This window comes from Neltuma alba, unplaced genomic scaffold (genome assembly GCF_004799145.2).
Source record: "Neltuma alba isolate B1F8T4 unplaced genomic scaffold, ASM479914v2 tig00011986_pilon, whole genome shotgun sequence".
Taxonomy (NCBI): domain Eukaryota; kingdom Viridiplantae; phylum Streptophyta; class Magnoliopsida; order Fabales; family Fabaceae; genus Neltuma; species Neltuma alba.
The window spans coordinates 1-72,089 of NW_021636559.1; the positions used below are offsets into that span (position 1 = coordinate 1).

Genomic DNA, 72,089 nt, shown 5'->3' on the forward strand with positions numbered 1-72,089 from the left:
AAGACTAATAACAAGTTTCGATAAGGTTTTCATATAATTTTAATTTCTCTGTTTGATGAAGAGTAAAAGAAAAAAAGAAGAGATCCTGTAATGTGGGGGGAGAAAGAAGCAAAACTAAAATCAAGGAAACAAAACAAGGGAAAGAAAACACCATCTTAGGTGCCCAAGCTCCTCCGCTTTGATTCTTTCCCCATGGTTGCTAAAAAAATATTGCTCATCATCGTTTTCATGGTCGCAGATCTAGGATGCCCCAACCTCATATCATTCTTCCCAACCTAGCAGCATCCATCGAAGGGCGGGCCCAATCTTGCAATCAAAACCCCATTCGAGCTTCTGTGATTGAGCAACACTGTGAAGGGGTCAGTCCAATTCTCCCAACCAAACCGCACATGTGCTTTCCCTTCTCTTTGTTCCATGTCAATATTTCGTGCAATGGGAGAAGGCCTGCGTCCAAGCTCTTCAACACGCGCGTGAAATTGATAGTTCCACCCACCCCTTGAATTCATCTTCGCTTGCTTGTCACAGTGGAACTTAGAGTGGAAAAGTAGTTGGATGCAATGACAGAGCAATGGGGATCTATACTTTGTCATCGATCCAATTTTTACCAGAATTTCTCATCCATAAATCCCATAACTCTAGCCCCATTGAGCATTACCCTTCCATTAATCTTCCCAGTTTAAAAAATCTCTCTCCTTAATCGATAAAATCGCTCCACCATGCTCCCTAAACTAAATCCCCACTAACTCACAACCCCATGTAGAGCCTTGAGGTCACTGGAAGAGAGAAAGAAATGAGGTGATGGAAGAAAGAGAAAGAGAAGAGAGGGAAGAGATAACTCCTGGATTGGACCGCAGTGGGAAAGAGAAGAAGATAAGATGATGGAAGAAAGAGAAGAAGGGCAATTTAGTCTTTTTCCTTACATTTCATAATTCATATTTGAGACCGGTCTCTCACAAGCAATTTTGTAAATGAAGTACCCAAATTGCTATTTTATATTTTCAAAGGTCTTTATTGCAATTTTTCCAAAATTTTAATAAAAAATGAAGAAGTAGAGTTAAAATTTTTTGATTAATAATAAAGCGAGCTCATTAAAATTTTTCTCTCTTTTGTTTTTATCTATTTTCTCATACTAAATAGACTCTTAGTTAGGAAAAGTAGCTGAGAGCCAACCCAATATACAAAAACTAGATTTGGAGCTCGTCCTAAATAAATTATTAAAAATAATAAATTAAGTTGATCTATTAACAAATAATTCTAAATTAATTTTAAAATATATAATTTATTATTTATTTTAAATTAAAGATTGAATTCTTAAAGTTTTCATGATAATAATAATGAAATTATTATATCCTCTCTGTCAGTCAGGTTTATGTTTAACCTCGGTGTAATGCCATCCCAATCTTATCATTTAGGGGCCAACATGGTACGTAATGTAATTATACATTTGTAAATATTTTTTAGATTTTGAATATTAGCCAATTAACAACATAATAAAATTTAGCTTATCACTAAATTTATTCAAAATTTCGAAATTTATAAATTTCTAAATTTTATAGATCAAATAATTGAGGAGAATATTTAGGTTTAAAAAATATTTAAATTAATTTGTAGAAAGAGAACAATTTAAATTTTTAATGAAATTCATTTAAGAAGTTTGATCATATTTATCATAATTTGTTAGCATGACAAATTATAACGCATTTGAGATGCATGTAGTTATATTTAATTTGATTAATAATTAATTTTTATTTTGATAATTTGTTATGTTATTTCAATTTTATATTACAATTATGTTTTGTTACTATTTTTTTCACTCTGTTCTCCAACAGATCAAAATATCCAAATCTTTCAATTAAACAACTCATTCATCGTGGAATGACGGAATCAATCAATATCAATCTCTCTCTCTCTCTCACCCTATATATATGTATATATATTATATACATACACTCCAACAAAATATAGATCGATATTAATATATATATATATATATATATATATATATATATATCCTGCAACAACAAAGTGCTGCGAGGAAAACGAAAGATCTTCATATCTGCTTACAGATTAATGGGAGCCTTTTGTTCTTGTTTCTGCGCACATGACTCGGGAGTTGCCTCGTCTTCTTCCTTCCCAGATTCAAATCTCCATCATCAACATCCCAACACCACACCCCTTTCGTTCTTCCATAGGGTACCTACTTCACACACACACACACACACACACATCACTGTTTCTCTGTGCTTTCATTATCCTTCCTTAACCATTCTTTGTTTGTTGGAATTCTCTTAATTTATATGTACCTCGTTTATTCCTGTACAGATTATCTTGTTTGTACAGGTTAAAAATTTTCAGAGATCACTATGTTTAATTGATCCATACAGTTTGATATATACAATATTATTAGATGATTGCTTTCATTACTTTCGTACAGAAACCTAAATTCAATTCAAATTCTGATATGGATGGTAACCTAATGGCACCAACGTCTCTCTTAAATCTTCGTCAAAGTTAAAACCCTCGCTGGAGGGTATAATGACCGCTTGGGTTTAGGGGAATCAAAAATCTGCTATGCATGGATTGTGTGCTAAGAATGATTGATCATTAATGTAGGGTTTTGATCAAACTTTTGAATCCAAATTTTAATTACGGTCAAAACCTATTATATTGTTTATAATTATCATATATTTTGATAAATTAAACAACAATCAATTCAATGCAGCTAATCAATATATAATCAGATTCATTATGCTTCGCTTATATTGATGGTTTGAGAAGGGAATTTTAGAAATTATATATAAATTTCTTTCTTATAAATTTTAGAGTATATTAATTATACTCTAGTTGTTACGTTTCTTATTAATTAATTTCTATTTGCTATCTGCAGTGTAGTTTAGTAATATGCCCGTTGAGAGTATGGATTATCGCCGATGAAGTAGCGCCAGCTCAACCGCCAGAAGCTGCTCAAATAGCTCAAGGTATATAATATAACTAAAACACATTATTTCATTAATATAATTGGATAATCAGTTTAATTATTTGTTATAATTAATATTTATACACAATGTATTATTTGGGAGTTTTAAATAATATATATGTAGATTTGGTTTGGTTTGTTTTGCTAAAGTATGTTTCTAGTCCTTGAACTTTATATAAAGTTTCAATTTAACTCCTTAATTTTAAAAATTATATTTTTAATCCTTTAACCCTTAAACTGTTAATAAAAAATAATGATATTAAGATCTTGGGTATTAATAAAACATTTTTAAATGTTTACATATTAAGTTTGATTTTCAAAATAACTATGATTGGCACAAAAATTATCATTTAAAACTAATAATTTTAAAGTTAAAGGACTAAAAATTATATTTTTTAAATTTAATGGATCAAATTTAGATTTTATAGGACTAAGTGTATATGATGAATATATGTTTTTCTTTTCTTTTTTCTTTTTTAAAAAAGAAGAAGGTAGAAACAATATATGTAGATCAGTTGCATAAATCTAGGCAAACTAGGAGGGATTCTTGCTGAGAGGATAAAAAGGATAACCTATACATATATATATATAGATATATTTATGTACAAATCATTATACTGTTTTTATGTGATCTCGACATATATTAACCACAAATTAATATAAGAGATTGAGTTTATTTTCTATTATATCAAGTCAAGATATAGTATTTTGTTATTTGAATCTTTATTGGGATGACAAATTTTGCACTAACAAATGCAATAATTTTGAAGGAACGCTCGACTCTGCGTTCATGATTCTGACCCATCTGAAGAAGAATGTCCTACATGTTTTGAAAGTAAGTATTTATATTATATACGTGTGTGTGTAATGTATTACTTGGAATCCTATTCATTAATCCAAAAATTGGGGGGGGGGACCTCAAAAGATGAAAAGTAATTCAATATACTTTGAGCCATTAATTAATAACACAGTCAAAAATACAGATGAATTAACAACATTATTAAATTATTATTTGTATTTTTAAATTAAATGACAGATTATACAGATGAAAATCCAAAGATAACTGCAGAATGCTCTCATCATTTTCACCTTCCCTGTATACTTGAATGGCAGCAAAGAAGTGCAGAATGCCCCAACTGTAGACGGGTATGTAGACTCAAATACAAATCAGTTATTTTTTTTAATTTCTTTCTAATCGTCATTTACTATCTATGACTTTCTTTAACTATTATTGAGGACAAAATATAATTTTTATAAACTCTCTCTCAATTATCGATTTAGTCCTTAAACCTTAACTTTAAACAATTTTTGACCTTTGTGGTTTATTGAATTAAGGACCTACAGGCATTGGATGAATCGTTCCAACCCAGAAAAACTATAAAAACTAACTTGTTCTAAGTTGAGAAACTATAGGAACTGAGTTCTTTTAGTTTAAGGTTTAACAAATGAATTGATAATTAAAAAATTTTAACGTTTACTCTTGTAAGAAAGCCTCATGTATTATGAATAAGTGTTGATGAGATGGTAATAGTCTTGTCCCTAATAAAGATAAAAACATAAGTTTAAATTTTAAAAAGCACACTTCTCAGTAGAGGAAATAACATATTAAACGACGCACTGTCACTCGATGAACTCAAATTAGTTGGTTGCTCTGATACCTGGTTCATTTTAGAAAGTTAAGATCTAGAAAAGATGCCGGATATGGTGTGGTGGAGTTCCTCTGTGGGTGTGTGTAAAGAAAGACTCGTTATTTGTTAATTCTCCAGGAACCTCCAACACTACTTTAGGCCAACTTCTGTTAGATTAATTTGCTGTTTCTTTGTTTTGATGTGTTTTAGGCGTTTGTCTTTTAAACTTGTGCCCTTGCACAAAAAATTTCAATCAAAAGTTATATTATTTTCTCCTAATTAAATAATAACCTCTTTATCACTAAGTGAACAACATTTAATTAATTATTTTCATTGAGTGTAATCTTAAATTTTTAAAAGTAATAATTAATTCTAACTAAAATTCCTTAATCTTGATAAACTTGTTGATCGGTAAGTTCTTATAATGATAATGGAGGAAATGCATTTAATTGTTGTACAGTTTATAATTCGTTCAGTTTATATTATATTGCGATCAGAGACTAATAGATTAACTTCTTGGCAGGTGCTGATCATTAAGGATATGTTTGACTTGTGACAGTGACCCATTTATAAACAAATTATATATCAAAGAAATTTTGATGTCTTTTTATTTTTATCTTCTTTTTCTAAATGAGCCACTCAGTTGTTGCGGCCCCCAATTCTTGTCCCTTTCTAATCTTCTTGTGCGAAGTGGAAAACTAACTTAATGGCATTGTAACTTCTGTTGTCTCCTTTGTTTTTTCCCTACCGAACTACCAACATTTGAATTTAATACCACAATCAGAAAGGGATTCCACCATAACATCCTTAAATTTTTTTTTTTTTATTGAGCCTAACGTAACTCCTCGCACCGTAGATTTCTCGAATAGGTCGCAGTACCAGTCGCAAGACCATCTTCATCCACGTCGTCACGGATAGAGGAACCTCAATGATCATAAATTTGGATTAGTTGTTACTCTTCCGGTCCCTAATATAGAAGCTAATTAGGGAGTTAATGTCGGTTCTATATATAAGACTTATTTCATATATTTATTAATTTTTTTAAAATTAATCATATTAATATTGTCCCAATAATAATCAAGTAGGAAAGGAGGGAGAAAATTAAAAAAGATGCTTAATTAGGGTATTCTAGAAATATCATACCATATTAAATAATTTAACTAACATCCTTAATCTACTCAAATTAGTTAATTAGGACATATAACCAGGGGAGTATAATTCAACGGATTAGATTTAATTTTACTCTTATTGTTATATTTTAAATAATTTCATTTTAGCTGTATTAGAATGTTTAAATCTAACTCCAAATAGCTTTTTTTATTTTAATGCATAAAAATTCAAAATAAATATAACATTTCCAACTGTTTTTTTTTAAAAAAATCTTATAAAATTTATAAATTAAAAATTTTAATTATGGACTTTAGACTGTATGTTTCAGGTCTCATCACAGTATCACACCACTGTAAATTAGTACCTGTAGGTAAAGATTGCTCATTTAAATTTATAGCATTTGCCTAAGTCAACACATTATCATAGCAATTTTAAATTTATAGTATTTCAATATATTGCATGAGTGTTTTTTTTAACCTAAAAGTATATAATTGTGGCTTTTTTTATATTTATTTACATGTGTATTAATTGCAGTGGAGTAGTACGTAGCTTCATAGGATAAGATATTGCTCCAAGATTCACTGTTCCTTTTTCTCAGTAAAATCTTATGGCGACTTGGACTCAACAAGATATAACGTTGACCCACATCACAATAAATAAGGATCTTCTCTATCTAGCCCCTCAAAAACAGTAACATCACTTTAAAATCCTCGCTTCACTCACCACGTGTCAACTTTATTATATTTTCTCATCATCATTTTCTTAAATTTTGGAGACATCACGAATATTATTTTCTCGGTAAAATTTACTCATCAGCAAGGAGACTTTTCGTCCCACACATATATAACAAGTTCAAATTGTCGCCTCACACTAAACTCAAATTAGCAGCAAAAAGAAGAGAGAAGAGAGAGAAGCATGCAGAAATATGAAAACACAAAAATTAAAGCAGCAGAATTATATATAAATTCCCATAAAAAAGCCTAATTAATTAAGCTGTGAGAGTACTTACATACAGTTCATAACAAAGTACGTCAAACTTGGGATTTAAACAAGCTAGAGACATCAACTATATATATGATGAGTACCCCAGTGAACATGTTCTCAATCATTGTCGTTATAATTAATTAGCACACAATAATAATATGATATCAAAAGATAGATAGAGAACAAGGTGCGTCATTAAAAACATCCGAGGTTGCAGGAATAGAGTGGTTCCAGGGTGAGGTCAAGCTCGTTCCTTTCTGCTGCTTCCTCTCTGTAATTCCCTCTGCAATATCAACCCACACATATATACATGTGACACTTAATTGATTCATCGCTATTTACCCTTATTATATAACCGATCAAGCACCCGACATATTTATGGTAGATTCGAATTCCATGGTATATATATAAATTACCACTTAGGTAATAAATGTAAGTCATTTGTAGAGAAAAGTTTTGGTCCTAATGTAAGTCACTTATAGTATATTTAATACTCCTCCGGTCTTTATTATAAGACCCAATTTGACTTTTTATTTAGTCATAATTATAAGACCCAATCCATTTTGTCTCTTATATTTATGCATTTTTTTCCAAGATAATCCTTCTAATAATGATAGTTTTAGTCAATATACTTAATTAGCAAGGATATTTTAGAATGACACACTTATTTATTATAAATAACCAACTTAACTTACTTCCTTAATCTCCTCAAATAAGTCAATTGGGTCTTATAATTAGGACCGGAGGAGTATTTGTTTTTTAATTTCACACTTATTTAATTTCCTTGAAAAGAGAGAAAGAAGAGAGATATATGAGAATGATTTATATAGATAGAGAGAGAGAAAACTTTAATAAAGATAAAATGAAATGAAATTTGTCAACTTATTACATTTTGCGGCATCCGAAAATGTGTTACAAGTAACTTATATTAAGAATTATTGAAGTGTTATACAAATATACATAGGATATAATCTAATTCAGTAAAGAAAGTGAGAGAGAAATATATACTTTCATGTTTTTTTTTTAATATTATCTCTGATCCTTAATATAAAACCTGATTGACTAATTTGAGAAAAATTAAAAAAATCTCTAAATTACTTTAAACTATTTATATTTGTCATTTTTCTCCAAACTAATTTGTCTCACTCATAAATTGATATATAATATAATGATCTATATAAATATTTTAGAAAGATAGTGAAACATATATTATAATTTGGCAATTTAGTAACTTTTTTAATCTTTTTAAATTAGCCAGCTAAATCTCATGATAAGCACTAGAGGTATTAGAATATCTGGAATAAAGAGGCAACGTAAACAAATGATATGAACAATACGCTCTTCAAAATATTCATGTTGAAAGAGTAAATTAATCATTAATTAATTAATTACCCGATGTGGAGAGTGGGGAGTGGTGGAGGTGGGAGTAGGTAAGATGAATTAGCTGCTCCCAGGTTTTGGTGCTCCCATGTCATATGATGTGCCCCCGCCGCCGCCGCCTTCTCTTTCTCCTTTATCTGATCGTAATAGTATTATTAATAAATCTCAGCTCTCCAAAACTAATAATTATAATCCGTTATTACGTCAAAGCATAGTACTCATAATTAACTTCATAATATAATACTGCCTATAAAAAAAAACTTCATAATATAATACTACCTTTGATCTTAATTATAAGAACTAGTTGACTAATTTGAAGAGATTAAATAAAGAAACTAAGTTAGTTATTTGTCATAAATAAGTATTGTCTTTCTTAAAATATCTTTGTTAATCAAGTGTATTGGCTAAAACTAGCATTGTTAGAAGGACTATATTGAAAAAAAATGTATAAATATTAGACATATATTTAATATCAAAATAAAAATCAAACGATCATATATTAAGGATCGGAGGTAGTATAATACAATAATATACAGTGTCTTCACTAATTTTTTTAATTTTGTCAATATATTTTATATATATAAACGTGCATAACGACCGACCATGAAAAGACAATTACCTGATTAGAACATATTCACGATATATAGTACGAACATGTGAGTGTTTGGGGCTGGATGAGGCAATCATAATATTATTATTTAATCAAAGGACACAAGTACGTAAATATGAGATATATACCTTCTTTGCCAGCATGCTATTCTGTTCCTGTATCACTTTCTCCTGCCGTTCATCAAAAAACGTTGAGACAACAATTTACATATTATAAACCTCTTTCCTTATGCAACTCAAACACGGGTACGCGTCTCTGTCTTCTAAAACTTAACCGATTAACTTAAATAAAGCTGGAAGAAAAAGAAGAAGAAGAAGATGATGATGATATGATAGGTGTGGTTTAGATCAAAGGCGCGTTTCACCTTTTTCTGAAGCTCGGCGATCGACTCATTCATGAGCTGGTTCTGTCACAAGAAAATACACACGCACACACATTATATAGAGAAGGAAGTAATTAATTAATCAATGATTAACTAATATAATGTAAGTTAATAATGGTTTTATGAATAATTAATTATATATACTGTTAACAACACTAAATATATATTTTTATGATTTACTTTGCGTGTCCGAATTTGTTTGATGGAAGTATCAAGCTGCTGCTCCAGACTATGCAGCTCTTTGAGGCTCAACGAACTCAGATCATATCCCATATAGTGCCTGATGATGACCATATCATATCATATCATATTTATTATATATCGTTAACCTCGTAACACATACAACGTTATCAACATAGAAATTTCATAATTAGATATAAACAACACCAAAAAGCAGTTTGATGATTTGATATGTGCACAGTGCAAGCACAGTAGTGTAGTAATGTACCTATGGTTCCTCTGCAAAAGGTCAATCCTAGCTTTCAGTCTAGAATATTCAATCGTCCAGTTTTCCTGCAACTAAACATATAGCCACAATCTCCGAACAATTAGGTCTATCACACACACACACACACACATGCATATATGTATATGATCACACACGAACCTGTGACTCAGAATCATTTGCTCCTGCTAGCTGTCTCTCTGCATACGCATACCTTTCATGGCGTTCCAGGATCTTCTCCATGCTTTTTGTTTAATAATCATCCAGCACAAATGAGAGCAAAGTTAATTAATTATAAATATATGTACACACATAAATAAACAATATCATTTATCGATCTATCAAGCACCCAGTTTAATGTTGTTGTACTTTTTCAGGACTTGTATAAGGTTGTTTTATTTCGTTACACAACACTCACTGATGTTGTTGCTATGAAACAGAAAACTATCAATTAACCTTGCTGGGCTGACCTACCAGAAATGGAAATTGATATACATCCATGCAGATTTAGACATATACAGTATGAAGAACACAAAATAGTAATGAAATTACCATAAAAGCACAGTATAATCTCGGTGATGCAACAAAAAGTTTGCACAAGGTTGAATTTAATTTCCGTTCTTTCAATGAACTAGCTAGATAGATGTGAAAGCCGGATTGAGATCTAATTATTTTCTACATATAAATACGGTGTTCTCTCTTTATAAGACACTTTTTGACTTACTAATTCTAGAGAATCTTACGGGTCTTCAAAAATAAAAACAAACCTTAATTTCTGACTTTAAATAGCATACACACACATACATGTCATGCCTGTGTGTAACAAAAGGACTAAAGAACAGCATGAACATGTGCTTGAATTTGACATCAGTAAAATCTATTTTCCTAGAAGTGAAATATATTTATGTCAAGATTAATTAAAATAAATTACATTATAAATTATTAATACAAATATGCTGCAAGGTTGAGAGAAAAGAAACAAAAAAGCATAGAAATTAATTACTACAAATGTTATTTTCTTTTTTTCCCCAGAATCTAATTAATTAATTAAACAAGGAATCAGAGAATTAATTCTTTCTTTTGTTTATTGTAATCATTATCACTAAGTCGTCTTTAATTAATAATCATAAAGCTGCGCATCGTAAAAATATTCTCTAATTTCCTTGCTTCCTCCCTTGGCCATATTCATTCGATCTGAAAGGACTTGAACATGAAAATGAACATGACAAGTACCTTCTGCTTAAGAATATGGAGATCACAGCGTTTATTGGCCAGAGACGAAGCAAGCAACTATATGCAAAAAGATAAAAGAAGAGAACGAAGTAGAAGAAGAAGAGGAGGAGGAAGAAGCCCTTAATATTTTCAGAGATTATGGAAATCAAAGCAAAAGCACAGAAGCAGATATAGATCCCTGAGCTTTGCAGAAGATTCGCTCACGTCTGGTTATAGGAATTTAGGCTCAGAGAAAAGAAAAAGAAAATCAGCTAAGGGTTTCGCAAGATCTGATGCACAGCACTGTTTTATAACTCGATTCACGAATCTCAGATGTAAAAATTCTGTACTTTAGTTAGAATATCAACATAAAAATCATTTGCGAGTATCAAACCCTAGCTACTGCAAAAATGTTTCTGACTTCTTCTATAGAAAAATCTCTCTCGAGATTTGGTCTTGCGAAAAAGGGGAAAGAAAATCGTTTCCACTGTTTTATTATTTCAACTCAAAAGCAAAACCCTTTCCAAATACTGCAAAACAAACAAGAAGTAGTAATAATTAGACCAAATAATATACAGATTCATGAAAGAGTAGTATAGCGGTTGTCATCATCATCATCAGTTACTGAAAGGAGAAAGAAATTAACTAACAGTTGCATCACTCATCAAAAATAATAAACAAAAGAAATTATGTGAATAATGTTAAAGCAAATATTTATTTATTATACCAAGAATCTGTGGCATACTCAAAGAGCTTTCCTTTGTGGGAGAAGACAATAAGAGCGACCTCAGCGTCACAGAGGACAGAGATCTCATGAGCTTTCTTGAACAATCCATTTCTCCTTTTGGAGAAAGTCACTTGCCGATTGATCTTGTTCTCTATCCTCTTCAGCTGAACCCTACCTCTTCCCATTATATGTTGATATATTTTATAAACTTTCTTTCCTTCTTTTTTCCCAAGAAAACCCTAGACAAGCGAAACCCAAGAGGGAAAGGAACAAGCTTGATTATATATATATGTGCAGAAGAAGGAGAAAGATCAGTAGTTTATGGGGGGTTTCAAAATCTTTCTTCTTCTGGACAAGTATGGGAAAACACAGATAGCGAGGCTGAGTTTGTATATAGATAGATTGAGAGAAGAAGTGAGAAACAAGTGGGAACAAATTAAAGGAACGGATTGGGGTTTGGCGACAGCTGGTTTAGATGATAAACCTAGGGCTCTGTCTTTTTTAACGTTGTGTTGTCGATCTCTCATTGGCTGCCTATTGTAGTACTGTTTGCTCTCTGTGTAGGGTTTTGCCTCACATGATGTTTGATCTTTTCCTAGGGCAAATACTGCTTCTTCTTCGTAGAGTAGGTCATTCTTTATTTTGGCAAAAAAAACAAAATGATTTAATTTGTCTTTTACGACCTTTTTTCTAACTTTTTGTCAAAGAAAAATTTAGCTAGTTAAGCTTATAGCAAGCTTAAAGTAATAATACTAAATGGCCTAGTTATCGTTTATGCCTTAAATAACACTTCATCGTAACGAAGAAATATGAGTTTATCATAGATACAGACAAATATGTATATATCTATGCTAATCATTCACAAAAGAGATGGAAAGTAATTTTTTTATATAATCATTTTTCGTCATAATTTTTCCTAATTCGTAAATACAAAAGTGTAGAGATACAATAATTTACTATATATAAACAAGAAGCTCATGTTCCTCTACTTTTCATAAAGTTATTCTCCCCATCATTAATTTAATATCTAACAGTTTTTACGTAAACAAAGATTTAAAGGCAAGTAAATGTACAATATTATATATCAGCTATACATGTATATGTATGAAATATTGGAGCAATCCATGAGCTTCTAATTAAATTGAATCGAATATCAGATAAAGTGCCAAATAATGTATATTTGGAGTTTTATATATAATTATTTGCTCTTATATATGCATGTGACTGATTTTCCTTACCAGATTCAACTTCTTTTATCTAGATAATTAATCGCTAATTATACATGCTGAGTTTATATAAACTTACAATTTACGTCTTTTGATTTCTTAAATATTCGATGATTTCTTAGTTTAATCTTTCATTGTTACGTTAATTATCCTCAATTTAACTAGTGATAATTATATTTTCAATTTGATTGGCTAGCATACATAACGGCTTTTATGTTTGAAAAAACAAAATAAATATTAATAGTTAAATTGAGAATAATTAAAATAAAGAACCTCACAGCCTCACAGTCACCTACACACAATCGTGCGCACAAAAACAAAATCTAAATTGTATTTAAGAAATATTATTTACTCCGTTAACAAGCCTTTTTCAATTAAAAAAGTTGTTTTTAACATAATTAAAATACAATTCCTTGCCCTTTTGACTTTTTAATTCTATGTATAATACTACCTTTTGTCCTTAATATAAGAACTAATTTGGTATTTAATTTGATCCTAAATATAAGACTTAAATTTACTTTATCTTTTATATTTATTTATTTATTTAAAATAATTCTTTTAGTAGTTGCACTTAGCTAATGCATATAATTAGCAAGAGCAATTTAGGAAGGATAACATATATTTATTATAAATAACTAGCTTAACAAACTTTCTGAATCTACTTAAATTAATCAACTAACTTTTATATTAAATACATGAAGTAGTAAGTCGCATCTTTACCTGTTATAATTGGAAGAACACGATTGGCCCTTTTCAATATTATTCTCATCATACTTGTATTCACAAGCTTTGTATATAATTTGCTGAGAAATATACATATATAATTGTGTTGGTATTTTGAATATTTTTATTTCTACAGGAGTTGGATTTTGGGATTCATTAGGATTAATATATGTCTTCAAATTCAAAGAGTGCATGGTTGTAAAGGTTCTTTTGAAGTATTCTAAATATACACATTGTAACATTCCTTAGGAAATTTTAATCACTATTCATTTTTTCCTATCATTAAAATTTGGATTAAAAAAAATAGGGCGTTAAGCACAAGCCGGGTTGGGTTTTGGCCTGATATTTAAAAAAAACAAACAATGAAAAATTTAAAAAATAAATTAAAAACAAGATGAGATCTCTGATTCTTTTTTACAGTATTGATGCTGAGAGGATGTTTCATTCTGGGAGTGTTCATTTTGGATGGGATTAATTACTTGGAAAGAATCACAACATACGTTGACTCGAGGATAATTCTGATTCCAATATATACATTTGCTTCAAGAAATAAAAGTTTCTTAAGGAAAAATCTAAATAAAATAATATAAAGTTATATCTAATTAGCTCTCCTCTACCTACTAAACCAAACAAGAAATCTCTTCTTTATTAACTTCTCCTTCCCTCGATTGAACCAAACAAAGCCTTAATTAATGATATTTGCATTTTTAAAATTTTAAAACTATACAATCAAAATATGTATCTTTCATGACGAAAAATACCTGTTCTAGAACACATACTTATTTTAATTTTGATTACTTTCTTTTCTGTTATATCTCCTAAAAAATTACTAAATGTTCTTTTTATATATTATTAGGAGGGTTTGAATCCTTGATTTCTAAATTTCAATTAAAAAAAAAACCATTAATTTCTACTCACACCTTCCCACCAAGCCTCAAGTCGTTTAATGATTTCTTTTTTTTTTTTTAATAAGGTATCATCAATATTGCTATCAATCAAGGATAGTATCAAATCTCACTCATATCAACTACGTACCACAAAAAAAGGCCTATCTAGCTTTTCATTTTTCTTTTTCTTTGGGGTAAACTTTGCTTCCTTATTTGTTGTTAAAGAGACGGGTCATATTGCCATGGGAAGGAGGGGGATATGTCCTTGATGTTAATAATTCCATATCAATGTGTGTGTATGCATATGGTAAAGTACAACATCTCATATATGCTTTTCTAGTGTTTTTAACACTTTACTTTTATTTATGATGCATCTAGCATCTTGAACTATAAATAAATTTAAGATACTAGATGTAATATTATGGAGTGTTAAGTGCATTAATGTCGTAATTATTTTTAAAAAAATAAATTTGATTACTTGCAAGCCATAATTAACGTGGCTGATTTTTTTTGTTTGTTTTAAGATTTCGCCATGGAAGGCACGCCCACAATGAAAGTAGGGAAAGATGCGAAGAAGCCCACCCAAATGTTTATGGCTGCAGAGAAGTCCATGGTTATCAGAAAGCAGTACTTCCAGGTTTTATGGTTCAACCCCACCTTGTCTTCTTAACTTGTAACCATGTCCTTTTCTTGTAGGGACATCGTGTATGCACCTAATACCCCTCCTCACTTCAAATTTCATCCACATTTTCCTTATCAAGAGTCTATTTTCTCATATATAGACTTTTTTTTTCATGTTTTTTTAACTGTTACATCACATTGTAATCTATGTTCAGGATAAGGAAAAATCACCTTGTACTTGTTGACTTTCTAATCAAGTCATATGAGAAGAGGAGATACACTAAAGACTGATGATGTAGAATTTGATTCTCATCATAAATGTTCAGAGAGTAGTAAGGAATCAAAAATTTGTTGAAATAGTTTTTTTTTTTTTTTGGAATACTAGAAGCATAATCTCACTTGTTTAAATTTCAAGAGCTCCCATCACTCACATGAAATTGAGTTTATTAAAATAATACTTTTTATAATCTCATAGAAATTGAGAATTTGGTGAGAAGATACCAGACCCATTAGAAATTTATTTATGTATATTACACAACAAATCTTGACATGGGATTATCAAAAGAGTAGCGTAAATATAGAGTATAGAGGATTAAGTAATTGTAACTATAGAGTAGAGAGGGTTTAATTTGCAATTTATTATAAATGAATGTATATTTCAATGGCGATTTACCAAAAGGGATTGAAAACATCAATTGAGGGGCAAAAAAGATAGGGCACATTCACAGCGATCCAAGCATGCATGAAGCATAAAAGACGGGACTTTTGGGACAACAATGACCACATGAAACCTTACTTTAAGAATGCTTGGTTCTCATTAAAAGAATTCCCATGAAACTTGTCAAAACATGTTTCTTCCAAAGATCATAAGGAGAAAAACTAACCCTTATTCTGTACAATGCCTGAGGATGATCTTCAAGATCCTGTTTAGTGTAGCAACATATGAATCAAGACAAATTATGTTGCTCTATCATTGACCATAGAATTTTATTTTTTTGGACAAATTCAATTTATGAAAGCTAGCTAGCAAGCTAGAGCAATCAAAATTATCATAAATAATTAAGTATATATGAGTATGGTCATATGCTTTGTGTTTTTTTTCCCATAAGAAAAACATTACTTTTGAAAAAGTCAAAAAAGCTAAAAAAGATGTCTTTAGCTTTTTGTTTATAAAGATGAATTTTTTTCCTCTTATTCTTTCATATCATGTTTCTCTAAAGGACTACCCACAAACCCTTGTTCCATAACAAGCCTATTTGGTTGAGGATCAACCATTTGGTTTGATATTTAGGCCATTCCTCCAACTTTAATTAGTTCAATTCTGTGTGTGTGTTTTCGTCACAGAGAGTGATTGAGATATTTATCTCTAAGCATTTTGTGGCGGCCTTGCATAGCTTTGCCGATAATAGAGTAATCAAATATGTGTGGTGTGTGATTAATTAGTCCAAGAGCAAAAAAAATCTGCTTGTACTGTAACTTTTGGCCTGAAATTTTCTCACAGCTTTGGGCAATGAAAGCAACCAGACGTGTTTCAGCATGCAGGCAAGATGATCAGAACAACCAGACCATCCAATCCACATGCAATTGATTTAATTTTGCAGCTTACATGCTTGATGAAATGCACTTCCATGACTGGTCGGCCGGTCCAATTAATTTACGATACATCTACTTTGAAAGGCGACAATGAGTGACCCAAATAACCATCTTGATCTGTCAACGTCTTTCTAGGGCCAAGAAACCAGAACCATGCATTGATTTCTAGTAGACTTTTTAGCATGCATGAAGCTGAAGTCACTTTAACTGAAAGTGGCTATGTGAAACTAAACATGTTTCTTCATGTTTCAGAACTAGCGGTGGACAAAAATTCTACAGTAACTCGTAAGAAGCATCAGGATTTTTTTTCCTTAAAACAAATCTTCTGCTGCCGATATTCTCAATGGAAATATTAGATTCGAGGCAACTTTCATTGGCTTAAATCATATGGTCTTAATGAAACTGTCATGGTCATCTTCTTCAAGTGAGCCTCAACTAACTGGGTTACATATGGTTTTCATGCAGGGTCTGTGATGTGTCTCTTTTGGTTCATATGCAACACACACGTGTGTATGTGCCCACACCACACAGTGACTACTATTATGACCACTACGTCCGACACTTACATGTGGGGGCTATATATATTTTGATGGGCCAAATGATCTATTGACTAACGCCAATATCAAGAAAGGAAATTAAAGATGTTTATACTAAGTTTGCTGTTTGCATGTGTACCAGTTCTTTTGCAAGGAAAAAGTCCATGCCACCATTATCTTTTGCTCCTTTGGTGGGACTTCATATTACATACAATATATATATGTGTATATGTGTGTGTGTGTGTGTATTACATGATGATGACACTTCCGAAGATTTTGAGTTGTTTTGGATGTTATATAGCTAGAGTTAGCTGGGTATATAAGACATCAATTAACGATCTGCTAAACGGATAATTATATATCTCAGTTATCCTGTTTTTTGAATCAGCCAGTGGTTGGGAATTGAAATATTACCCACTAAGAGGCTTGCTATGATGAAAAAGGCTGGGCTATGAAACTACCTAACTATGGTAGATCTATGAAAATCAAAAGTAATTACTTGTAAAATAATTACTTTAGACCTTTAAGAGTGACTTAAAAGCCTTGGTGGGTTCTACATAATTATTGTTGTCTTTGGACAGCTAGCTTGTGTTACATGCTCTCGAGACTTGGGATCCATAGCTATTTCCTTCTTAAAACCCATTCCCCATCACTCAATTTGGTAAAAGTAAATAGAATCCAAGGAAGCACAGTTATTTTGCCCTTCACAAGCCCTGACACAAACCTATAGTTTTTCTTAGCAACAAAAATATTTGAAAAGAAATGTAGAGCCCACTCCTTCTCTATTACTTATGCTCAAATTCATATCCAGTGGGTCTCACCAAAAAACCTCCAAATCTTGTCCTTCATCATATAAAATTATGGCTGGATAGTTATTGATTATTCTAAACTGATGCTCTCATCGCCCTCCCACTAATCTCAATCATTTCAAACCCCTTAGATTCCTTTGCATCTTTAAAAGCCCTTGCCCTTAGTGTTAGATATTGCTACACCTACTTCACCCATAACTCCTTCATCAACAGCTCTTGAAACCTTGCACTGCACCATGTCCATAGCGAGCGCTATAGACTCTGAAAGGAGTCACAAGAAGTTGTTCCACTACAGAAATGATTCAGGCGAGCTTGATGTGTTTGAAGCTGCAAGGTACTTCTCAGGATACAATGAAGCTGTTGGCTATAATGGCTCTGGTTTTACTCAGAAGATCATGAGAGAAGATAGGCATGGACACAGAGGCAGAATCAGCTTAGACATGCCCATGAGAAGCTTACTTCCTCAACACTTTCATGGGTTGGAGAAGCATGGGAAGGAGAAGAAACACAAGCAGCCTAGCTCTCCAGGTGGTAGGCTTGCCAGCTTCTTGAATTCTCTCTTCAGTCAATCTGCATCAAAGAAGAAGAAATCGAAATCAAGCAAGCAATCTATGAAGGATGAGGATGAGAGTCCAGGTGGGAGGAGATGGAGGAGGAGCAGCATTAGCCATTTCAGAAGCTCCAGTACTGCAGATTCAAAGTCCCTATATTCTTCATTCAGTTCAGGGTTTAGAACACCTCCTTATGTTCAAACCCCAACAAAAAGCTGTAAGGAATTCCGAACCTTCTTAGACCAGAAGCAGCAACCAGTGCCAGTGTCAAAATACAATAATGGGCATGTAAAGTCAACTTCCTTACAGAATGTGTCATTGTGGGATGATAAGAAAAAGAAAGATCATCAGCCAACTGTTTTGGATGACAATTGCAAAACAAGAAATGTTCTATCTGAGAAAGATAGGATATGGGTGGAGAAACACTGTCCAGAGGAAAAGGAATTCAAGAAGTTCAATGAAGTGGATGATGGTGCAGAAAGTGATTCAAGCTCTGATCTGTTTGAGTTGCAAAATTATGACTTGGGTTACTACCCCAGTGGTCTTCCTGTTTATGAAACTACTAACATGGATAACATTAAGAGAGGAGAACCAATTTCCAATGGTCCTCTGTGATATTGTATTTTTACTTTTAGTTTCTCTGCTTAGTTGTTTCTTGTCTAAGTTTGTTAACAGATTTGGAAAGAAATTAAAATCTCCTCTATTATGCTTGTTTGTCCTCTGATATTCTTTTCAACTCCTTTTAATGCTCTTTTATCTGTGTGCACAGGTGCGATTGTTTGCTTGTCTTATCTTTTATCTACTTTTCCTTGCTTTTGGACATTTGTATAGCGTGACAAAAGAAAAGAGCTGCCAAAAAACTAAAAAAGATATCCACCCACCATTGATCAGATTTGTGCCGTGATTATAGTTCTCTCACAAGATTCTCATGAGGTTTGCGCCAATCAACCTTATTGACTTTGGAGACGGAAGAATCAAACCCCTTTACCTGCAAGCTTCTGATATGCATGAGAGGCCATTTTCTTCTTTAGGGAATGAATCTAAAATTTAATAAGCTAAGCTGTATGTATGAGAAACATATATGTGAAGTCTCAACAGATTCATCCTTTTCATCATTACTGATGATGAATTAAATCTTCAAGAGTAGAGACTTGATTATTGTCATTATTATTATTTTTTGTTTTCTTTTTGCATATGAACGTTGTATGTGAGAATCTGGCTGACTGATAGAGCCACAAATTACTGTGCCATATAAATCACAAGCTGATTATCATGCAGTGAAAGTTGGTTGAAATTATTAGGGTAAAACTTGTAAAGAAAGCAAATATTGGTGAGCAATTGATGTGACTTTTTCCATGTTAACGTGAAGAACAGTGATGAGATTACTACATGTTACTGAGGTTACTGAATCAAATAAGAACTGTGAAGAAAAGAACAAAAGAATTATTCAAGTTCTGTAGTCCGTACCTATATATAATATCCGTGGTTGTTCCCAGCAGATTAGCTAAGATAACTCAATAATTAGGGTTGATATAACAATACAACGAAATATCTATCCCAATCAAATCATCAGCATAGTAAGTCAAGCAAAATCCTATTCTGTGTAATTTCTTGGTGTTAGAGACAGAAGCCAAACAAGCACCAAGAATGAATAAGGAAGGAATATGTCAGGCACAACTTTTCAAGTTAACTATACATATTTTTTAATTGAAAGCAGCAGAGAAATCTCTCATGAAATGAGAATGGAAAAGAAAATCAATACTTAACTCAGTTTCCCAACACACACATGTTCATCGATATGGACAAATGTTTAGTGGCTTTTTCACTTTCTGAACATATTTAATTTCGGTTCTCATAATAAAATTAAATGCTTGATGTGAATAAAATACCACTTGTAGAGCTTAGGAAACAAGTGCATATGGGTTAATTATTAAGTAATCAGACTTTAAACTGCACATTTTGTGAACTGAAGTTACAGGGGATGCATGCTCTTACATCTGGAAAGCTTAAAGTTAGTGGAAGGAGGTAGATGATGAACCAGTTGGATAGCCTTTTTGAAAGAATGATCCACACAAATGATGCATGTGGGTCCGCCCAAAAGAAATGAAGCTAATCACTAGTGAGTGGAGGGAGGGACCAAAATGTTGCAATTCAAATTGAATTGCCATTGCACTTCCAATGGTTATCTACACACACCCAAAAACAAATATGAAGTTAACTTCTCTGTAAGTGTGTTCATATCACTTATACCTACAATAGCAGTACTTTATCAATGATGTTGTAGCCTGAGTGTTTGCACCTATGATTTAAAAGGGGAAAAAAAATACTAGTACTTGGATTGCACCTAGACAGAGTAAGAGTGAATGCAGCTAAAGAGAAGCTAAACTTCACTATGCTGCTCTAGAGAAGAGATAGGGACATGGAAAGCGATGGAGAGAGAGAGAAATGCCTATCTTTTACAATGCGATCAAATCTTTTCTTTATTTTGTAAAAGGGTTGTTTTAAAGAGAATTTTCGACCGTCAAATGATTTTGAGATTTGTGATGAATAATATTTTACTGCTATAAAGATCATAAACTCAGCCTCGGGGGGAAATTCGAAGCCTGCATAGCCAGGAAGCATATATTAATGATGGATATGGATGATTATTACCACCATTAAATCACATTTAGAGCTATAAATGTTTCCACTTTTCCGGTTAAGTGTGAACCCAAGTGGATTAGACAGTTGCCAAAAGGATTTTAAGATCATGATTGTGTTTAGTTTTTCATTGTTCCAACGTGAAAAGGTTATTATTTTTCATTCCTTTATTGCTTTACATACAGCAATCCGTAGAGAGTTTTCCATTTCTATCCTTGAATTAAAAAAAAATTATTTAAAACTTTCAAAAAAAAATCTACAAGTAATCTCCACAACCTTTAAAACTTAATAACAAACCTTCTTTAACTTCTAGGCTTTATTTTTATATGCGTATAACTCTTCAAAACTTAGTTAAATGCATATAAATCTCTTAAATTTTGAACTATTTTAAGTAATAAATTTGAGAATAAAATATTTTGTTAAATTTTTAATATAGAGGGGATAACAATTTATAAAATAAAATGAATTTTTTTAGCCATATTCTATGATATTATTTTAATATATACTTGTACAGATGAAGCTAAAATATTCAAATTAAATATGAAAAATTCATACTCTTATCAGCATTGAATGAAAACCCTCAAGTTTTCAAATTATCCCAATGAAAAACAGTTTTACTCTTAACATTCACAAAGAAAAAAGAGGGGAAAATAATTTTTTTTTTGAGGTACAGGTATTCTTCTATTGGATGCAATCTTGTTTGAGGTACTATCAGACACTAAATGTGAACACCTTTCTTAGTAAAGATTCAAACTTTGATTCATTATATTATGGGAGACTAACTCCTTCTACTAAACTCAATCCTCCCGTTAGTTAAGAAATAATGTTATTGAATGACTTTGAAAAAGAAAAATAAAGGTTGGTCGTATAAAAAAAAACAAGAAGAAGAAGAAGAAGAAAGAGTAGACAAGGTTGGAGAGTCAGAGACTGAAATAAACATATGTATATTTTAAAAAAATGAAATAAATATAATAATAGCCGCTCCAAACTTCTGGCCTATCATGGAAGTCCATAATCATTCCCAAGCTGAGCTGGGCCTGTCGTTCTAAATGCATTGTCCCCATCCAATATTTGGCATTGAAGCCCAAAATCTTACAGCATAATTACATGACAACTTAATTGTAAATGGGATATCGCGGATGGGATCTCATTTGTACTAATTCTAATTTTTTTAAAAAAAAATTGATATTTCAGTGTTTTTAATAAAAATAAGCATGACATTGTCCAAAGAAAAAAGATCGAAGTGTTTCAATGATTACCATGAAAATCTTCAAATTTATGGGTTATCCTATCCACCATCCCAGTAGCTCTCATTACAGCAATATTAACCTTTTCGAGGGAAAAAACCTCAGGAAATGGTTACGCTTACAGTCACATTTTTATTTCCATTTTTTCTTATAGAAGCCTCAAGCAGAAACTATTCTCAAAGCCATACACAAACTGTTGGACCCAATTTGATATGATGGATTAGCTTTAATGAAATTAAAATAGGAAATGAAAGAACTAACAGGGATTAGATCTAATGAAAGAGGATAATTTCTCATAAATTGATTAATCAAAGTTTAAATTTCTATTGAAAGATATACTTATATTTAGAGAGTGTTTGGGTAGAAATTAGAAAACAAACCATCATTTCAAAAGTGATTTTACAGTATACGAAATAAATATATGAGAGAAGTTTTATCTTAACTTGAGTGAATGTACTTTTTAAAGTGCTTTTTGGATAAAACAAACACTCCTTAATGTCTAACAATATCTTGAATAAAATTTACTTCTAATAAAAAGATACCTAAAAAAAGGGAAATACAATATGAATTGGTATTGAAATTTGAAAATGGATTTAAAATGTCCAGTGTGCAAATGGAATCCTTGTATAATTCTTATAAGGAATTCGTATAAAACACCAAAAAGACTAAAATGCCCTGTTCAAAATGGCAGGGTGGAAATGGATTCTGGCTAATTTGAGAAAATTGGAGTGGCAGTGATTTTGTTTTAACAAATTACCAAACACCCCGGCACATAAATTCCTATTTCGTTTTACATTTTCCTTGTTTTCGTTATTGTGTACCAAACATATAAATTAATGTATAAGCCATAGGTTAAGGCATCGCATGTTTGGCAATATGTTTTGCTAACTCAAAACGCGGTTTCAAAATACATTCTCTAAAAGCAATCCGAAAATGAAAAATAAAAAATGAAATATGAGTAGCATTTAAGGTTCGGATATTACAAAATTAAAAAAAAATCTAAATTATGAGAAGATTGTACATATATATAGACAACCATTTTTTTTTAATCCAAGGAATCGATACTGACAAGCCTAAAATTATATTATAAATGAGATTCACTTGCAGAAAAATATTTCATGTCACTAAACTACAACTAAAAACTGGGGCATAAAAGCAACTATTATTGATTTTAATAGAAATGAATTTGTTGTGCAAAAATTAGTCATATCTAACTATCTTTTCATATTTAATTATTGAACACTTGAAGATAATTGAGGCACAGAAGATGCAGGCTTGATGGACTTTTGTGGCAACGCCTAAAAGGTCCCAAAAAAAGCGTGTCAAGCAGAATCTCTTACTTGTCATGCTTTCTCAGTGCCTTTGGCATTATCCTTCAATTGTGATGTATAATATATTTGAAAAATTATAAAAATTGTAAGAAGACACCACCTGGTCTAATCACATTTCTTAAGAAATCTATTATTTTTAATAATAATAATACACCACCTATCTAAATGATTCATACTGGCAATCAAAATAAAAAAAGGTAAAATTAGAATGATGGTTGACTCATAATTATGAATGATCCCAAGTTTTAATGCCAGATCCAAGCAATAAGATCAATTAATTCTCATTGGGGGGTTTTAAACTTTAAAGTAATGACCTTTATTAAATTCAGTCCAATTTAGCAGTTTTTAGCATTTTACATACCAAAAAGCAAATTAGTATATGTAATAATTATTATTATTAAAATATTTTTGGATTTCATGTCATTTTGTTAATGACTTTCCATGCATATTTCATACAGATAAAAAAAAACTTTAAACTACAGTAACCATATCTTAAATATTTAGTGACTTTTCATTTTTATCTTTATTTAAAAATATACACTTTTTAATAAAATAATATTATCTGCGGTCCTTAATATAAGAGCTACTTGACTAATTAAAAACTAGTTAAATTAGTTATTTGTCATAAAGATATATTCTCTTTTCTAAAACATCTTTGTTAATCAAGTATATGAACTAGAACCGTCATTATAACAAGGACTACCTTAAAGAAAAGAATAAATATGAGAGAAAAACATATTAGGATCTTATATTTAGGATCAAAATACAAATCAAACGAACTCTTATATATAGAGTAACAATTTTTATTCACGCATGGAACAACATTTATATATTAAACATTATCTTTGATAGTTTTACATCCATCCTATCATCTATATAATATTATATTGTTTTTATTAAATTTTCTTTTAATTAAAAAAATTATAATATTAAATTATTTTTATATCATTATCTCTTTCATATGGTATGTAAAAATATGTAATTTTATAGATATTAGGTGGAGAATGAATCTTAAAAAAAAAAAAAAGATGAATAAAGAAATGGAGTTGGTGGGGATTTTGTGGCTGCGGCATGCAATAAAATAGTGAATTGAAAATGAAAGCCGAAGGGACTCGCGGTCCCATTCACACTTCCCATCTGCTCCCTCACTCATCTATCTATTAATGATGTCTTACACCAAAAATAAAAATTATAGTTATATTAAAAAAATGATATTTCATAAAATATAATAATACTTAAATACTTTATAGTTACATTAAACTCCTCCCCTCCTCATTTTAGCTAAGTACACTTGATAGCTATATGAAAACATGACATATTAGTTTTTATTTTTTTAAAAAAATTAAGCTGTATTTCGGGTGAAAAAAAAATCATATTATTTATGAAGTTTTTAAGTAAATTTTATATCATATATTGATATGAAGATTAAAGAATAAATTGAACTTTGCATGCATATTTTTTAAGTGTTAAAATTTACCATAATTTTTTTACATACACTCGTGATTGATTTATTAATATACTGATGTGCTGCAATAAACATTTGATGTGGATATTTCAAGTTGTATTTGAACTACATAAAATTTATTAATTTTTTTAAAAACACTAATGATCTGGATTTGCATGGAAAATCTTAATTAATATGCACAAAACCAGTTATCGTTTTTGTGTATAAAAATACGTATAAAAATCGAAATTTCCTTCATCTCTTCATTTCGTGTCTCATCGCAAAAGGTGTTTTATGAATAAAATGGGTGTGTCACGCTCCACTGCTGGCCGAAAGAAACAGACGCAATTATAAAAGCATATTAAATTATCGTGAAAAAATAATTCTGTCCATGTAAAATTTATATTTATAAATTTAATAACATGCCATATAATTTTGACACGTCATCACCTAATGATAATTATTAATTTATAGCTAATTCCATTATAATAAGTTAGTTAATAATTGACATGAGTGATGAGGATTTTATTTTAAGAAATCAGATTGAAATGTATCTATACGACAGAGATTGAATGTTTAAAATATTAAAAACATGTTTATATAGCATCTGACATTGATTTAACCTATTATTTTTGTGGATTTAATTTATAACAAAAGTATTTATATATATTAATGGAGAATACTTACATCAAGTTTTTTATATCATTATATCGTTTTCAATCATACATGACTATATATAGTATTTTTTAAAATATTAAAATTTAACAGTATTTAATTATAAGCCCGCATGAAAAATTAGGATGTATAATCACATATAATTAGAGAACTTAATATAATATATATAAAAAACTTTGTCAAAGTATTTTCCTATATTAATTATATATCATGATTAGAAGGTTATATAAAGAGAGAGAATGACAAAATCTAATAAAAAATGACGTAAGGATTATATTTATTTATTTATTTATTTGTCTCGTGTGTTTCAGACAATCACAGGCTTCCTAGCGCATCATGCGAATTGTGTGGCAATGGGTTTTCGGACTTGAAATGAATCTAAGTGATGGGATTTTCTTTGGAAAAAAAAAGTGAAAATTTTTTAATATAAAATTTATTATCCAAAGTACTTCGCGACCTGGATCTCTAAGTGGGTAATTCTTTTTCAGTTATAGACAACATATTTTTTGTTATATACATTTCGTTGCACAACATATCACATAGTTGAATAGAGGCTTTTTAGACAAATATTTTATAATGGGAGATTTTTGGACAATTTTCTCCTTTTCTTAAGGAAAAAATGGAATCATGAAACATGAGTAATTTTTTTTTTTGTATAATTTAGAGTATCCTCGAGTCATTTTAGATTTGAAATTAATTTCTGTCAAGTCAGAAACGTAAAAGTTAAAGTCCTCTTAATAAATATGTTTTTCGAAATTTAAATTTGTGTTTTTCTTCTTATAAGGATGAGATTGCTTACCATTTTAATTAATAGATTGCTGGTTTAATGATGTTTTACATAGCCAACAACTACTTCTAAATTGAAAAAGATGAGAAAAAAGAAGGAAGCGATTAAATGGGGGAAAAAAAATGATGTATACGTATTCTTTATGTTAGCATTTTAAAATCATAACCCTTTCATCTGCATTAAAAAAAAACTCCATAAAAAATTATAGCCCTCTCAAGTTTATGTACTGAGAAAGGCTTCTTTTCTAGGAAATTGTCGAAACCCAAAAAAATTGGACAAAAGTTTTCTAATTAGAAATTTTGTTGGTAAAAAAGATTTGATAAATTTCTATATAAAGAAAATATCAGTACTGTGTAAATTTTTATCCACACTTTGATTTAAGTCCTTTTTACTAATAAAATACTTCTCCGGTCCTTAATATAAGACCTGTTTAACTAATTTGATTAGATTAAGGAAGTTAGGTAAGTTAGTTAATTATAAAAAATGTGACACGTTTTTCCTAAAATACCATAATCATCTTTCTTAATACCCCCTCTTCCTCTTCTACTTAATTATGGTTGAGGGAGTATCTATAGGAATAATTTAGAGAAATTGATAAATATGAAAAATGAGTCTTATATTTAAGACCAAAACCAACTCAACAATTGAGTCCTATATTAAGGACCAGAGGTGTATTTAATAAGGGAACTTTTTTTTCCAATTTTTCCAATCGTAAATTAGTCTCCTAGAATACCAATTTTATATCATTCCCTAGGATCAAAATTGAATTTCAGAATTTGGGAGAAATGATTTTAATCTCCTCACCTAAACAAATCCCACTCTGTTAAGGGGGGAAAAAAACCACTTTGATGGTTAGAGCCCTATATTTTAAAGGCGTGTTCCCATAAATAATAAATAAACAGTATAATTATATATTTACATAAAAATTTTAATAAAGTAGATTTAAAGAAAAAAGACATTATTATATCAGATTTTTTTTTGGTAAATAATTATCTCAGATTTTATGAATAGGAGGACATGCTCTGGAACACAGTGAGGTGTTGGCCTCCACATTGCACAATGGATGGGGCCACTCAAGGAAGCCTCCGAGGATCTTCCATCACACCGAAATCTCTGAATGCCATAACCACATGAAAATCTTTTTCCCAAAAAAGTCTTTTATTTTTTCGCCAGAGAAAAAAAGGTATTTAATTATAATTTGTGTCTTTAAAAAGATGAAAAATCAAGTATGGATGCCTAAGGGAGGAATGGATTAAACGCCTAAGTTAGTAAATTAAACTAAACTTTCACCAAACAAATGAAAGATTATTCTTTTCTATACATTTTGAACCTTTTACTACAAAAATATTAAGATTATTTATAGACAAAACATTCAAGGCAAACGACGAATCTACATTCAATTATTCAGTGGCATTATTTTCCTTCTTTTGGGCAGATAGTGGCTAACTGGTGAATAATATTATTAGTTAACAAATCACAATTAGTCTTAAAGCAACTCAAATAACCGAACAACATCTATTTATTAATTATCAAGTCGCTTCGGCTCCCCACATGCTGGCCTATATTTGTTTCATGCTTGACTAGCTATCAAAATGTTATTTCTTCAAAATTTAATTTACCTAACTAACTAAATTTTGTTATGTCTATTTTGACTTCTATTACTTAGATTTATGCTTTTTGTGATAAAGGGGCAAGAAAAAGCTTGCATTGCTGGGAGATGAGTTTCCCCGCAATAGTACAAGTTCATTAATGATCTTCATCTTGCAGCTGTAACTAGGCAGGGACTCCATTTTCTGTGAATAGAATGAAGTGTTGTGGGTTGAAATGGAATTTCAATATCTCTCAAAAGCTACAAAAAGACCTTGACATGCTTTTGGTTGCAGTGGAAATCATGTTGACTCACGCTGTATCTGCTTCGACTTTGCCACTATTCTGAGAAATCCCTCATTTCTCTCTCCTTCTCTCTCTCTCACTTGTTCACTGTTCACTGTTCACTCTATCCCTGCAATAAACCACTCACACGCTGCCACCCCTTTATCAGGTTATCTCAAAGATGTCATTTTTTTGATGCATATTCTGTTTGGTTCTTGCGAAACTGTGTTGATGAATCATAAATTGGCAGAGAAACATGGAATAATATGGTACCCAGTCCCCCCCCCCCTCTTTCCCTTAATCTGTTAGCGGCCAACTTTACCGTTTTATTGCGGTTTGTTCTATTTTCTTGGGAGAAAAGGACATGGTTCCCTCAACACTGATTCTCATGATCGTTTCCTGGGCATTTTTAACGTGTCTTCCTTCATAAGTTCTTCCGGAGCAAAGTTTGACCTCTAAGCTTTTTAATTTAACCATTGGGATTCCAAAATTTGATGACAGCATCAAATCCTTCAACCTGGGTTTGATTTCGTTGACCCTCTTAAGAAATTGTCTGTCTGGTTCCTTGTTTTGCCTTAGTGAGAACGCTCCTGTAAATTTGGATTTTTGACGCTGTCTCATGCCTCTGAATAGAAGTAGGATCTGGTCAATTTTATTTGCCGTCTCACTCGAACTTTTGGGGAATTTGTACTTTTTAGTGATGATTTATCAATTATCTCTAAAAATTCATTATCTTTGCATGGATGACTTGTACCTATGTAGTCTGCCTAATAAAATCTTGAAAATATAGCAGAAGAGTAACTGTTTCTTTGGATTGTGGCAGGCACAGACATTTTGGCATAGCTTCTGCAACTTTAGTTCATCTTTACTAATGGAATCTTGGAGTTACGCGTCAGAAGAGAAAAGCTATTTGTTTTCAGATGAAATGGATTTCCCGCTGGATGCTTATATGAGAAGTAGAAGACCAATGGTTGAATGGGACAATAAAGCCTCTTATATCTTTGAGAAAGATGGGTTTGTTTCAGATAAAGAGGTAATTAAAAGCGTGGAGTTTGTAGACTTGGGGTTTCCTGATTTGTTCAGAAGGCCTGTTCATGGTAGCCAGCCACCGGAAGCATCAAACTGTGAGCATGACAGTGATTCTAGTAAGAAAATTAATTCCTCTACACATGTTATAGCTCTAAATTCACCTTTGGGTGAAGTAGAATCTGAGTCAAGGCATTCATGTTCTCTAGTTGAACCTAAGATCCATGATTCTTCACTGATTGATTTAAAGCTAGGGAGAGTAGGAGACTGTAAAGATGCAAGTAGTGATAAGAATGACAATGAGGGGTTCGCTTTTCAACCTATGTATCCATCCACGCTTACAAAGAGAGCTCGCACTTCCAGCTTACCTACCCAAACACCTGTTTGTCAAGTTTATGGTTGTAGCAAGGATCTTAGCTCCTCAAAAGAGTACCACAAAAGGCACAAAGTTTGTGATGTTCATTCCAAGACAGCCAAAGTTATTGTTAATGGAATTGAACAAAGGTTTTGTCAGCAGTGCAGCAGGTTATTCATTCTTCCTTCGTCAATATTACATTTTTTTTGTTATAATAAGATGATTACCTCATGACATGTATAGCAATTAAAGTAATTTTCTAATGTTTTCCAAGCATCCTTCTTCATAGCTAGAACTTAGTGTTTGAAAATGGAACTTCTTGGTTGTTACTTTACTAATTGAATTGTATTGCCTTTTGGTTTCTTAATTAGGTTCCATTTGCTAGCTGAGTTTGATGATGGCAAGCGCAGTTGTCGTAGACGCCTTGCTGGACACAATGAACGTCGAAGGAAGCCTCAGTTTGATTACATCTCTGGTAAACCACAGAAGATAATGCAGTCATGTCAAGGTATGCAAATCCTTGTCTCCAACATAACAAAAAACATAACAAAAAAACATAAAATGAGAAAGCTAGGCATATTGGTGCACGCACACTCTTTTTGTTCTCCCTGCCTTCTCATCAACCCACTAAAAAGAGGGTGAAAACTCCCCTATGTTTGGTATGAGGGAAATGTTTTGGGGGTTGGGTGGGAATTTAATGAGGTCGATTTAAAAAATTCGAAAAGTGGGGCTATAAAATTTTAATAAACAAAAGATGTAAGATTAAAGAGTAAGAAAAGTGAATTAAAAGTTTTTAACCCCACTTTAATTTTTCAAACCAAGCTAATTAAAATTTTTCTTCCCTCATACCAAACAGACGGCATTCATCTACTTTAAAAGTCATAGGCTTTGATGTGAAAAGTTGGTAATAGTTAATTTGATAATTAAGAAGTTTAGAGATCACACTCTCACGCTTATAAATTTCTTGCCCCATTTATTTGTTGATTTTTCATTGCTGAAATTGCTTTATTATTTTCACTCTCTTGATTCTCAAACTCAAACTTTTGTAGTGGATGTATTTCCTCTCAGAGAGAGTGTCTTGTGTTTGGTGTGTGTTTGAAGAGACCATGATATACGGATTTTGTAGCATGGCTCTCATGGGAAAACAATCCAGGTTTGGGATATTGTATTTGTTGCCTTGTGACATAAACAATATATTTATTGATTTTCAAACCTTGTCATTTTAGCGGCCCAAAAAAAAAAAAGCTTGTTAGTTCAGATATGGTAATGGCCTGGTGAGTGGCACGCAACTACACTATCAAATGGTACTTTGAAAAATATACTTAGGAACTTTGGAAAGAGGATCAAGCAAGTCAAACTAGTGTTCATTTTGTACACCAGATATCAATAAAAATTAGGCTGCATGTGTTTTCAAACAGACTAGACAGCAGCAGCATTTAAAGGTCCTGTGAATTGTTTTTATCATCTTACTCTCCGTTATTGTGGTCCCCTGGGTGATATGTACCTTCTCTCAACTATATTTTATGTATTTATCGAAATCTTTTATGCACCAAGGCTGAGAAAAAAAGTCAGTATCGTTACTTTATCATTGTAGAACGACTTGTATGTTTTGCATGCTCACATTCTCTCTGAAGAGTTGACCGGCTCAAAAATTTTAAAAACGAAACTGGTGGAACAGTTTACTCCATATGACGGTGCCAAAGAAATAAATACTAAACATTTCAGCTTCATCAACTCTAAGATTAATCTATGCATACTTTTGCAAATTGCAAGTACTATAGTGGCTAAATAAAGATTCTTGCTCCTAATCCCTTACCTAATGTCTTTTCTGATGCTGTTCCGTTACCCAATAAGAGAAAAGGCCAAAAGAATACCGTTTTATCTGCTGCTCTTATGTTGTATGGGTTTCCAGGTACCAAATATTTTGGGGCTTCATTGCAGAAGGGACCCCAGTTTGCCTTTCACGACATGTTTCAAAGTGGCATTTTTCACTCGGGAAAGTTTGAGCAAAGCAATCAGATTGGACACATCAAATTTGAAGATGAATCAATTTACAGTTCTCAATTTGCAGTACCCATAACAAATGGTCAAGAGTTATCCAGGGCCTCCAACTCCAGCAGTTGTGCTCTCTCTCTTCTGTCAGCTCAGTCACAGGATCTAACACGCTATTCAGCTGGTTCCCATATATCTCAAGGCATCTGCACACAGCACAGTGGTGGCCAAGTTTCTGATACACCTTTTGGGATAAGTTCTCTGGATAAATATGTGCCAAGTCAGTCTTTTTCACGTGAGATAAACTCTATGGAAGTTACCCAGAACAGACCCATGACGCCTTCTGATGTTGGTCATGCTCTTCAACTTGAAGTCCATGGAGATGATACCTACAAACCATCAGATATGTTAAATGCCAAGTATCGTCCTCCTGTTGAACATAGCTCCACTGTTGATCTGTTCCAATTATCATCACATCTTCAGAGGGTGGAGCAGCAAAGAAATTCTCTTCAAGTGAAGCACGAAAATGAGGACGGCTGCTTTTTTCCAACCATGTGAGGACTGAGGGGATTGTAAGCTTAGTGTCATTAACCGATCCATTTTATCGGTATCTTTATTGTCATAGCCTAGTATTTAGGACTATTTTCTCAATGAATGACATTCGTTTTAGTATGTCAAGGGAAGCTAGGAAAACTATAGCCATGGTGGTTGATGTTCAAGTAGAGGTAAAGGGAAATCAAGAAATAGACATCTATCTCTAATTGTATAGCACAGATACCACTGGCACAGGAGGATCTAGTCTTTTGTTTGACATTTACAAGCAAATGTAGTTTCTTTTTGCCTGGGGTGGCTATCCAATATTGAAACTCTAGCCCAACTAAAAAACATGTCAGTATGTCATTTATTGATACAGGGCTTTTTGACCTTACCTGGTAGATAAAGCCAATAGTTAGACCCCAACAATTATGAACCGAAATTAATCAAGTCAGCGACAAGTTTTACCAACAAAGAGTGCTTAACTGACTCAGTTATCTATTTACGATTGACTTGTAGCTTATTAAACCAATGCTACCAGAAAATTTTTCCTCTCTGATTACATTCCTCGCTTAGTCTATTGGAGCAGTAATGCTGACGACCAGTGTCTAAACACACACTCTCCATTATTTAGTTAACAGTACAGACAGAACAGCAAGGGAACAAAACGAGTGAAGAAATCACTTTCGTTTAAGGGACAGCGAGGTGAAAACGACATAAACTGTCCACAATTATGGAGCATGATGTAAGTATGTCATGTATATCATTCCATGCATAATGCATAATTTTAAACAGTTGTTAATTCTAGGGAGTTCTCGTGCACCCAGCTAGGTCCAAGGGGTATATTCAAGGGGGCTAAAGATTAAAAAAGGATGCAAAATGGAATCAGGCCACCAGGAAAAAAGACGTTATAATTTAATGCTCACTCTACTTTTGCTTTTCTGAGTTATTTATTCATCTGGGTTGGCTCTTCTGTGGTCCAAGAGAAGAGATAAGGAATTTTAAGATTGGATAAGTTTTCAACCCTACTAAAATATACAAGAACATGAGTGCTCTGTGGAAAGATGATAGTCTAGGAATGGTCCTTAAGGGCAAAATCACTTTTTGCAAATATTGCCTTACATGGTCTCGTTTCAGATGTCTATATAAAGAAAAGAAAGGAAAAATTTACTATACGTGGTATTGCTTTTCCTGTTCCACTGAGGAATCCCCTTTACAGCCTAAGCATTCTTCAAAGTTCAAAAGAAACTATTCAAGAGCTAGAATGGAGCCAGCAAATTCCCAGAGCAATTCTGACTTTTTAATTTTCATGAAATACAACTTGTTCTTATTATAATGCAGCAGCCATCAACAAAGGCATATAGTTGCTGCAATATGATTATCAACAGAATTATTTTAAACATCCATATTATTGTGTGGGGGGTCTTAATGTACCTACTATGAGAATTTTCAATTATTTCTTCCAGCTGTTGCTATCCGTGGGGTATCTGTTGTATCTGGAAGCCTATAAAAACATTTATAATCACTAGTATTATTTTATTGACCTTTACTTTTCTCAATAACTTTAATATCTTAATTCTTATATCAGCAGCATCTTTCCATGGCTGCATTGGTTAAGGATACACAATAAGACTCCTGAGTAAAGGTTTTTCTTTGGTGGGAGATAGGTGTCAAATGTGGAGTAAGAAAAGTAGGGAATGTTCATTCTTCATTATATGTATATTTGATTGGTTGGTTTTGAAATTTTCTCCCTTTCTTTATGATCTTATGTTGCTGGGGGTTCTGTTCTTTAGCCACTATAAACCTCTGATGAGAAAGGGAAAGATTTAAAATTTAAGTTTCAAATAATTATTGTGAAGATTTTGCATAAAAATATGAACCACCGGAATTAAAGGGGAACTCTGGAAAGGGATGAATTCTAAGAGAAGATTGGGAATTTATTAATATGGATGCAGGTCATTGATGCATGCGGGATATAACTTGATAATGATAGGCCCAAAGTTTTTTTCTTTTTGCTACACATAAGTATTCTCCTTACCTTATTCGAAACACTGTCGAGCACTAAATCTAAGTTCCTCTCCTAACAGAAATTCAAATGTTGGTTCATCACATTATGAGAAACTAGTCCTTTTCGCTAGACTCAACCCTAGCTAATAAAAGTTTTTAATATATGAATAAGAATTATACTTGTTTGATGAGAAAGGCCTAGTTAGATGGGCGAGGTATCTTGTTTTGCAAATTATATCTGAATTTTTTTAAAGCCTTTAAATGTATTGTAATTTCTTTTCTGAGTTTATTGACTGAAATCAATTTGTTTTTTGGGTACAAAATTGAGGCTATATCCTACTAGTGAGCATACTTTTTCCCATCTTTTATAATCACCAATTTATATATTTCCATATATTTACATGAAAATGCATCATATGTAAGTTGTATATAAGTACTAGACAATAGCATAGTGTTTTAGAATAACAGCAGCATTGAGTCTACAATCTGATAAGGTATCCATTAGACGAAAAAGTTTAGCTCATCTTCGTTTATTTGGAGTTATAGTTTCTGTCACCAAAGGCACACTCTGCAACATTATTTAAGTGAAAAAATTAATCTGCAAATTTGTGCAGTTGGACTTAATTTTTAGTCAAGTTCTTGTAGTTTTTTTTTTAGAGTTAATATATTTTTTTAATTTATGAAATTTGATCTCATATTAATTTTGATTCCTGAAATTTAGAACTAATAATTTTAGTCTATAAAACCTTGTTATGGGAACCAAAATTATTTAAGCTGATCAAAACGAAATTAAATTTTAGGAGCCAAAATAAAAATGGGGTTAAATTTTAGAGATTAAAAATAATATTAAGCTCTTTTTTATTATTATATTATTATACTCACACACACACACACACACACAAACACAAGCGTTTCATCCTTCGTGCCCGTTCCCGATATTAGATAAGACGGTGGGGTGAATGGGACAGATTGTTCATGCGAGAGAAAAGTGTGCGCGGGCATATATTTTACAAATTAGAGTATTTCATATATATATATATATATATATATTTACAAATTAAAGTATCCTCAAATCATTCAGGTTTTGAGACTAATTTCTGTTAAGTGAAAAGCGTTAAGATTAGAATCCTCTTAACAAGTATATTTTTCAGAATTCGAAATTATAAAAAAAATACATATTTTTCAAGGAAGAAGCGAACAAGTGGAACTACATGGGTTGTTTGATTTCTTATTTTGTTTTCAGAATAATTTTTTATTTTAAACAAATAAAAATAAAAAATTGTTTAAAAATAAGTTTTTGATTACGTGTTCTGAAAAAAAATTAAAATTATTTTGAAAAACCAAAAAACTAGAACATCTTTTTTTTCTGTTTTTTTTTTAATTTTATTCTGAAAAATTAAAAACAAGTGGAAGACATGAGATCTTTATTAAGGGCATTTATGTAAATATAAAATTTATTTTTAACTTTTCGTTTCACTACTTAATGTATGTTTTTCAAAGTAGTGGTTCACATTTATTTTTTTATTTTTAAAACTTATTCCAAAAAAATTACTCTATAAAATTGTTTTAAAAACATAAAAATAGATGATGAAATCAGATAATTCCAGAAAACAAGTACTAACAACAAAGAATGACGAATTCCGGATTAATCTAAATTTTTTATTGGGAGTTCATGTTGATATAGAATAAGGCAGATAGAATAGAACTATAAGAAAAGGCAAAGCTATACCAGAAAGTATTTTAATTAAAAATTAAAAAAAATTAAAATACTTAATAGAGCTTTGACATCATTTATAGGTCCTGTCTGAGTCGGTGCACATTAGACTGGATTGGGGTAAATATTCCAGTATATTGGTAGGAGAGAACTGAATGTTTCATGCTGAAAAAATTCGGAAAAAAAAAAATTATAAGCTCATGATAATTTTACACCATAATTAATGATAAGCTATCTCATCCTTATAAGAAGAAAAACATAATATCCCAATCCACTTTATCTATCATATTTATATATTTTTTTTCAAAGTAACCCTTTTAATAATGATAGTTCTGGTCAATACACTTGATTAGTAAGGATATTTTAGGAAAGACAACACCTATTTAGAACAAATAACTAACTCAACTTACTTAATCTCTTCAAATTAGTCAAATGACTTTTATAATTAGTATCGGAGGTAATATTAATTTTGAATCTCCTCGTGCACCGCACAAGGAAGTAAACTCTAGTTTGGAAAAAAGAAAGAAAGAGGAAGATGGTTGCATAGAGTATTGGATTTGATCTAATATTTATTACTACCTCTGACTTTTTTTATGTTTATTTTGATCCTAAATATAAGACCCTAATCTACTTTATCTCTCATACTTATGTATTTTTTTTCAATATAATCCTTCTAATAATGATAGTGTTTTTTTTGACAATCTAATAATAATAGTTCTAACCAATACACTTAAATAATAAGGATATTTTAAAAAATACAACACCTATTTATTACAAATAACTAACTTAATTTTTTTTTTAATCTACTCAAATTAGTTAATTAATTTTTATATTTAGGACTGGAGATGATATATTATTATTAATATTTGGGACCACAAACAATTGAGGTTTGCCTACTAAAATTTGGGCTAGTTTTGGGCTTTCCGTGTTAGAATTAATGGGCCTCTGTTCTTCTTATAGTGGGCAAACAATTGCTGGGAATAAGTGGGCCTTAGAGCAGTAACTTTTAATTTTAATAAGATTTGAGTGATAAACTTGGAGAATACCTATACTTACCCAAAAAGAAAGATCTGGGCGATCTAAATTTGCCGGAAAATATTACTTCTATAATCGGCTTTAGCTTTTCATTATCGTTCTGTCAAATATCATTGTTTAGCTGTGCATCCTTTCCCCCGCGATGATTTTAAAATTCAAATTCACAAGCATAATCATAAGGTTTACAAGTTAAAGAAAGGCATGATTGCAACCACGCTGGAATATCTACTGCAAACAAAGCATTGCCCGCTACTTTATACTCATTTTAAGATAATGACATCAACTAATGATTATCATAACAATGATAACGAGAACAACGCATTAATAATTAATAAATATAATAATAATAACTCCTTTCACACAAAAAAGATATATATAATGATGATAATAACAAATATATAATGGTCCTGATAATGAAGTAAAACCGCAAGAAACCAGTGATTTCATAAACTATTCCTATAGATCACTTGGCTGGGCCATTAGCTTGCTTGGAAGACTGAGTTTCTGTGCCGTTAAGCTCATCCCAAGCTTCAATCCAAGTGACCATGGCGTCTGCTAGCTTAATGAAGTAGGGATCAACCTTGCCAAGCTTTTCCCTGACCTGCTTGGACAGCTCAACGTAGCATTTCTGAACAGTGGAGCATTCTTTGGGAAGAGTAGCAGATTGGAAGAAGGGAATGATCTCCTCTTGCCAGAAGATGCCTTTGTACTCCTTTTTCAGATTCACAAACGGATTGCTTGCTTTGCTGTGCCATATGTATGGCAGACCAGTCTTCACTCCTAACCCCAGATGGTCACAGATCACCTTCAAGTTCATCCATCAATGCATCACATGTCAGAACCAGAATTTTCCAGGAAAATTCAGTTACACAGAAACCATATGAAAAGCAGGCATGTAAGAAGAAGGTGTCATATGCATGAAAGACCAATCTTCAATCCCAAGTTCAAACAATCAAAGATCAGATCATATATAAATAAATCAACAAGAAGAAGTCATTGCTTCCTGGCTTTGATGGCCACAGATCATATCATACACCAATGCATCAAGCATAATAAAAAGAGGATTCAAAATAAGGATGCAGAGAGAATCTTTGGCTTAAAAATTTGAAAGCAGAGAGGCTCATGTGATTTGATATACCTTCATGCACCAGCCAGCCCACATATCATCATATCGTCCAATAGGTTGGCCATCACCCATCAGTCCAAAGTACATTGCCGGTCCGATAAGCTCACGGTTGAATGCCAGATTCATACCACACATGGGAAACAAGGTTCCTTTGGGTACAGTCAACACAGCGTCAACATACCTGAAGCACATACTAGACCATAAAAACCAATGTTGTTCAAGAAAGCATATATCGGTTATTACGCACATTGAGTAACAAACCACATACCTGGTATTCCTCTCATGAGGCTTCACAAGCTGCGTTGGAGCATCATAGTCAGGAATGTTGAGCCAGAGGCCATGAGAAACAGCAGTTGCGGCACCCTCACGAAGACTAAAAGGGTAGCCCCGAACAAAGTCAGCACCTTCTCTGTAAGGATCATAAAGCGTATTGAAGAAGTATGGAGTGGATGGAGTTAGGAGATTCTTGATGTGCTGCTCAAGTGCATTGATATCTTTGCCAGATGGGTCTTTTGCAACCTGCATATCAACACAATATATGGGTAGGAAATCAAGTCCATATTCTTTACTAGTCACAATTCACAATTCAGACACATATCCCCTGAACATTCGTTCACATTTTTTGCTTCATATCATTCTGGGGTGCTAATGAAGAACAAAACCCAGATAATTGTTAGCAATCAGGATCAGATTCTTCATCCAGAAGGCCAGCAATAGTAAGGATGAAGCTATCATAAGATCAGCAAGATTATAACTAAACAAATCCAGCTAGAACATAAAGATCTTCAAAGATCAAGTGCTTGTTCACTATTGGCATCAAAATTCATGAATCAAATATGGGCTCCCTCATAATCAGTTAGATCCCGCACAATTCAATTTCACTCGGCAATAGGACTCAATCACCATAACCAAATTAAACTGAACAGGCAAGATCACCCAAAATAATGACTCCCAATAAGAAATGTTCCATCTGGAAACAGGCCCATCTAAGGCCAGAATCTCACACTTCAGCTACCAATTAGTTTAAAAAATTCGGAACGCAAAATACATAATTCAACAAGTAAATTTCAAATCCGCCATTTTCACACCCGCCAACTAAGAGACAGTAGAAGGGGAAAGCAAGAAATTAAGAAAGGAACAAGAACTTACAAAGCAATCATCGTCAATGGTGTAGATGTACTTCTTCTTTGAGACCATGTAGCCAAAGCAGCGACATGCAGAGTCCTTGAAGGAAATGCAAGAAGCCTTAGGACCCAAGATCCTGTTGATATCATCCCGATTGAAGAGCTCATAGTCGAAACCTTCGGGGACCTTAATGGTCTTGGAGGGGTCACCGTCTTGGACTATGATCAAGTGGTAAGGCTGGAAAAATGGACGCCACATCTCCAGGAAATCAAGGTTTCGGATCGTGGGGATCACGATGTCAAGCTCATCTTTCAAAAGGGGCACAGCTTTGGCTGAAGCTCCGGCCATTGGAGATTGCGAAGGTGAAGCAGTAAATCAGAAAGGCAGAGACTCGCAGAAATATCGAAGGTCTTCAGGTTTCAGCTATTTGTCATTTTTGTTTGCCGTATTTATAGGCAAAATTTCTCCTTTTGATTCTCCGTTTCCGTTTTTTAGGTTTTGGTTTGAACTTTTTCCCGCAAATCATTGAAAAGTTCACGAAAAAAATCTGATTCTATGTGTGTGTATTAATACATATTGAATCAGATTAAGGTTTATTTTTCATTCATTATATACATTAATTACGTGTTGTTTGGCATGTAATGACCAGAACTTATAAGATTTTATTTAAAAATATTTTTACTTTTGAAAATCAAATTATTAGAACAAGTTCAACAAATTATTATTGTCTGAAAATTTAATTTTTAATGTTTTTTTGCCAACACTTTTAATGTATTTTGAAGCATTATTAGTTTATTACCATAGCTCAATTAAACTGAATTTAATAAACCGATAGCATGAACGCCGTCTATTTTTGTATACCACAAATGACAATAATCATAACGAACAAAACGGTGATTGCCACAGGCACATAAATTGAAGTAGATGTGTACATGGACAGGACTAGATAGGACTGGATCTCCGATGCCTAGCCCGAAGTATGAGGGGATTGTATTTTGTAGCCCACTGCCCCTTAGTCCTGCCTATAGAAGCCTTAACCATTTTGAGCTGAGCATGGGCGGGCTGGGCAGGACGGACTTCACTGTCCAAATGGTGATGACCTGTCGATATCACATGTAAAAAACTTTTGTCCATACCTAAAAATTACACTTCATAATTTTACATTTTCACACATTAAAATTATCCAGAAATAATTCAAAAACAAGTCTTAGCAAATATCTAAATAAATAATACTCATAATCCATTTAGAACAAAACAACTCTCAAGATTATAATTAAAGCCTTGAAATTCAAACGATTTGCATCAATCTCGAGAAAGTTGAGAAAAGAATAAAACATCTAAAAAATTGAAGAGGGGTTAAAGCATATTAAGATATTTTCATTGAGGGTTGGGGATGGCAATGTAATAGAAGCTTGACTATCCATTCAAGTGGCAAAAATTAAATGTTACCTAAAAGATTGCAAAAAGATATTAAAACTGAAGCAATGGGCTAACAGGAATAATGTAGACTATATAAAAATAAGGTTAAAATAATTGTAAAAAGAAAAATAAAAAATCTTAAAATCTTATAATAATTTAATATAACCACTTTTAATAAGTAAACACTTATTATGCAATACAATGCAGTTAACAGTCCACACAACTAAAAGACTTCTTTTCATCATATGACTTGTTCATAAAAAATTAATACAAAATAACTAAATATAAATTAAATAAAAAATAAAACATGTAATTCAGATAATTAAAGCCTAATTTTCTTTCCCTACTTCTACCACAATCTTGTTTTCTATCTTGCATAAATATTTAAAATTGTTTATTTATACAAATATGTAATGTCTGAACTTCATTCTCTAACAAAAAAAGTTGTTAACAGCATAGAAGGGAAGATTGACTTATAAATAGCCAACATTACAATAACAATACAATAGGATATACCCAATAAATTAAGCTCACAAAGAACAAGTTAAAGCAAGATACTATTGCTTCTTTAGAATAATTAGATCCCCTATAATGGAAAACTAGCATACATGTGACAATAATAAATTAAATTGTAAAGAGGAGGGAGAAAACTTTTTTTTTTTTGGTAAAGAAATGTAATATATTAATATTATTTCATAAATTATAATATATATAATTCGGGTTTGGCAGTATATCTTGCTCGATACTCAGCCCTACCCATGAAATGCCTAGTCCAAAGATGTCCATTCTTTTTCAGGCTCTTTTTATTTTTGGACTGGGCTGAGCAATTTTTCTTCGAGCTCAGTGGGTATTTGGACTTCATACACACCCCTATTGAAGTGGGTAAATATCTTTTTTTTTTCTTTTTGCCACCGCAAAAAATATCTTGTTATATGGTATTATTTACTATTTTATTATTCCATTATAATATTATTTTCGTGCTGATTGACTATAGTTAAAAAAGAAACCTCTGGTCAAGGAAAAAAAAAGTAAAGAAAGAAACCTAGTTAAACTTCCTTATATCTGTCATGTCAAAATTATCAATTATATATGGATATGTGTCTTTTTATTATTTTATATAAATTTATAATTAAATATTAATATTTTAAAAATATGATTTATGATTATGTATGATTTAAGAACTTGACATGATAGATATGAAAAACTTAATCTAATTATTGTCTTATATTAAATGATTGTATTTCTGTTGTTCAATTAAATTTGTTACTACTAGACTATATTGAAAAAATGAATGTGGGCAAGAATGGGGGATGTCACAACCATAGACGTGGGATCAGGATTCTTTGTGGTGCAGTTCACTCACAAGGAAGATTATAACGCAGCGCTGACTGGCGGACCGTGGCTCCTCTATGATCATTACCTGGCCGTGCAACCTTCGAAGCAAGTGTTTGATCCCGAGGGCGAGGAGATAAACAAGATTGCTGCATGGATCCGCATCTCCAAACTCTCTCTCGACTTTTATGATACAGGGATTTTACATGTGCTGGGGTCGCAAGTGGGAAGAGTGCTGAAAGTCGACAAAACCACGCTTGGCAGGAAGAAGGGAAGATTTGCTCGTATTTGCGTTGAACTTGACCTGTCTGCACCACTATGCCCTATGATCCTTGTTAATGGGAGAGAGTATAAAGTTCAGTATGAGAGTATCCATCTCATATGTTTTACATGTGGACGCTATGGGCATGATGCAGACCATTGCACTAGTGGAAATATAGGGGGAAGCAATGTAAAAACCACCAGTGGTGATGCGGCAGAGTTGAATAAGCAAAACGATGGTACGATGGGAGAAGGGGAGGAAGGAAAAAATAAGATGGAGAAGGAGACCCCCGCCGTCACTCCCTTCGAGAGCTGGATGGTGGTACAACGGACTCGGCGGTTCCGGCGACTGAACCAAATTGTCGACAAAGGGAGCGATTCTGGGCGGGAGATCCGTGGGACTCAAATCATGGGAAGTCGAGGATCTCGCTTCAGTGCTTTAAGTGAGGGAGACTTTCAAGGCGAAGAAGGAGGGGCGACAAATCAGGAAAAGATTTCCACACAGGATATGAATAAAAAAGGGGCATCGTATTCCCTCTATAACCCCCTGGGGGTTGGGCCATCCACTATGAAGAAAAATGGGCCACATCCAAAGAAGATCATTAATGGGCCGGAAAAGTCGAGCAAAGGAAAGGGAGTAACTCAAATGCCCGCAACACTGGGAGCAAGTGATATGGCTATTCTTATAAAGGTCAAAGCTGGCTTGGGCCCACATATGAATGAACCGTCCTTGGTGAATCAGAAAGATCTAGTACTTGCAGAAGGAAAAAGGATAACGTCTTACGTTCATCCCTCCCAACCTCCCGACATGCATCTCGAGCATGTCCAAAAGTGCGACCCATTGTCAGGAAGCACGACAGGTTGCGAGGTCGCAGACAATCCTCATGACCCTGGCGAAACGTCAACAGTAAACTTATACATGCATTCCAATCCTTTATCAGAGTGCATAGCGGACGAAGTAATGACCGACATGGGGACGTTTGTTCCTCTTGAGCAAAATCGCTGTTGAGCCCCTACCTCCTCTTGACAAGTTATCTATGGAAGACAATATTCTTATTTGGAACTCACAGGGTGTTGGAGGGAAAGCGTTTGCAGGATTGATTCAAAGTTTGAAGAAAAAATATAAAATTAGTTTTCTAGCATTACTTGAACCTCGTCAAAAGAGTGAGAAGGCCCGACAACTTGCTCGACGGTGGGGTATGAAAAACATGGAAGTGGTTGATGCGGTGGGCTTTAGCGGTGGAATCTGGTGTTTCTAGGAAGATGGCGTCGACTTTAATGTCACCTACAAGTCCTCACAAGTGTTGCATGGGCGATTCTATGGTAGTACACATGCTGCGTGGGATCTCTCTGTGATCTACGGGCACCCGAATGTCTCCCAACGACATCATTTATGGCAGCAGCTACGTGAAATTGAGGAGCGAGGAGTTACAAGGTGGTGTATAGGGGGAGACTTTAATGCAACCTTAAGGAACAATGATCGACGCTCCCATGCGAGAGTACCGGTAGGCCCTGATAGAGAGTTCAGCCGTTGGGTTCGGGAGAGTGGGGTTACGGAGGTGGAGTTTCAAGGGCCACAGTTTACTTGGAGTAGAGGAACATGCTCAAGCCGGTTAGATCGCATCGTGGCGTCTGAAGGTTGGAGGAACAAATTCAATGAAGCGTTGTGCCTGCACCTACCCAAGTATAAATCGGATCACTGCCCCCTACTCCTAAAACTAAATGGGGGGTAGAGCAATAGAACCCAAAACAGTCCGTTCCGCTTTTTCGCCCCTTGGGATGGCTTCTCAAGAGTCGTGAAGGATACCTGGAGCTCGACTAGAGAATGGGGACAAAATGTGGAGAATTTCAAAAAGAGGGTAGTCGTTTGGAACAAAGAAGTTTTCGGTAATATAGATAGACGCAAGTCCACGTTACTTTCAAGGCTTGAGTATCTCGCAAAGACCAGCGGAGACGATCCAAGTTGGAATTCTGAAAGGAACAGGGTATGGGAGGAGCTCGAGCAATGCTTGGTACAAGAAGAGCTAATGTGGCTTCAGCGCTCACGTGTTAACTGGTATTCACAAGGAGACAGAAACACTAGTTATTTCCACAATGTCACCAAGAGTAGATCTAGAAGGAAAACGATTGAGGCCCTAAGAACTGAGGAAGGGGAGTGGTGCTATGATCCAGAGGAATTAAAACGTGCGGGTACAGCATTCTTCCAAAGTTTATATTCAGCCAAACAAGATTGTAGCGAGCTCATAGACTTTGGCAGTACATACCCGCAGATCCCGTCTGACAGGCTAGACTTCTTGGGGGGCAATATATCATCAGAGGAAGTCAAGAAGGCTATCTTTAGTATGGGTGCTCTGAAAGCACCAGGCCCAAATGGACTAAACCCTTTGTTCTTCCAGAGCCAGTGGCACATTGTGGGAGAGTCGATCATAAAACTGACTCAAAAATTTTTTAGTAACCCATCTGAAATTGAAGGAGTCAACGGTACTAATATTGTGTTAATTCCAAAAGTGGAGACGCCCCAGACATTCAGAGATCTGAGACCGATTAGTCTGTGTAATGTAATCTACAAGGTCTTTACCAAAACTTTGGCAAATAGACTAAAGACCATCATGCCATTGCTAGTAGCTCCCAATCAATGCAGCTTCGTTCCAGGTAGACAGATACAAGATAACATCATTCTGGTTCAGGAGATCGTCCACTCTATGTCCAGGATGAAAAGGAGAAAAGGCTTCATGGCTTTGAAAATTGATTTGGAAAAGGCCTATGATCGGGTACATTGGAATTTTGTGATAAGATGTCCAAAGGAGTTTGGGGCGCCAGCTAACTTCACTAATGTTATCCTTGCCGCCCTTAAGACAGCCAGGATACAAGTTCAGTGGAATGGAGCGAAGGGGTCAGTGTTTGCCCCCACACGTGGGCTTAGACAAGGGGACCCCATCTCACCTTATTTGTTTGTGTTGATCATGGAGAAGTTGGCCCATCTAATACAGAACGAAGTACAACAAGGCAATTGGCAACCCTTTAAACTAAAAAAGAATGGTACGTCTATTTCTCATCTGTTCTTCGCTGATGATTTAATTTTGTTCGCCGAAGCAAGCTTGGAACAAGCGGGCATTGTCAAGGCCTGCTTAGATGACTTCTGCATGGCGTCCGGGCAGAAAGTGAATGACTCCAAATCACGCATATTTTTCTCTAAGAACATAAACCACAACAGATGCAAGGAGATAAGTGAATTCCTTGGCTTCACCTGTGACAACCGCTCTTTCAAAACCATTTTAGATTAAATCCAACAATTTATTTGAATGATTAACCATGATAGAAAAGAAGAAACCTTAAAATTTTAAAATCGCTATCATGGTTAAAAGAAATAAACTTATATTACGAGCCACATCAATCGTTCACTTGGGCCTTGGACTTTCAAAGTCCAGAAATATCATTCAACCGTTAGCCCAAACCAAACTTACACTTTCAAACACACGAACTGATAAAACATTTTAATATAAGTCATAGAGCCCATTAGTGAAAAATCAACACTATCAAATCAGTGTAATACGCAAAGTCTAAAATGTCTCGGACCTCCTCACGGCCCTATCATACCAGATAGTAGTAATTAAAAGTATTATTTTACATCATGATAGTAGATGAGCCCTATGTGGCAATATATAACAAGTCAACACATAGAACAAAAGCAGGGAGGCTATACAAGCTATAACAGCACACTATGCCTCCGGAGCCTTCCCTGATGGGCCACCACCTGAACTATCGCCTGAAAATGTTAAACCACGGGGTGAGACAAATGCCTCAGTAACCAACTTTCCAACTCATCATACATACTAACACGTGCTCGTGAGGTGTCAAGTGGGACAGTTATAAATTCTCGAGAACTATAGATATATCCATAGAAATATAATTTCAATCATCCAAACCCTCACTATGGGGGCCAACACACAAGCCACATAAGTCTATCCCTCACTCTGGGGGATCAATCAACCATATGGGCCTATCCCTCACTTTGGGGGACGAATAAGAAGCCACAAAGGCCTATCCCTCACTATGGGGGACGAAAGAAGAAGCCAACCAATGTGCACCAATGGCGGCCTTACCACGTGGTAGGATAGGACTCAATCCAAAATCCAAATAACAACCAATCATTCACAATATAATAAAAATGTCTCAATCTTTTCTCAGTATAATCCATAAGATATAAATCATATATCTTTTCCAAACTTCTCAATCACAATTCCAAAAATCCCACAAGACAATTTTCATAGCTCAAAAGATATAACATATCTACTCAAGTTCCAAATATCAAATATTATTCTAAAAACAGCAAAAATACTCACAAACAACATATTAGCACATATAACAAGTGGAAAGTGGTTACCTCTCGCCAAAGCAATACTAAGGATTACCACAAGGTCAATCCTTTGCTCAACCAATAATTAATCTACACAATTAATATAACCACATATTAATATAAACTAATTAATTAATTAATTAAACTTCTCTATATCATTTAAATTTCTAACAACCCCAAATTATCTATTTACCACCTCCAAATTATTTACCTTAATAAAAAGGATTTTCAACAATTTCCAAATATAAAATTTTTATGTTATAAATTCTAAAAATCTTCATTTAAGTTTAAACCTCAAAATCAAACTATCAAAAATTCAATAATACTTCAAATATTTATAACTAAATAATATAATCAAAACTTTAATGGTATAACTACCATATATATATTTTCATAAATAATAAACTTTTTAGCTACAATAATTATTTTAAAACCTCCAGTCACCCAATAAATAAAACTAACCCGATTAAAACCTCAATAATATATCAAACAACCCAAATAAATTATTTAACTTAAATTTAATCGGTAAAAATATGGTATATCTCATACATAACATATTTTCCACTAAATAAATTAATTTAAATACTAAAACTAGCAAATAGAGAAATCTAAACCGATTAAAATTAACAACTCATTTACTTCTAAATTTCTATAGTCATCTTTTGTCAAAACTCAATACTTATATCATATATAAGTCTCAAAATTTTCTCTAATCACTATGGTAATACTACTATTATGAAGCATAAAATATATATGAAATATTTATGAAGAAAGTTTGATGAAAAGAGATAATTTTATGTACCTAAAATATCTTCAAAGCTTGCCCTTCTTTCACCGGTATGCTCCTTTCGCTCTTGCGCACACACAAAACTCTCTTTCTTCTTTCTCTCCAGCACGCACTCATTCAGCCTTTCTCTCCCTCTTTTATCCTTCATTTCCCCAACTACCTTTCATTTTTTTCTTCCCTCATTAATTCCTCTCCCCCATTTCTTCCTTCCCTTTTCAACGTTTCCCTTTTCAACCTCAACTTTCCACCGAATTCGGTGGAAAGTGAGACTTTCTTTTTTTTTTTAAAATAATATATAATAAAATTTATTATATTATATTATATTATATTATTTTTCAATTACTTTTTTTTTGAATTTTTTTTTTAAAGGATATTACAATTCTCCCCACCTAATAAGAATTTTGTCCTCAAAATTCAAACAACCACACACAAGAAATAAAAACAAAAGTAACTCAAAGTGCTTACTAAGAAAAAGGTAAGGGTACTCATAACGCATCCGTTCCTCTGTCTCCCAAGTAGCATCACCGGGACTCATGCCCTTCCAAAAGACTTTAACAAGACGGATAGTTTTGTTCCTTAATTGTTTATCCTTAACGTCCAAAATCCGCTCTGGTTCTGTTGGATAGGTCAAATTATCTCGCAACTCGACCTCTTCAGGCTCAATAACATGAGACGGATCGGATGATACTTTTTCAACTGTGACACGTGGAACACGTCGTGTAAACTGGAAAGATGTGGCGGCAGCGCAATTCGATATGCAACAGGTCCAATTCGCTCCAAAATCTCATAAGGACCCATAAATCGGGGTGTAAGCTTCTTGGCTTTAATGGATCTACCAACACCAGTAACAGGTGAAACCTTCAGAAATACATGATCACCCACTTCAAATTCTAAAGGTCTCCTCTGACGATCTGCATAACTCTTCTGTCGACTTTGGGCCATCAACAACTTCTGCTTGATCAGCTCAATCTTTCTGGTTGTGATGTCCACTAAATCTGGGCCAATAATTGTTCTTTCACTTAATTCAGTCCAACAAAGTGGAGATCTACATTTCCTCCCGTACAAAGCTTCATATGGTGCCATTTGAATACTAGCGTGATAGCTGTTGTTGTAGGCAAACTCAGCTAATGACAAGTGAGTGTCCCAACTACCCTTTAGCTCTATAGCGCAAGCCCTCAACATGTCCTCGAGAGTCTGAATCGTCCTCTCAGTCTGTCCATCAGTCTGAGGATGATAAGCAGTACTAAACTTGAGCTTGGTGCCCATAGCTTCATGTAATGACTGCCAGAAGTTCGATGTAAACCTCGGGTCCCTATCTGAAATGATAGACTCCGGCACTCCATGAAGTCGAACAATCTCATCTATATACAGCTTTGTCAATCGTTCTAACGAGTAAGTACTCTTGATAGGCAGGAAGTGCGCTGACTTAGTCAATCTATCTACAATTACCCATATCGCATCATAGCCAGCCGGGGTTCTTGGCATACCAGTAATGAAATCCATGGAAATACTATCCCATTTCCATTGGGGAATATCAAGATTCTTTAATAGTCCTGGAGGTCTCTGATGTTCTATCTTGACCTTTTGACATGTCAGACATTTCATTACAAAGTCCGTGACATCCCTCTTCATTTTTGGCCACCAGTAGTTCCTTTTCAGGTCTTGGTACATCTTGGTTATCCCTGGGTGTATCGTGTAATTACTTCGATGCGCCTCTTCTAAAATAGTCCTTTTGATTTCCTCATTATTAGGGACACAAATCCTCTTCTTGTACCTCAGGATTCCTTCTTCACCAATTTCATAATCAGGCACACCAGGGTCTCCACTTCCTCTCGGATGCTCAATAACCGGTCATCCTCCATCTGTGCAGCCTTCAAGTCTCGAAAGAACTCATAATCACCCAAAATTGATTGTAGAGTGGCTGGAGCCTCATGCACCACTTGGAGATCTCTCAATCTCTCTAAGCAGTAGTGTTCCTCCAAACTCAGTGAAACACATGCACCGTTTTCCTACTCAAAGCGTCTGCAACCACATTGGCTTTACCTGGATGATACTTAAGCTCAAAGTCATAGTCCTTGATGAATTCCATCCACCGACGTTGTCTATTATTCAGTTCCTTCTGATCTATTAAATACTTCAGGCTCTTGTGATCGCTGAAGACTTCAAACTGTGATCCATATAAGTAGTGCCTCCAGATCTTCAATGCAAAAACCACCGCCGCTAATTCCAGGTCATGTGTAGGATAATTTTCCTCATGTGGCCTTAATTGCCTAGATGCATAGGCAACCACTTTTCCTTCCTGCATCAAGACACACCCTAAACCCTTAAGTGAAGCATCAGTGTAAAGGGTGTACGGTTTACTAGGATCTGGAATAGTCAACACTGGAGCCGTGGTCAACTTAGCCTTCAGTTCTTGGAAGGCCGCCTCACACTTTTCACTCCAGATAAACGGTTGGTCTTTCTTGGTCAACTTAGTTAGAGGCATGGCGATTTGAGAAAATCCCTTGATGAATCTTCGATAATACCCAGCTAAGCCCACGAAACTTCGTACCTCCGTCACAGATTTTGGTGTCTCCCATTTCAATACGGCATCGACCTTGCTAGGATCAACAGCTACTCCCTCGGCAGATACTACATGGCCTAAGAACTTCACTTCTCTAAGCCAGAACTCGCACTTGCTTAACTTAGCATATAACTGATGATCCCTCAATATTCGCAATGCAATGTAAAGATGCTCTCGGTGTTCTTCCTCATTCTTGGAGTATATTAGGATATCATCTATAAACACCACAATAAACTTATCTAAATACGGCCTAAAGATCCGGTTCATATAGTCCATAAACACCGCTGGAGCATTCGTCAAACCAAAAGGCATTACTAGGAACTCGTAATGTCCGTATCTCGTACGAAAGGCCGTCTTCGGGATGTCCTCTGCTCTAACTCTTAATTGATGATATCCAGACCTTAAGTCAATCTTAGAAAACACCGCTGACCCCATTAATTGATCTAGCAAGTCATCAATCCTAGGCAAAGGATATTTGTTCTTGATAGTCACTTTGTTCAACTGCCTGTAATCTATACACAATCTCAGGCTCCCATCCTTCTTTCTCACAAACAGTACTGGTGATCCCCACGGTGAGACACTTGGTCTAATAAATCCCTTTTCAAGTAACTCTTCGATTTGCTTTTTCAGTTCTGCCAATTCAGAAGGTGACATTCTGTACGGTGCTTTAGAAATTGGAGCTGTCCCTGGTACTAGCTCAATAGAGAATTCAACTTCCCTTTCAGGAGGTAAACCGGATATTTCCTCAGGAAATACCTCAGGAAACTCCTTTACTACCTCGATTTGGTCTATACCAACTTCTTTATCCGTACTAACGGAGAAGAAAACAGCATACGCCTGACAACCCTTCTGAATACACTTAGTCGCTTGAGTAGCAGATAACCACAAACGACCATTAATAGCCTCAACTATCGTAGTGCACAAAGGAAGAGTTACTATCTTCCTTTTACAATCCAGAATGGCATTATTTGCTGATAGCCAATCCATACCAATAATCACATCAATACCCTTGAGGGGTAGACAAATCAAATCAATCACAGACTCACGATTCTCAAATTTAAGCACAAGACTTAAACACGCCTGTGTGGTTAACACAGTGGCTCCTGCTGGAGTTGACACTTTCAACATGTAAGACAAATCATGCATTGGAAATTTAAACTTTTGAGCACATTCCGCAGCAATAAAAGAATGAGTGGCACCAGAATCAAACAACACAGGTATATCATGTCCTTGAAGAGAGACAGTACCTCTAATCAGATTAGGAGACATACCAGCTTCCTCTCTAGTCAAAGCAAAAACTCTCCCGGGCACCGTGGATCTGAAACTAGGAGTTTGCTGCTGCATCTCTGGACAATTGCGAGCTATATGTCCGAACTTATGGCATCGGTAGCATTCCCAACACTGTCCTGGGTGATTTCTCCCACATCTCATGCAAGGACCACTAACACTTAGGGTGGATCTGGTAGGCTCATGGTGGACACTCCGATCTCCCCCTATACGGCTCCCCTGAGGCTGTCTCCTTTGCATAAAGCCTCCACGGGCTGAAGTCTTTTGATTCTGGCTCTTGCCTCTGCTTGAGTTACCTGAGCCCCCATAACTGTAGTTATTCTTTTTATTAATTCCTCCCATTGGCCTCATAAAACCAGAGAATCTGCCCTGATTATCCCGACGTCGGCTCTCCTCCACCTCTCGGGTTCTGCGGCTGTCATCCTGAGTTTCGTGCAGGCATCCTCGAAACTCTTAAACTCATATAAAGCCATTTGCTGTTTCAACTCTGGCCTTGCCCGTTCTATCAATTGTCGGGCCATCCACTCTGGATCATCATTCTGCTGCAGGTAGGTAACATGCTTGGAGAGGTCAATATACTTGGCAATAAACTCATCCTCATGCATGTTCTCTTGTCGAAGAGCATAAAAAGCTGTTTCTTTTTCTTGTCTCATGGCTGGGGGAAAGTAGTGATCAAAGAACATCTGTTTGAATTCGTTCCAAGGTAATCCCCGAGTCATCTATGCCGCTTACGCTCCTCCATCACCTCTTAGCTCGGTCCCTCAATAAGACTACTGCTGCTTGTACCTTTTGGTAGGTATTACAGCCACAAGCTTTAAATATTGTCTCCATATCATCGATCCAAGCCTCAGCTTTGTCAGGATCCATACCCCCATCAAACGTCTTTGGGTGATGCCGCTCTATGTCCTTCCATACGCTTTTAAGGTTCACCGCTTTCTCTTTTCCTGGTCGCCTTTGTGAACTACTCTCTTCTCTGGTTCCTTCAATAGAACCCCTGTGGGTGACAGAATTTCTCACAGACGGTCCAGGAAACCCACTCCCTTCAAACTCTTCCACAGCTTTCTTGACTCTCAAATCTTCCTCCATCTTCCTTACTCTCTCATCTACCACCGTAACTACCACTTCCCTTAACTGTTGCAGTAAAGTCTCCTGGTTAAACTGCAGAGGATTCGGTGGTTGATTAGGTGGGTTTGTGGATTCATCTCCACCCTGATCAGTTTGTCGGGATCGTGTCCGTACCATCCTCCCCACCTAAGGATGGAACCCACCAAAAGAAACACAAAGTAAGGACAAACACAGACACAAAGTAACAGGGAAGGTTATGTGAGATTATTATATATTGCCACTAAATGCAATGTAATGCAACTCAGTTCGCAGAATCTTTGGCTCTGATACCAAATTGTGACAACCGCTCTTTCAAAACCATTTTAGATTAAATCCAACAATTTATTTGAATGATTAACCATGATAGAAAAGAAGAAACCTTAAAATTTTAAAATCGCTATCATGGTTAAAAGAAATAAACTTATATTACGAGCCACATCAATCGTTCACTTGGGCCTTGGACTTTCAAAGTCCAGAAATATCATTCAACCGTTAGCCCAAACCAAACTTACACTTTCAAACACACGAACTGATAAAACATTTTAATATAAGTCATAGAGCCCATTAGTGAAAAATCAACACTATCAAATCAGTGTAATACGCAAAGTCTAAAATGTCTCGGACCTCCTCACGGCCCTATCATACCAGATAGTAGTAATTAAAAGTATTATTTTACATCATGATAGTAGATGAGCCCTATGTGGCAATATATAACAAGTCAACACATAGAACAAAAGCAGGGAGGCTATACAAGCTATAACAGCACACTATGCCTCCGGAGCCTTCCCTGATGGGCCACCACCGGAACTATCGCCTGAAAATGTTAAACCACGGGGTGAGACAAATGCCTCAGTAACCAACTTTCCAACTCATCATACATACTAACACGTGCTCGTGAGGTGTCAAGTGGGACAGTTATAAATTCTCGAGAACTATAGATATATCCATAGAAATATAATTTCAATCATCCAAACCCTCACTATGGGGGCCAACACACAAGCCACATAAGTCTATCCCTCACTCTGGGGGATCAATCAACCATATGGGCCTATCCCTCACTTTGGGGGACGAATAAGAAGCCACAAAGGCCTATCCCTCACTATGGGGGACGAAAGAAGAAGCCAACCAATGTGGCACCAATGGCGGCCTTACCACGTGGTAGGATAGGAAAATTTTCTCCAATCATGATAGTAATACTACTATTATGAAGCATAAAATATATGAAATATTATGAAGAAAGTTTGATGAAAAGAGATAATTTTATGTACCTAAAATATCTGCAAAGCTTGCCCTTTCTTTACCGGTATGCTCCTTTCGCTCTTGCGCGCACACACAAAACTCTCTTCCTTCTTTCTCTCCAGCACGCACTCATTCAGCCTTTCTCTCCCTCTTTATCCTTCATTCCCCAACTACCTTTCATTTTTTTCTTCCCTCATTAATTCCTCTCCCCCATTTTCTTCCTTCCCTTTTCAACGTTTCCCTTTTCAACGCTCAGCTTTCCACCGAATTCGGTGGAAAGCCGTGAGCTTTCTTTTTTTTTTAAAAAATAATATATAATAAAATATTATTATATTATATTATATTATATTATTTTTCAATTACTTTTTTTTTGAATTTTTTTTTTAAAGGATATTACATCACCACTACAGCTGACCTCGGCAAATACCTGGGAGTCCCGATTCATCACACAAAGGTCTCCAAGCAGACGTTCCAATTCGTTTTGAGTAAAATGGATAGTCATCTTGGTTCCTGGAAAACCAGATCCTTGTCTATGGCTGCTCAGCAAACGCTAATCTCGTCAGTTGTATCGGCGATCCCAGCTTACACCATGCAATCCACAAGTATACCAGTGAACGTCTGTGATACGATTGACAAAAAATGCCGTGACTTCTTATGGGGTAGTACTGGGTTGGCAAGACGCCCGCACCTGGTGGCGTGGGATGATGTTTGCTACAGAAAGGAAGTAGGGGGCCTTGGACTTCGCAAGGCTCAAACGCTGAACACGGCTTTTATGATGAAACTTGGATGGGGTCTAGTCAAGAGACGAGATGCTTTGTGGGTGCAATTCATGAGGGAGAAGTATAAATGCAGTGCTGATATGCTCCCGAGGATCAGCACAACGAAGGGCGGCTCTGAAGCATGGAAAGGAATTAGGAAGGCATGGGACGCGACCAAAGAGTGTGTTGGCTGGAAGCTTGGTGACGGGACTCGTGTTAGTTTCTAGGATGACTACTGGCTCCCCCACCATGACAAACTTATAAAGCATACCAGTAGGAACGTCGACGTGACGTTGCGAAATCTGAAGGTCTCGGAGTTGTTGACGGCCTCAGGTGGTTGGGACTGGGGCAAGTTCGCACACCTACTGCCTCTATCTGTGATCAACAGTATTGCACGTACGTACCCTTCGGTCCCAGGTGGTACAGCGGATATCCCCATATGGCGACCGGCCTCAAACGGTGCTTTCTCGGTGAAAACCACCTACCAAAAACTGTGCAGCGAGAATGCAACGACCAGCAATGGAGCTTGGAGGAGGATTTGGAAACTGCACGTGCCCCAACGTTGCAAGACATTCCTCTGGATTTGTCGCAGAGGGAGACTATTTACAAATATGGTGCGAAACGCGAGAGGACTCAGCTCTAATGGGGCGTGCTACTTGTGTAATGGAAGGGAAGAGGTTACCTTGCATGTCCTTCGCGATTGTTTCATCGCCAAAGAGTGCTGGGAGCTCATCTTACCGGCTCAGTCCAACGGCAAGTTCTTCAGCATCTCGACTCCGCAGGCCTGGATTGATTGGAACGTCACCCAAAGATTCCTAATTATGGGGGTGGAATGGAGGGCGTGGTTTGCAATCCTCAGTAGACAGTTGTGGCTAAACAGAAACGCTAGTGTCTTTCAGGGTCGTGCCATGGGCGCTCGCCAAGTTGTCGCTCAATCTCGAGCTCTAACGAGGTGGTCTAAGGGTGAGTTGTGTAGGGTACAGATCGAAGGGGAGAACACCACTCTGTGGCGTGCACTGTTTATGGGATGGGTCAAGTATAATACCCATGGTGCGTGTGCTCAGAACGGTGCCTTAGCAAGTTGCGGAGGAGTCCTGCGAGACCACAAGGGTGAGTTCCAAGATGGTTTTATGTTTAATATAGGAAGGGGGAGCAGCCTCCATGCTGAGGTCTGGGCAGTTCTATAGAGCCTTAGAAGGGCGTGGGACCTACAATGGAAGAAGGTGGTGATTGAAACGGATTGTTGGGAATTAGTGGAACTCATCAGTTCAGACTGGGACGAAGACCACCCGGAAGAGAGCCTCCTCCTGCAAGTGGGTGAATGGTTAAACAAAGATTGGGATGTGCAAATCGACTGGTGCAGACGAGAATCAAATATTGTTGCAGACAGGTTGGCAAAGGAAGCGCTGCAGAGAGCAAGTGGTCTGATGGTCTTCTCCTCTCCGCCGGAGTTTATTTGCGAATCTCTCTTGCATGATGTCCGGACGTAGTCATATCTAAGGGTCTTTATTTTACCAAAAAGAAAAAAAAAAGAAAAAATGAATGTAATTAGTTGTTTATAAAAAAATGCATGATTTTCTTAAAAATTTTGTTTAATAATTTGTATTGGAACTTTGACTTATAAATAAAATTTATATGTGCAATCAATAAAAATAATTTAAAAAAGATAAATTTAAGACACGAAGGATGGAGTATTAACATTTTGTCTCTACTAATTATTGACTAATCTCATTATATTAACTATCAACTCTCTCTCAATCATTGCCCTCTTTATTATAAGGAATATTTAAAAAATAAATCATATTTTTTATATATTTATTGTCTTTTAATTAATTTTTATTTATGTAATTTAATTATTTTTATCCTATAAAAAAACTCAAAAAGTATTTTATGGAACATTAGAACTTATGTTGTTAAATACTCCCTCCGTCCTCTTTCATAATATTTCCTAAATATAAAAAATAAATCTTCTTAGTCTGAAATTTTAAATTTGTCTTTTTATTTTTACACTCAATAAATATATACCACTTATTATTTCTCTATAATAAATTCTCAGTACTTTCTTTACAAATAAGGATATAATTAAATATATATATGCATCTTACACGTTTATTACTTTTAACTAAATTTAACTAATATTTTAAATCGGGTAAATTTGATAGTTGTTTATTATAAAAAAAGATAGAAGAAGTATTAGAAATCATTTATACATATACACATATAGACATAACATCAAGAAAAATTTCCCTTCTTTTACGACAAAAGAAGAATTCCTTTTAGGTACAAAGGAGGTTGATCCCTGCTTAAAACAATGCACAAAACATGGAAGCAGCAGTTAAAACTGAAAATATAATTATTATGATCACTAATCATGATTATCACGTATGTGAGAAGTTACGGTGACTTTTCTTTTTTTGTTTTATAAAATTATGGGCCACATGAATGCTACCAGTTTATATTATTTATAAGTTATAAATAGTACGATCTGTTATTAATTTATATTTTATATTAATATTAACGGTTTTGATCACATATAACAAGTGAAATTATCCAAATTTTGACCCCAAAAGTGGGGCAGAAGTGAAATTAATAAAAACAGATTTGAATACTTTTTCAATTTTTGGGATTACGTTAAACAAGAAAGGACACGTTTATGGAAATGCTCGTCACTGTGCTTGACGGTCACTAATATTTTCTATTTTTTTATTTTAAAAATTTTTGACAATGACTACTTAACTCTGGGTAATGGGTTTTTAATAAATCTTTTTTTAAAATTATTTTCTGTTCAGCTCAAAAAAAAAAAATTTTTTGTCTGTTTAGTGTAACTTTTATTGGGATTTAATAAGTTGGACTTATTTTGATCACAAATGTAATATAATATGATATATGAAATAAATTGAGTGCCAATGCAATTTTTAAATTAATTCTGTAGAAGCTTTTGTTCACTAAAATTTAAACCAAATTGAGTATATAGTTTTAGTAAATTAAATTGACCTAAATGAAATGAGTTTTATAAATAAATATATATTTATATAGATTGATAGTTACCAACACGTTATTGGTTTGGTACAAATAAATGATAAAATGTGAGGTTTTAGCATGTTACCTGCAAGAGAATTCGCAAAGTGAACCATAAGTTACATTCTAATCCATTTATGTAGTCTGATTCTGTTTTGGTAATGTTACAAGTTTTCTAATTTTCTAAATATGTCTATGTCTATAAATATACTCCTCTAATCCTCAATATATGACATAATTGTTAAATTAATTTTGATCCTAAATATAAGACATATTTCTCATATTTATCATTTTTTAAATTACTCCTATGGATACTCCCTCAATCATAATCAAGTAAGTGAGGGAGGAAGGATATTAAGAAAGATAATTATGATATTTGAGGAAAAATATGTCATATTTCTTATAATTAACTAACTTACCTAGCTTCTTTAATCTAATCAAATTAGTTAAATAGGTCTTATATTAAGGATCAAGTGAGTATATATTTATTATCCAAATTATCTAAAATTAGGAGGCTTATTGAGAGACAGCAACGGCCATTCTGAGTTCAATTCCCACTTGATTTATTGGCATATTTTCATGCTTGAAATTTTCTTTAGAGTTATTTTTATCTAAGCCCTAACAATACCTGAATCAAATCTGATAATACTCCTCTAGTCTTTAGTGCAGGACATAATTAGAAAGTTAAGACTTATTTTATATGTTTATTAATTTTTTTCTCAAATTAATCCTATAGATATTTTTGTTCCAACAATAACAGTAGGAGAAGAAGGAAGAAAATTTTAAAAAAAATGCTTACAGTGTTTTAAGGGAAAAAAACATATCATATTAACGAATTCAACTAACATCTTTGCAAGTATAAATATATTGAGTGTTCTACTATGCTTTCTATATTTCTGTTTTTGTTTTTACTTTTTTTGGGGGGTAGTTGGTTATGAATGTTTATAAGTATTTAACTTGACAATTGGAATCAAAATGATCTTAGCTGAACAGTTCAAATTTGTTCAAAATAGTCGTTACTTTTGAGAGGATCATTAATTTATTATACATGATTTAGCGAACTATTTATAGTTTAAAGAAGAAGCAACCAAAATTTTAAGCAGCAATAGAATTCCAATGAGAAGATGTGTCCATATTTAGTACCTAATAATGTCTCGAATAAGATTACCTCTAAAGATTAAAAAAAAAAAAATTAACTAACGAGTTCATTAAAAAAAAGCAGCAAGTGCAACCTCAAGCAGAACAAAGGAACTGTGAAGGGTAATGCAACTGGTCAAGAAGAACAAGTTGAGCAACAATGAAATGTGAAGCATATTTAGTTGAAGATTAAATGCAAATAAGTATGATAACAATATATAATTAACTTTATTGAATTTTTCTTCTTATTGCTATTAACTCAAGAATCCAGTAAGATGTCCCAAAAATAAAAAAAGAATCCATTAACACTCTCAGAAATCAAAAGGGAAAAAAACGAAAAGGAGAAGAAAAAAATAGTTGTGTCGAACAGAAATGAAAAGATAGCTTTAATTTTCGCTAATTTTTATTCTTGTGCTGACATGTTCTGAATCCAAGCTTGGAGATCAGAAAGTACAAGCTATTCAGCAAATAGATCAATAGTAATCCAAAAGCCACAACTATAATTGCTGGATGGATATGGATTGAAGCTTTCATTTCTGCTATAACAGACTCTTTAGACTTTACATATATATAATTGAATAACCATGACGGAGAATAACAAACATTGAGAAAGGAACTGATAAGAACACAAGCTTCCGTTCCCCCCCCCCCCCCAACTATGAATATATGCAATTCATGACTTCAAACCTACTTTGGCACTGGAAGAAGACGAATGAAGCAGTGAGGATACAGAGAAGATTGTATTATTACTATTGCCTTCTGGGTACAAATTCTGCACTGCTGCTAATGATGAAGATGTTGCCTTGACGTCATTTGCAGGAGATCCCTTTAGAAGTGCATCAACTTTTGCATATTCTTCTCTTTCTTGTTTAATCTCCTTCAGCATTGCTGCAACATCTTTCATTGTTGGCCTCTCATCTGGGGATGAGTTTACACACAACAAGGCTATGCCTACTGCCTGCATCATTTCCTCTATTTCTGAATCTGGTCTTGACAGTAAGCTCTGGTCAAGCACTTCAACCCCCCTTTTCTGTCTCACCCAATCAACAACATGCTGGCCATCCGGTATTGTCGGGTCTATCGGTTGCTTGCCCGTCAAGACTTCCAACATAACAACACCATAGCTATAAACATCGCTCTTCTCTGTGATCTTCATCATGTAGCCATATTCTGAAATTACGTGAAAAGCCAAATATCAATATATAAGATGAATCATATAGAATATATTCAATAAGTTGCTGTCTACATTTGTCATAATATCTTGAATCTTGAGGCATCTAGGATACATACTGTGTACTAACCAGTATCAAGATATTATGAGATAGATGACTCTATTTTAGATGGCATGAATACCACCCAAAAAGCTATAGTGATATCACATCCAAGAAACTAATATAAAATATCAATTGCATTCTTTCTGTAAAAACTTTCAATGATTATACTAAACTTCCTAATTTTAAATTCTATGACATCTTTTTTTTCCGATACAGAATTCTATGACATCTTATATGTTGGTCTCACAAGGAAATTTAAGGTAACAAGATATCAAGTAGCTTTGTTAGAGTATGCATGACATTTATGCTAGTTAGTTCAGCATCCAAGGAATTAGCTAATTAGGATTTCTGAAAGAACTAGTAGGATAAAGCTATTTAACTAAGATTCGTCTTTGATCATACATTACTTATATTTTCAATATCCAAAGAAGTCGAGTTTAATAGAAACAAGCCTACTTTTTGTTCTGCCAAAAACCAAGAATAGAATTTGGTGAAAAGTGTGGAAGAGGCACTAACCTGGAGCAATATATCCATAAGAACCAGCAACTGTATTAGAGGACCGACCAAAGCCACCATCATCAACTAGCTTAGCCAAGCCAAAGTCTGCAATATAAGGCTCAAACTCAATGCCAATGAGGATGTTATTGGCTTTGATGTCTCTATGTACTATGGGAGGCACACAGTCATGATGCAAATATGCGAGGCCTTCCGCAGCTCCTAATAGAATTCTGTACCTGAGTTCCCATTCCAGACAATTTCCTGTCCTCTCATGAAGTAGACTACTTAGACTTCCATTTGCCATATAATCATATATCAGCAGTCTTGTGTTTTTATTCCAACAACAGCCCAAGAATCTAACAATGTTCTTATGACGGATTGAGCCAAGGGTTTTCACCTCAGTTGAAAATGAGTCACGAATTCCACTTTTATCATCCTTGAATCCGTCTCCTACATCCATTGGTGTAGGCCACAATTTCTTCACAGCAATGACTTCACCATCATCCATTTCAGCTCGATAAACAACACCAGAGTATCCTTTTCCAATTATATTTCCTTCGACTAAACGTCTCAACACTTGCTCCACTGAAAAATTCAGCTTCTGGAATGGAATGAATTGCCATGGCCATAAGTCCCCTAGTTCTGAGTCATCATCTCTAATGGTTCTTCGTGCCTTTATCACTGCAATTATTCCCATTATCGTTAGTAGCACTGTTAAGACTACTAGCAAACCAATAGCTAGCTTAATCCTTTGTGACTTCCTCACGTCACTTCCATTCAGCGTCATGCTTGAAGCACTCACAAAGCACGAGTCTTGACCAGATGAGCAAAGCCCTTGATTCCCAATTAGGTCCTTTGCTGATAATTGCCTAAAAAGCTTATTATCTGGTAGATAACCTGTGAAATTGTTGTAGGAAATATTAAGAGAGACAAGATTATCTAGCCCTGCAAGTGAGTTTAAATCTCCCTCTAACTGGTTATGAGAAAGGTCTAGCATAGAAAGCTTGGTAAGAGCAGAGATCTGTTCTGGAATTGGGCCACTTAGAGAATTGCAACTGAGATTAAGAGCAATTTCAAGAGTCTCTATATGACCTAGCTCTGCTGGAATGCTTCCTGTGAGCTCATTGCTGCTGATATCAAGCATTTGGAGACTTGAACATTGGCCCAATGATGCCGGAATTGGCCCGGAAAACAAGTTTCTACCCAGGATTAGCTTATTTAGCGAAACAAGACGGCCCAAACTTTCTGGTATTTGACCTGAAAATCTGTTAGAAGATCCATCGAATACTTGGAGCAAAGATAGTGATGACAATGAATTAGGCAATGGACCTTCTAAGTTGTTATCGCCGAAGTCTATCATTTGCAGTTCCGTGCAGTTGCCAATCTCATCTGGGACCTGCCCAGAAAGGTGATTCTCATTGAGGTCTAAAAAGTTCAGGTTTTTAAGGCTCCCAATTGACTTAGGGATCCCGCCAGTAATCCTATTCTTCCCAAGCCTCAATCTTATAAGAGAACTACAGCTGCCTATTTCTGATGGGATTGAACCTGAAATATCATTAGAAATCAACAGTAGCTTGGAAAGGTTTTGAAGTTGAAATAGGCCGGCAGGAATGCTACCAGTAAGTTCGTTGTGAGACAAATCTAGTGCTTGCAGGTTACTACAATTTGCCAGAGGAGAAGGAATACTTCCTTCAAGTTGGTTTTGCCAAGCAAAGAAAACTGTGAGCTTTGATAACATCCCAAGCTCCGGGGGGATCAAACCTGAGAGCTGATTTGTGTCAACTTGCAGTTGTTGCAGATATGAGGCATTTGAAAGACTTGGAGGTATTGACCCAGACACATTGTTATCACTTATCATAAACTCCTCAAGTTGTAACAGATTCCCAAAAGATAAAGGTATACTACCAGATAGAGAATTCAAAGAGAGATCAATTCTTTTCAAGCTCGTACAGTTCCCAATCTCTTCTGGGATAGCTCCCACAAGACTATTCTGCCATAAAAACAATTGCTCCAGTTTTTGAAGCTTACCCAACTCAGATGGAATAGACCCGGATAGACTATTTTCATATAGGAATAAATCAACAAGTTCAGAGCAGTTACCGAGCTCTGCTGGAATCTCACCAGATAGCATTGTAGTGTAGATGGACAAAGTCTGAAGCTTGCTCAGTTTTCCCAATGAAGCTGGCAATGAGCCTGAAATACCAGTATCAGCCAGGCCCAGCTCAGTCAAATTGCTACAATCTCCAATCTCTTCAGGGATTTTCCCTACCAAATCTTTGTTTCCTCCAGCTCTAAGAACCTCAAGTTTTGACAACTTTCCTAGCTTAGGTGGGATAACACCACTTAGCTGGTTGTCAAAAAGGAGAATACTTTTCATGCTAATGCAATTGCATAGCTCAATGGGGATTTTTCCTGTAAGCTGGTTAGTGTTCAGAGACAAGCTCTCCAAGTTTTTAAGCTTACCTATACTTGCAGGGATATCCCCTTCAAGATTATTGGAGTTAAGGTCAATGACCGTGAGGGCAGAGCAGTCACCAATGTTAACGGGGATGGTTCCAGTGAGATTGGCATCAGAAACGACAAGTTTCTGAAGATGGGCAAATGAAGAGAGATTGGCAGGAAAAGGAAGCTCTAGAGGAATGGATTGTATATTGATCTCAGTGACAAAACCTTGCGGGGAACATGTTATGAAGGTCCAATTGCATGGGCTGGCGTCAAGGATGTTCCAGTTGGAGAAAGATGGAGGTGGTGGTGAAGCAGAGCTATGAAGCCAAGAGAAGAGAACAGATGCTTCATGATTTGCAGTGGATGCTAAACCATAAAGAAAAATGGACTGAAAGAGAACGATAAGAAAAGAAGAAGAGGAGGAAGAGACGCAGAAGGATTGCCTCGAGCTGGGCATTGAAACATTTGCCTCAAATTCCAAACCTTTCTTCTTGGGTTTGAGTCATTGGGTTTTGCACTTCCCCCCTCTACTTCTGTGAAACTGTGCTAGCTTTCTTCCTTTGAACTCAATCTCAGCACAGCAAAGCTCAAAAAAAAGGGGTGGGGGGAACCATTGCAGCAAGAGAATAAACTAAACAAAGGACGAACACCTAGAGATCAGAAAATCTGCAGAAGCAGCACCACCCCACCAAAGATGCTTCTCTCTATCTGTACGAAAGGATTAGAATAATGTAGTATTTGCCAGATGGTGTCTCTCTCTCAGACGTGAAAAGAGGCATCTATATAATTAATCCCTCTGTACTCTGTAGCAAGCTGCATACATTTCTGCTTCAATCGTTTGTTTATTTTCTCTGTCCAGCACCTACTCTCTCTAAGGCAGTGCTCTCTTTTTCTTTCTTTCTTTCTTTCTCTGTTGTGTCTCTCCTTCCAAGACATCAATATGAGAATCCTGGTTTATATTTTGTTATTGATATCTGCTTCTTGCAACGTTGTGTGACCAAAAGTCATGAGGTCATAAAAGCACAGTATTGTTTAATATTTGGTGCAGCACTCAGTTTTACTTGCATAATAATTTCTCTCACTGGGGTCACTTGGATTCAAATATTTTTAAGACACCCTTACCTGCCACAACTCTCAAAAATTTATTCCTCTCGGTACACAAACAGTAATCTTTGGATTCCCTCTGTCAAGTAACTTCCTCATTTTCACTCTAAATCTTATATATGTACATTGAATACTGTAAACTAGGTACTATTATAAATAAATACTATGCATGAATATATTTGTATATCAGTATCAAACTTCATTACAGACTAGACTACCCATCATGTTGGGAGTTTACTTGCTGTTAAATGTGGAGAATCTTTTTAATTCACCAAGTCAAGAAGTTGACTCAGTTCTATAAAATCCTATATATATATATATATATATATAAATCTTTCGTAAATGGGTCAATGTAAATCATAATTCAGCATTATAAATATGGGGAAATGTCTGCATATCTATCGGTTAAACTTAAACATGCCAATCAGTCATGTGGTGGCTTCTGTATGTTTGTATTTACGAGCACGCTCTTGCTTCCAACCTACTCAATAACATTCAGAATCATTTATCTACATATATTATCTCTTCTGGTCCTTAAGAACAACTCAACTAATTTAAACAAATTAATAAAGTCAAATAAATCAATTAATTATAACAAATATAACATGATTTTGAAACTGTATAATATTAGATTATATATCAGTTTATAATAAATTAGTTTTGAGGAAAAAAATGATAAATGTGAAAGATAAAATGGATTAAGGTTTTATATTTAAAACTAAATCTAATTCTTTAATTAGCTCTTATATAAAGAATTAATCAAACCCCACCAATTTAATTTTCATCTCCCTCGCAAATGGAGTTAATCAGATCAAGAACATGAAGTAGTGCTGGGGCTGTTCTGAAACCTACAAGTGCGTGTAGGTTTACGTGTCTCCACACACACATATACACACATATTAGGGTTCACAGTTTGATTTTTAAAAGAGAGGAAGAAACAAGAGAATGTGAACAAGATCATGATGGTGAAGATTGCCGATTTCAGAAGCTTGCACTGTAAATTAAACACCACGCGTACTAAGCATATGGGCCTATCAGTTTCATAAACATTAAACTAAACTAATCTTGATTATAAAAGTATTTTCTCCATATGTTTATACACTAATTAGAGTACACATGTCGACGAATCTGCAAGTTTCTGTATATATAATAAACCTTTTTTCTGCATCTCTTGTTTTTTCCCCCTTTCTTTCTTTTTTTTATAAAAAAATTAACTTTTTTTTTTACAGCAGGATATTCGTTATAGTTTAAACCCAACAAGTTATTCATCGAAATGAGAAATTAATTACCTACGAGCAGCTTGTTGATGGATCCAATGGAATTTTTGAATTTTATATATGCATATGTAACTGAGCCGGATCAGACATACATAAGAGGCTCCAACTTTGTATGTGAAGTATTTTTAATAATGCATATATGAATTCAATACTTACTTTCACTAATTTTTATTTTCTTTTGCTATCTCTTTTCACTCAGTTTTATTAAATTTTAAGTTATATGTATAATCTGTCAATATGATAGCGAAGTATTTCAAAGGGCATATCTGATTCAATTTATTTTAGGCGATTTTATACTGGTACGAAATAAACATAAGAGAAGAATTTTGTCTTATATTTTGGTCTTACAAGTATACATGATTGCTGCAAATATGAGGAATTTTTTCAGTAATTTATAGGTACTTTTATATTATTAATATTTTTTGAATATAGAACCAACCCATCAAAATTTTATTATGATATAATATACCTATTTCATTATTAAATCGTGAAGTAGTAAAAAAGCAAAAAGAAAAAAATTAAACCTACATATGAATTATTATGGCAACAGTTGGGTTACAGGCATTAACAATAATAGCATGTTAATTAATTTATTTTATTTGATAATGTGAACAGAGATGTGGTGAGTTGATTAGTTTGTCTCCTTTTCAAAAGACTCGTTCACTTAAAAAACTAATTAATGATAGATGCTACTTTCGGCTTTTATCCTACAACTAATTAATTAAGATGAAGGTGATTGAGATTTTGTTAAAGATATTGTGATGATATCCAAAAGAGGGAGACAATCATGTGGCCTCAAGCAACATTTTCAAAAGACAGATTTAATTACATATTAATCCACATTCCATGATCATCAAAAGATGAACAATTAAAGTTTGATAAAGAAAAAGATATAAAAAAAAGAGATGAATAAACAAATTAATTAAGCCACATCATCTTGGTAATCGACGAGTTAATTCGTTAAGATATAACTTAATTGACTCTAAAAATCTCTTTTTATGTTTTTCTTAAGCATGAAGTTGTAAGTTCAGATTCTCTATAAAGAGTTTGCTGGGTGTCTACGTTATGACTCCAAAAAAATAACTAAAGCATCAAACAGTAAGAAATTGAAATTATATCTGAAACTATACATTAATAAGATATTACTCCTCCAATCCTAAATATAAGACTCATTTTACAATATAATTTGTATTATAAAATGTGTTTTATATTTAGAACCGGAGGAGTATTTAAAAGTTTGTCCAATTAATACGTGTGATTAATTATAAATTTTATTAATACACATTCATTTGGTATTCGGTATTATCAAATCAGAAACTAGTACTATCTGGCCTATGTTATCAAAAAAAAAAAAAAGTACTATCTGGCTTATCAGAGGTAGCTTTCTGCTTAATTTTATTCTTTTCACTCACAAGTTCAAATCACCAAATATGTTATCTAAAGAGAGTCAAGTTCTTTTCATTCAACCCAATAATGCTATCTAATCATACTTTATATGGTCTATTTTTGTGACAATATAATAAAAATGAGAATGAATAGGAATTTCATATAGATAATAGATGCTATAAAAAAATATACATGGATGAGTAGTGACGGAGATATAGTGGAGTGGTGGGAGTAGCTTTTGGGAAAAAGAAGAACAAGATCGCTTATTTTGAGGGCACATCACGTGAGGAAGGGAATCCATAATTTTATATTAATCCACTTATTAATTATTAATTGGAACATATTATATTCTAAATTTAATTGTTTAATAATAGTAGTAGTTAAGATGGGGGCTGGGCTGAAGAAAGAAATACAAGAACAAAATTGCTGAGAGAACATAAAGTGACAAAAGGAAGAAGGAAGAAAAGAAGGTAAACGGCGCAGCCCCTGATTTTAAGGGTCGTGAGGCCTTGAAAGACTCCCACACCGGAATCTATGCAACTTTTTGGCTGTATATCAAGCTCAATCCACTTTGCTACCCGGATCATGACTTATATTCAGATTATCACCATTTAAAGAGGAAAAACCATACACAATGAGATGATATTGTGATTTATGATTACTTCATTTGTGACAATTAATTAAATTAAATTAAATTAATAAGTGACACTAACTAATTTATTCATCCATCATTTTAAAAAGAATAAAACTCTTTTTTTTGAGCTTCCTGAATAATAAGCCACTCAAAATCATATAGTTGAGTAAAAAATTAAAAAAATTGATATAATAATAAATAATATATAACTTATCCATAATTAATAAGAATAAAAAATATCATGTAGGTTTAAACTTGAATTTTTTTACTCAAACTATTATAAAATATTTATTGATATAATGAATTTCTTATGTCAGTTTTTGTTTTAAATTTTCAATTTTATTAAGCAGGAGGATTCAACTTATTCAAATAAAATAATAGTATGAAATGGATAGGCAAAAATATGGAACAACTTTTTTTTCCTCTGTGAACAGTAGAACTGTACTGCCCTACACGTTTTTCAGAAAGCTTACAAAAATTATTAATTAAAAATAATGAAAAAATAAATTAACTAGTGTTGGGTATTAATTTAATTAATTAGAGTCAATGTTCGACCTAGAAATTTAAATTAGTTTGAATTAATTCAAATAAATTGTAAATATTTTACTAAATGATATGAAAATTATAGAAGGTGGTGAGAAAATATAAGGATTGTGGTGTGAATAGGGGTAATTTCAGTCTTTTTAAGTTTAGATTTTAATATCTGGTCCTTCTAAATAATTAAGGTTTCGAAGATCTTTTCTAATAAATATCATTTTCATCTGGTCTCTCTCTCTAATTTTTCCTTAAAAGAATGTACATGCTATAAAAAAAAAAATTTCCTAGAAACAGGGATGGTAATACATTGTAGGTTGCAAGTTAAGATTACTTGGTGCGGGTTAAAAAGATACTCGAACCCATCAACTCATCATATATATTTACTTTTGTAAAAAATTATTTATAATAAATCTTTTTTTTTAAATTCTTGATTGAAACTTAAAAGTAACAAGTAGAGGATATAAACATATCTTTAATTTTTTTTAAATAATCCATGACAGGATATTCTCAGCTCTATTTTCAAATACGATTCTAAAATATAAAATGTGTACTGTATATCCAATTTTGTGTAAAGAACCAATGGCGTTTTAGTTTCATACTCCTGTCTTTTTCCGTAAGATACAAATTATTATATTATTTAAATTAAACGAGTCGGCCAAAATTTTAAGATAATAAATATGTAACAATGCCATCTATTTTTTTCTTTTTTAAAAAAACACCATTTCTAGAGAGTGAAAGTGGCGGGATTAATGCAGTGACGGTGAGACTGACCGCAATCATGGGAATAAAAAATTGAAAATGATACTATTTCAGACAAATCATTAATGTCTCCTACAAATAAATAAAAACAGGTGATTCCAAAAAAAATCTTATATATATGATAATTATTTTGTATCACTCTCTAATAAATATGAGATATTGTTTAATTTTTTGAAGAAAATGATAATTAGTGACACTATTAACGGGATGAGAAATTGTGAAAGTGATTTTTATTCCAGAAAAGAATACAAAAGTTAACGAGTTATCAGATTTTATTTAAAAAATAATTTCACCAGATATGATAAATTTTAATAAATCTATTTTAAAATATTTTATGTTGATAAAATCTTTCCTTCCATCCCAAATATAAGACCTCATTAGAGTGTTTATTTTAATTTTAAATATAAGATATCAATTTATTTTTTTTCTGACTCATTCCTATTGATTGCATACATGAAATGAGATTTTCATTAGTGAATGATAATTAGAATAATGTTTTAAATAAAACAATATAGAATTATTATAAATATTTAATTTAATTAATATTTTAATATTCACATATTAATTATTTAAAGCGTATATTTAAAATGGGAAATAATGATGAACAAAATTTTAGCTACAAGATATCATGTCACACAACCCGCGGGCGCTAGGACGGAGGAAACTGAAAAATGAAATTTTGGGCCTGGACTTGGGCTGATATAACAAGAAGAAGTCCACTTTTTTCTGTATTGTTGTGAGAATGCATCTCATAAAAAATGTGATTTTAAATTGATAGAGGGGACATTTGAGTAAAAATCAACCCATAATTTTAAAAATAATTTTATGGTATATGAAATAAGTATGAAAAATTTTTTTATCTTAATTTATATGAAAACAATTTTTTAAGTGCTGTTACTTGATACCAAACATCTTCACAATCAACTATGTACATAAATAATAAGTTTTTCAGTTTAACTTGCTCCTTCAAATTATTTATTTGATTATTAAATGGTAGCTAAATAAAAGGTATAACAGTTGTTTTCTGAAGTAAAGGTTAAAGCCAAAGGCCTTAGCTCCTTCAGTTTTTAATTTTGTTAATATATTCGTTATAGTTCTAAATATAAGTCATTTTTAACTTTTGGGTTAAAATATTATTTTTAATTCCTGAAATTTAATTTGATTTTGATTTTGATTCTTAAAATTTAAAATCAATGATTTTGATTATTGAAACCATGTTTTAGGGATCAAAAACACCATTGTAGAGACCAATTAAAAATTTAGATACACCACAATAATGCCAAACTTCATGACTAAAAATAATATTAACTCGTAACTTTTTTTCCAAAAAAATATTATCCTTTAACTATTTTACTCAAGTTAATCATCAAAATGACATAAAGCAAAACTAAAATAAAAATGAGGTTACTATAATATATTATGAGCAAGGAAAAATAAAACAAATACAAGTATTCATATAATATATGATTATGAATTCAGGCAAAAAAAAAAAAGATATGAATATGAACTATCCAAGCATAATACTACTATTAAAATAAAACAAAATAGATATATAGTACACCGTCTAGTAGTTTTAACAGCTAATCAGGTCTTGACAGTTGAAACCTAATCCTAATACATTAAAGTTCTCACACACAAACAGATTTTTTTTTTGTTTTTAAAAAAAAAGGAACTTTGATTTGGGAATTTGTTAGGTAAATTGGTAAATAAAGACTTCCTAATATGTGAAATTACGATTTGGACCTTTAATTTGAAAAATGATAAATAAAGACCCGATTTCATATTGTAAATGTGAAATTTTGATGAAATGTGTTAAACGAAAATCTAGACAATACAAATATACCATTCAGGTCTACATCTGTATTAGTCTTTCTCAGTACCCCGTTCACAATACCGGCCAATCTGGAGGTTTCAAGAATAACCTGCATGATCCAATAGCGCCTTGAGTAAAAACATACATAGCTTAATGCAAATCTAAAAACATACATGGCTCGATATCATATTAAAATTTATAACATTTCCAAATATGCACAAATTAATGTGGATTACTATGAAAAATTAGCCATATTATTCATAATTATGATTTATGAACAAAGGGTGCAATTTGTTATAGTTTATATTGTGTGTGTATTACAACAGTCATTCCTCAAAATCATTTTGGTTACACATGGGTATTCTTTAACGGAGGTAATCCCCATTACAAATTTGGCAATTTCACCCAAAAAAAATTATTTATATTTTTTTAATTTTATTAACATTACATGAGTTTTTTTTATTTTGCAAACTTACATAAATTTCTTCCAAAATAAAAATAAATTGTACAAACCTTTCTTTAATCTGTTTCAAATTGCGTAAAGTTTAGTTTCCTTTGATTTTTTAGGCTCATATAACATTTCTTTAACATACATGGTAAATTCTAAAAGAATATCTTTGTGTCGATTTTAAAGAAAAAAAACTCTAATTTTCTCATATTTGAGCAATGTTCGTAACATTTCTCACAATAAATGACTACATATGTTGTCAAATTTATGAAAAATTCTGTTTAATTGAGTTAAATTTAGATATTTTTATTATTTTTTATTTAGTACTTATAAATAATTACAATTTTTATGATCCTTTTTAATAAATATTATTTTTTGTAAGTCTTTCTTTTAAATTTTCCCTACCTCATATAGTTTTTTTAATTTCTTCTAGGATTTTAAATCTCAACTGTTTTAAACATGATTTAATGATGAAGTGCAGGTAAGAAATTTGAAGACGTTCTTCACTGATTGGTATGTTTGTTGGCCCAACGAAAAAAATTTTGATATGTCCATTTTGATTTTAAATATAAAATTTTAATATAATTTTCTTCCTAAATTTATAAATCTTTTAAAATTATCTTTACTAATTAAATGAGGCATTTTAGAATAAGCAACACATTTCTTTTTATCTCGTGGAAAACAAAAAAACACTTCTTTTTCCCCCTCTCTCTCCTCTCTTTTAACAATACCATTTTTTTTTAAAATGATGAGGTTAACTACTAACAGCAGTCAGATATAACGAGGAAAAAAAGTTTAAATCCCCATTAAAATAGATACATATATTTAACTTCTGATAATATTTTAAATAGAATCAGCTCGTGCCCATAAAAAAGAATAGTGAATTCGTGGTTAAAGAACCTTTTTTCGGGGCAAAAAAGATGGGCTTAGCCCAATTGCATTACGCCCAAGATAGCTGGGGATCAACTCCCACACATTCTCATGCAACCGGAAAGCAGCAAATCCCGTTAATGACACGGATAAGCATTTAAAATAGCACAACAGGAAAGTCCTTCCTCAGTAAGAGTATCTTTTTCTTGTCTTGGAATATATTACCTTCTGTCCTTAATATAAGACTCTATTTGACTTCTATTTAGGTCCTAAATATAAAATCCCAATTCATTTTGTCTCTCATATTACTTAATTTTTTCCAAGATAGTCCTTCTAATAATTATAGTTATAGTCAATACATTTGATTAGTAAGGATATTTTAGAAAAGACAACACTTGTTTAGGACAAATAACTAACTCAACTTGCTTTCTTAATCTCCTCAAATTAGTCAACTGGCTTTTATAATTAGGA

General features: G+C 33.6%; 6 protein-coding genes across 7 annotated transcripts; 3 read left to right on the top strand and 3 right to left on the bottom strand.

Moving 5' to 3' along the window:
• Window positions 1-6,894: 6,894 nt before the first annotated feature.
• LOC114720469 (truncated transcription factor CAULIFLOWER A-like) lies at window positions 6,895-11,640 on the bottom strand. Its single transcript, XM_028906114.1, has 8 exons — window positions 11,456-11,640; window positions 9,679-9,760; window positions 9,520-9,584; window positions 9,252-9,351; window positions 9,054-9,095; window positions 8,818-8,859; window positions 8,092-8,216; window positions 6,895-6,982 (listed from the first exon to the last, which is right to left on the bottom strand). The coding sequence occupies exons 1-8, from the start codon at window positions 11,638-11,640 to the stop codon at window positions 6,895-6,897; spliced, it is 729 nt and encodes a 242-aa protein (XP_028761947.1).
• A 6,377-nt stretch (window positions 11,641-18,017) lies between these two features.
• On the top strand, window positions 18,018-19,137 carry LOC114720472 (protein BIG GRAIN 1-like E). Its single transcript, XM_028906118.1, has one exon. The coding sequence runs from the start codon at window positions 18,087-18,089 to the stop codon at window positions 19,014-19,016; it is 930 nt and encodes a 309-aa protein (XP_028761951.1). The 5' UTR covers window positions 18,018-18,086; the 3' UTR covers window positions 19,017-19,137.
• A 9,264-nt stretch (window positions 19,138-28,401) lies between these two features.
• Window positions 28,402-32,680, top strand: LOC114720474 (squamosa promoter-binding-like protein 6). Its single transcript, XM_028906120.1, has 4 exons — window positions 28,402-28,566; window positions 29,221-29,948; window positions 30,150-30,286; window positions 31,691-32,680. Exons 2-4 carry the CDS (start codon window positions 29,269-29,271, stop codon window positions 32,326-32,328), a joined length of 1,455 nt encoding a protein of 484 aa, XP_028761953.1. The 5' UTR covers window positions 28,402-28,566; window positions 29,221-29,268; the 3' UTR covers window positions 32,329-32,680.
• A 4,654-nt stretch (window positions 32,681-37,334) lies between these two features.
• Window positions 37,335-50,458, bottom strand: LOC114720470 (UDP-arabinopyranose mutase 1). 2 transcript variants are annotated; one of them, XM_028906116.1, is made up of 5 exons: window positions 50,454-50,458; window positions 39,336-39,487; window positions 38,455-38,705; window positions 38,199-38,367; window positions 37,335-37,865 (listed from the first exon to the last, which is right to left on the bottom strand). In XM_028906116.1, the coding sequence occupies exons 2-5, from the start codon at window positions 39,381-39,383 to the stop codon at window positions 37,524-37,526; spliced, it is 810 nt and encodes a 269-aa protein (XP_028761949.1). In that variant the 5' UTR covers window positions 39,384-39,487; window positions 50,454-50,458; the 3' UTR covers window positions 37,335-37,523. The 2 variants fall into 2 exon arrangements, with proteins under 2 accessions (XP_028761949.1, XP_028761948.1); XM_028906115.1 differs by lacking the exon at window positions 50,454-50,458 and having other exon boundaries at window positions 39,336-39,659.
• LOC114720467 (uncharacterized) lies at window positions 42,034-45,455 on the top strand. The gene is made up of 4 exons (XM_028906112.1): window positions 42,034-43,230; window positions 43,583-44,007; window positions 44,116-45,319; window positions 45,417-45,455. Exons 1-4 carry the CDS (start codon window positions 42,034-42,036, stop codon window positions 45,453-45,455), a joined length of 2,865 nt encoding a protein of 954 aa, XP_028761945.1.
• An 8,527-nt stretch (window positions 50,459-58,985) lies between the features above and the next one.
• LOC114720440 (receptor-like protein kinase 2) lies at window positions 58,986-63,686 on the bottom strand. Its single transcript, XM_028906084.1, has 2 exons — window positions 60,364-63,686; window positions 58,986-59,743 (listed from the first exon to the last, which is right to left on the bottom strand). Exons 1-2 carry the CDS (start codon window positions 63,245-63,247, stop codon window positions 59,247-59,249), a joined length of 3,381 nt encoding a protein of 1,126 aa, XP_028761917.1. The 5' UTR covers window positions 63,248-63,686; the 3' UTR covers window positions 58,986-59,246.
• Window positions 63,687-72,089: the final 8,403 nt, after the last annotated feature.

Bases quoted from the DNA above. Each gene is read 5' to 3' on its own strand.
- LOC114720472 (XM_028906118.1), top strand. From the start codon at position 18,087: ATGTCCATAGCGAGCGCTATAGACTCTGAAAGGAGTCACAAGAAGTTG.
- LOC114720469 (XM_028906114.1), bottom strand. From the start codon at position 11,640: ATGGGAAGAGGTAGGGTTCAGCTGAAGAGGATAGAGAACAAGATCAAT. The intron at 9,352-9,519 runs GTACATTACTAC...GGTCATCATCAG, and splicing joins CTTTTGCAGAGGAACCATAG to GCACTATATGGGATATGATC. The intron at 6,983-8,091 runs GTAATTAATTAA...TTGATATTGCAG, and splicing joins CTCCCCACTCTCCACATCGG to AGGGAATTACAGAGAGGAAG.
- LOC114720474 (XM_028906120.1), top strand. From the start codon at position 29,269: ATGGAATCTTGGAGTTACGCGTCAGAAGAGAAAAGCTATTTGTTTTCA. The intron at 29,949-30,149 runs GTTATTCATTCT...TTTCTTAATTAG, and splicing joins TTTTGTCAGCAGTGCAGCAG to GTTCCATTTGCTAGCTGAGT. The intron at 30,287-31,690 runs GTATGCAAATCC...ATGGGTTTCCAG, and splicing joins GATAATGCAGTCATGTCAAG to GTACCAAATATTTTGGGGCT.
- LOC114720470 (XM_028906115.1), bottom strand. From the start codon at position 39,659: ATGGCCGGAGCTTCAGCCAAAGCTGTGCCCCTTTTGAAAGATGAGCTT. The intron at 38,368-38,454 runs GTATGTGGTTTG...TATGTGCTTCAG, and splicing joins CCTCATGAGAGGAATACCAG to GTATGTTGACGCTGTGTTGA. The intron at 37,866-38,198 runs GTATATCAAATC...ATGAACTTGAAG, and splicing joins GGGCTGGCTGGTGCATGAAG to GTGATCTGTGACCATCTGGG.
- LOC114720467 (XM_028906112.1), top strand. From the start codon at position 42,034: ATGGGGGATGTCACAACCATAGACGTGGGATCAGGATTCTTTGTGGTG. The intron at 43,231-43,582 runs GTAAACTTATAC...TGGTGTTTCTAG, and splicing joins ACCCTGGCGAAACGTCAACA to GAAGATGGCGTCGACTTTAA. The intron at 44,008-44,115 runs GTATAAATCGGA...TGGCTTCTCAAG, and splicing joins TTGTGCCTGCACCTACCCAA to AGTCGTGAAGGATACCTGGA.
- LOC114720440 (XM_028906084.1), bottom strand. From the start codon at position 63,247: ATGCCCAGCTCGAGGCAATCCTTCTGCGTCTCTTCCTCCTCTTCTTCT. The intron at 59,744-60,363 runs GTTAGTGCCTCT...ACGTAATTTCAG, and splicing joins TTATGGATATATTGCTCCAG to AATATGGCTACATGATGAAG.